This window comes from Saccostrea cucullata, unplaced genomic scaffold (assembly GCF_032062105.1).
Source record: "Saccostrea cucullata isolate Sc308-1 unplaced genomic scaffold, CSIRO_AGI_Scuc_v1 ctg1258, whole genome shotgun sequence".
Taxonomy (NCBI): Eukaryota; Metazoa; Mollusca; class Bivalvia; order Ostreida; family Ostreidae; genus Saccostrea; species Saccostrea cuccullata.
In genome coordinates this window covers 39,493-103,067 of record NW_026921833.1, presented here as the reverse complement: position 1 = coordinate 103,067, position 63,575 = coordinate 39,493, and the positions used below count along the sequence as shown (strand labels likewise).

Genomic DNA, 63,575 nt, shown 5'->3' with positions numbered 1-63,575 from the left:
CGCATCTTATATAGAATCTTTGAACTCTTTGAAATCTTTTAGTTATTTTAAGGATTACGTTTACTCGGGTTTCAGAAATCAAGTATAATATATTAAGTCAAAAAATTGTTATAAATGGATAAAATATTTAAGTTTTATCTCAATATCAATTAAAAAATTAAATATGTAAGTACTTGAAGAAAATATACAGTAACAAAACTCAATGTATGGCTATGCAGAGGAAATTCGGACTAAATTTGTATTTTTCATTTTTTTTTTACTTTTTTATTACTTGCAATATTAATCACAAAGTAGAGGTTACATGTATTTTAAGACATCATTTTGCAAATTTTATATGTGTTTAAGCTCATAATTATTTCAAATAAATGAATGCTATGAAATAATGAAATTCAAAAACATGTACAAAAACCATTGCCGTCATCATATATAATTTTATTATTGACGTCATATACTATTAAAACAATAAGAATGAGGGTAACAAAAGTAACCTGAGGCTATAAATAATTTATAGTTCTTATCAGTCAGATTTGTGCAATATTTGATTAAAAATAGGGAAAAAAATATATAAAACAACGGAAATTCGGACTGTAATAATTATCATGTTTGTAAACCAAACTCTCTCATTTCTTTATATGGAATAACTCTTTTCCATTGCTATAATATTTCATTATTTAAAGAGTTTTGTTGCTTGTAATATTTTGTGAGTGAAGAAAAGAATGGTCATAGTGTAAAAAATTGAGGTATTTCGGGAGAAATACTCAGGGGCCCCCTAGCATGAAAACGAGGTCATTGACCTAGTTATTTGAAATTAAAATTTAACACAATAATTATAGGTGTACCATGTGCAGAAGGTAGTCTTTCCTTCCTATCAGTAGAATTTTTAGTCATCTGAGTAAAGGTATACCTTAACATCATATTTTTGTCTCGATCGTAATTTCTACGAGTTTTTTGCCAACATGCATAAACTTGATCACTGTAGAGAACAAAGTTAGCTAATAGCCACAGGGGCTTGCTCCCAGTGTCTAAGATTTATTTTTTTAAATCGATTACAGTAATAATAAAACAAGACATCCTTTAACAGTACCGTATATTAATTTTTTTAAATAAATCATTATTACAAGCGTTGTTTTTATTTTAAGTGTATATGATTTTTAAAAAAGATAATTATTACACACCCGGAGCAAGCCCCCGTGATATATCTTAATTTTTCACTACCGAAATCAATTTGTTCTTGAAAATTATCTTTATCCATGAACACATCTTTCAGTCATATAATCTCATGAAAAATAAATTCTGTCTTTTTGGGGGGAGGGGAGGGGGGTACCGCTATACAATTGCTTAGTTTTCTAAGACTGACTTTTACCAGGGACCTATATAGCTCGCTGCTTTTACATCATGAATAATTTTAATTAATCCGTTTTTTATATACTGCAGCTTTAAGAATCTGTCAAAATCTAGTCGGTGACTTCAATGATTGTTATTTCAACATCGATTTTCAGAAGAGCAGCCGATCAGACTAAACATGACATACGACCAGATTTACACACATTAAGGGAACGGGATAAGATAAACAGATTAACAGTGTACAGTACACGGACTGGTCAGACAATAGACCTTAATAAGGTGCCCCCCCTCCCGCCTCCGATGTTAATACTGTAAGTTATTACAGGAAACTATACATACACAACGTACACTGACAGATTTTGATGATCAATTATCTTTACAAAAAACAAGGTTCACGTTTGCCTTATTTGGCCCTGTGAATTTTTGAAAAACTGAAACTGTATAGTTTTAGTTAAGAATGCATAAGATATCATTTAGATTTTTGGTGACTGCGTATCTATAAAAAATGACATCATTTTCTGGCTAGTCAATGCATTATGAAATGCGTCAATTTGCTCATATTCTGAAAAAATCTACATAAACGGCCAATTTACAAAGCTACTTTTTAAATTTAGTATATAACGCTACCCCTGATCTAAATTATGCAATCAGTAAATGATAGAACTGTTTCTGAGGATTAATGGATATTTTTTTTTTATTTTTTAGATCAGAGAGTGCTTTCATATTATTTTTCTTCACTGAAAGTACTCAATTATACCTTTTTACCTAACAATAGAAGAACATTGCAATTTCATAAAGCCAGTTCTCCTAGACCTTGACTTTTAGAAGAAATGTTTCAATGAGATGTGAAAGCACCAAGTCTCTATTTTATTTTAATGCTTCAAATAGAAAATCAAGTGCATATCTACATGTACAGCGCAATTTTATGCATAAAGTGAACCTACCTCTTTAAATTTAACGCAAGCATATAAGAAATTAAAAATGAAGATTCATCGTAAAAAGTCAATTATTTTGATACCCTTTATGATATAAAAAGAATTGAAACTGAATATGATAATCTAAAAAAAGTTTTTGTAAACATAATTAAATAGGTATCTCTTACGCGAGGATTGTCACTAAATTGCTGACACAGAATCCGTTAATATCTGCAGTACATTTATAAAAAAATTAGTAGAATCTGTTTTTTCGTCTTTCTTTTTCGATGATAGATTTTTGTGTTTTATCTAATTTATTTATTTTCAATCATGATTTAATGCTTACATGTATAACTTTTCGAATAACAGAACGAAGAACTCAATTACATTACATCAATTTAAAAGCCGAACTCAATGGTTTGGAAATATTTATGTGATATGTAGGACTTCAAAGTGCGATGGGACTCCAAAGTCCGACGGTCACGCCAAAGTCCAATGGTCTGCGCCAATCCTCGATGGTCTGACACTCCAAAGTCTGATGGTGCGGAAATAAATCAATGTTTATGACGTCATAGTACCACTGCGCAAAATTTTAATGCTGCGCCATACCAAGGTCTTTAAAATAAGTATATTCAAGTAAATGTGAAAACTAACCCTTATTTCTCAGATAGGTGCAAGACTAATGCTCGAAAAGTGTGTATAAATAATAACCTAGATATCATGAGTGGGTGCAAAAAATAAAGGTTGAATATTTAATATATTCCTCCTAAAATCAAGAGCGTTGAAGGTCTTATGGATAAGGCGTCCGAAATATAGATTAGGTCATGTGTTCGATCCCCGAGTGCGGCCAGTTTTTTAATTTTTTTTTTTTTAATTTTGAATTTCATTTTTTCATTATTTTTACCAAATCAAGATATATGCAAACTCTACATTTATAACATTCATAACAAATCAATATAAAAATAATTTTTCACCCATATAAACAGTATTATCGACTGCGTAATGTGGCTTAATGGCGGCTTAATGGTTGTTTAATGGTAGCTTAATGGAGTTTAGACATTCAGCACCTATAAGTCCCCCTTAATGGTAGCTTAATGGTGACTAAATGGTGGTCTTAAAGCTACCATTAAGGACCGGTAAGCCACCATTAAGCTTCATTTAAGAACCCTTCAAGGACTTTGAGATGGCTTAATGGTAACTTAATGGTGGTGTAAATGATACTTAAAGGTGCTTAATGTTGACTTAAAGACAACCATTAAACCATCCTTAAGGATCTATAAGCCACCAATAAACCGGTCTTAAAGGGTGTGTTTCAGCTGTGCTTTAAACTCTGAATAAGTTTTTTTTTTACATTATTAATTTTTAGGCAGATCATACAGATCTGAAACCTTTATTCAAAACCTTTACTTGAAAATTATAAAGAGAATGTACTGAATTGATTATATGGTGTTTTGTATGATGTTCGTGTATGGTGTGCATGTTTCACGGTGAGATGCCTTCTTTAATCGCATTTGTCAAGGCATATACTCAATAAATCTTAAGAGATTTTGACCATGCAAATGGTGTCTTAAATATTCGTGAACAAGTGCTACATTTTCTTCATTAATACCCCATTCATACGACATGATTTGCGTACTTCAGTAAATTTTACTCATATGTAAATTTACTTACATGTGCAATTTTTGTCGTATGAACTGATTTGCTCATATGCAAATTCTGCACAGTTGAGTAAATTTACACCTGGTCAGGACTAGGTGCAAATTAACTTTTGCATACACGTTGTCGCAAATTATTAGTTCATGTGTGTAAATTTTGTCGTTTGAACACGCAGCAAATTTACTTATGTATGTATTTATTTTGTTTATTGCATAAATCTCTATTTTTAGTATTGTTTTGGTTGTGTATGCATTGTTGTGTGATAAATATCAGTGTGTAAACATACCGGCGAGAAATCAACACTTGGATTTTTATCATAATTGTTGCTGTACTTCAAGAAAAGCTAAAAGTGAAATGAGTTTTCATAAGGGTAATGCTCTAAAGCATAGTACTGCATAGTACTTTCCACAATTGCTTTTTTTACTTTAAAAACAAGGATCCATATATCTCCAGTATTCTCTGGGATAAATTCGAATTTGCAAAAACACACGCATTTTGTATCCTTTCTGGCAAACCTAAACTGATGCCTCTAAATTATAGATAAAATATAACTAAATTAATAGTTCCATAACTATTCAAGTAGTTTTCATGGGAATGCCCTGGAACTATGATAGGAATATCTACAGCATTACAGATAAACTCTTGTCAACTTTCTTCTACATTTCTCTGTTTTTAAACCAAGGCAAGCTACTGAGATATAAATTGATGTTACAAGAATGTCAGCAACCCTGTTAAAAGTAAGCATTCTTAAGTATCCTCCTTGGCACCTGATCCCACCATAAATTTCTAGGGGATTCGTGTTAATTTCCTTTTCACATATTTGTTTGTTTTGTTTTTTTTTTTATAGATTTTTTAGATCGACCACCCATTTCATTCTTCTGGAAAATACATATTTTCAGAAACTTAATATTGACCTCGCAAACTTGATGTACTGTAGATTTCCAAGCACGAAAAAGATTTCCAGTCGTCTTTTATTCTGCTGAAGACGCCAAGCAGAAATGGGCATCATTCAACTTTTTTTTTTTACTCTTTTTTTATGACCGGGGCCAAAGTATTTTCCAACTTTAAACAAAGATTTAAATTTTGAATTTTTCATTTTTGTGTGTTATTTTTTCCTTAAAGTAATGTAGTTGTTTTTTTTTTTTGTTTGTTTGTTTGTTTTTTTTTTCTTTTTTGGTAGCAAATAGAAGTGGACCGGACCCCCCTAGTTTCTTTGAGGAACATTCAAATGTTAGTCTTACACCCAAATACATGTAGTAAAAATAATCCTTTTCTATTAAAAAAAGTCATAAGCAAAATTTCATCGTATGAATGGGGTGTAAGTCTGCAATGGCAACCATTGTACTGTAATAAAAAGAACTTGATATAGTAAGCATGCAAAATATAAATTACACACTGTTTTAAGGGGAACCTATGAACCAAAAGTCTTTGTGTGAAATTTTCGAAACTTTGACATCTCTATTTATGACCACTTGCTCTTAATTTTTAGGTATTAAAACAATACCCTTATAAGCCTATTTTACACAAGGGCACGTGCACAAACAGTGTGAAATGTCAATAATATGACGTCATATGGTATAGGCAAGTAGAATATACGACTGTAGCCTTAACATACCTGCTAAACATTAAATTAAATTGTAGGTTTTATAATCATTACATTCACCCTAAAACTTAAAAACACTGATTGCACGATTTTTTAAGCTATTCAACTTTACGTTGGTGTTCCCCCAAATGGTGCATGCGCGGGCGTTTGTCTAAACGTTTCGGCGTGTTTACCCCCGACCAAATATAGCATGAGTTCGTCAAGACTTCATTGCGAACAGTCACTTTTACCTACTCAAACTGTCTCCGTAAAGTTTATCTTTTTTTAACTGAACATATTGAACATCTGCTGGACTGATTGGAATAGAGGGTTCGAAATTCCAAAGCTGGTTTCTTTTAACTAAGGTTTGCTTTGTTGAAAGGGTTGAATAGTTTCCCCATTTGAATGATAAAAGAACCCTGTGCAAAGGAGAATCAAGACTTTTTCAGATGCGCAAGGGAAGGTGGAATTGAAGATAATAAGAATTTTCAATTTTAACTTTTGGTGGGGTATCGTCATATGAGTTTCAATAACTCATGAATTATGACGCAATATCAAACGGGATTTTGATTACATTTTCATTAAAGGATGATTTTTAACGTTAGATAGAGAAACTAGAAAGCAAATAAGGAAAAATAAAATTATTTCACCTCAAAAGGTTACCCTGCACTTCTTTTTCCTTTCAGTATATAATAAGTGTTAATGATGGGGTATCTTTTATTACTAATCACGTGCCTAGAAATGTAAATTTGAAATTTTTAACTTTTAGTCTTACCATGAAATGTAAAAAATTATTAACTTTAAGTACAATCTTAAAATTTTCCCGTAAAATCATAAAAAAGCTTTCAGAAAAAATGCATTGGTGCCATTAAGCCATTTGATTACATCAAGGAAGTGTTTTGCCAAATGGAATGAGTAAGAAATGGAATTAACAAAGCATTTTGATTGGATAAAAAGCCTCATACATGTATATTTTCAGTAGAAATATGGATGACTTTTGTCTTCATTTATTTCTTAAGCATATCTGAGGAAGAGGATGCTTTCAAAGGTATGAAGTTACAGTTTGTGATAAATTTTGGAATTAACCTTTTTTTTATAAATATGTAAAATTAAAGAAAGAATAAACATTCTTGTCTAACTGTAATTCCAAACAGAAATGATAAATACAATTATCAAATTCTATTTTTTAAAGTATAAATGGGCTTTTCCAGTTTTGTGTTCACTGTATGCTTATATCGAATAATATTAAACATTTTTTTTAAAATTCCCATCCTTAAAACCAACCAAAGAAAGCAATTTATTGATTAAATTAAACTGTAACAAGGCACCATAAGACAGAACATCCCTTCACAAAGAGCATTTTCAGAATTCAAAGAATTATTCGACATCGTTTTAGATGCAAATTACGGTATGTCACTTTTGTTTCGTGAACCGTAATAAAGCGTTTCATAACTCTCGTGTAACCCGTGTAGTCTTTCATGCAAATCGTTTTCTAGAAATCGTGAAGCGTTTCGTGTTTATAATGCAACTGTGTAGCGAGGGTTTACCGTTCTCGAAGCATGTGTTTTTTGATAGCAGTTTGCTTCTTAGCCTGTACTTATTCAAAAATATGAATCTGTTTTTACGAGAAGTATAGAAAAAATTGTGATAAAAAAATCTTTGTGACCTAAAAGATGGATCTAAAAAAATTAAAAATCTTATTGCACAACAACAGGACACCGCCACTCATATTCCAAAAATATGCTTTGTTACTGCAGAAAATGCACAAAAGTATTTTTTTTATTTACTTTAAATTTCCTGCGGGGTAAAATCGAAATTCCAATACGTTATTTCACCTCTCTAACAAATTTCTAATGACATGTTTATTCGAAAACTTTAATAAGCCACGGCTCAAAAAGTTAAAGTTTAGAAAACCAAGGCTTTTTTCATAAATGAAAACTGAAATTCTAAAATGTTAAGATACATGTACTGTACACCTAAAACAATTCTATAATATCAATGAGATACTGCGAAAAATGTATACTATAAACTTACATATTTTTCGTGGGGTCAAATTTTCGTGTATGAGGAAATTGGGTTCGTGGACATTTGATTTCGAGGACAGAGAATTGTTGAGTTGTAAGGTCTGTGAAAAATTCCATTTCATGGTGGATATAAATTTGTGGGTCTAGTCATACCTCGAAAATAAAACCCCCACGAAAATTAATGATTTTACAGTATATGTAGTAGCCAGGAACTACGGGCCCGTTTTACAAGGAAACTTACGACTAAGATCAAAATTTAATTTTGCTTATTACTTGCTCATATACATTGATTTGAAGATGGTTCTAATTATTTAAAGAGCAATTTAACAAAATACAGCATAAAATGTTGGAGTAGTTTGTGGATGAAAATTAAAAAAAAAAACATAGTATTATAATTCAGGTCTGAAAAATATATTTATTAGAGGAAGGGAGAGGGGCGTATTTTTTCTCTTCATAACCTTCCTAGATATAATATTCCCTTCCAAACGTATAATCTCTCGGCGTTTTTGAAGGCAAACACATCTTCAGGAATATGATTGTCAAAATTTGGGTAAAAATTTACATTGTTCTACGAAAATCTGTGGTCCGTTTTACGTAAGAACGTACGATTAAACCAATAACTTTAGTTGATTGTAAGACTTTGCAAAACTAACTGTTCTATTTGAAATTGCTGGCATACAAATATTAACTTATTTATAACTTATAAGAGCCACATGTTAAGAAAAAAATATTCAGTTTGGAGAAATGTCCGGACTCTAGCATTCCTCTTTTTAGATCTTTGCATGCGATGTATATGATGAATAAATAGTCAATTGTTTTGTAAGGAATTTATCTAGTAGGACTGCGCAGCAAATTAAAATGTTTTACATGTAACCGTTAGTTCAACGGAGTCATTTTTTTTTATATTATCAATTGCCCTCCAGTTTTCTCGTTAATGTATTCTTTTGAAGTTTCAAAATTTAAATATTATTCAAATTAAATTTTTACATTTGTACGAGATTTTATCATGAATGTTTTAGAGAGTTTTGAGGAAGTAATTGGTAAAATGTAACTTTGAAGGATTTTTTTGGCGGCAATAAATGAACGTTTAGTTTGACAAAAACTTTTATAGACATTTAGATGTTTTCATCAAATACGATCATAATTGCTTAATGCTGATATTCTATTCTATGTAACGTATCTAAAGATAACGAAAAATGTACTTGAGCTCTAAAAACATTTAAACAATACAATGTATGAGCAGAACATACTTGGACATTGGCTATTTGTATAAAAACCGTCACTAAATATTGAACATAACGGTCCTAGAATATTAAATGACAAATGTCTTTTAAGATATTTCTGAAAAAACAATTATTATCAAATTACTTCTAAAAACTTTATATTAATTTATTCGTAATAAATGGTTCTATTTAAAAAATGAATTATTTTATTTGTTAAGAACTATATGCGGTATATTGCATATATTTGCCCCCACAAAAGTCAAATTTTGAAAACTTCCTGAAATGTTCTGAATTCAATAAATTGTATGAGAAATATGAATTAACAGAACATATTATAGCAGCGTATTTACAATTTTTGTTTGATGACGTCACAAGCTAGTCCAATTTTATATCCTTTTTCAGAAAGAGGACAAAATGGACAAAATTTCAACAATTTTAGCTTTAAAATTTATAGATCGCAAGTTTGTTCAGGAACGACATTGACATATTTCATTGATATTATCATTCTACACATTATATCAAAATATTGATCCTGAACACACATGCGCTCAGTGACTTTTACTCAAAATATCGACGAAATATGTACATTTTTCTGTAAAATTCATAAAAAACCCTTAAATTTACGTCATGTTTCCGACGTTATTTCGTACATATGGCGTCATTACTTATGAAAATATTCAGTGCTCTGAAGTCGGCATATACTCCCCTGTTTAAGAACTTAATTAAATATATCTCCATCAAAGTTTGATTTGGGGGGCAGGTATTGGTTATTGGTTATTTTATAGCAAAGAAAGACAAATACAGAATTTGACTAAATTATCCAAATGATTTAAACAAATCAAATGTGTAAACATATAAAAATAATTACGCTGAGAAGAAAAAAAATTCAGTCCCAAGATTTATTTTATAGGAGATAAATAACACGCTGATATTTTTGCCAAAAGGTTACTCATGTGAATATTGGCTTCAGTTTTTAATACCCTAAGATTTTTTTCTTCAGGTCATGAACATCTTTAGTATGAAGATTATTGTCCTCCTATCCCACCTTGCATTGATAGGTTAGTTAGAGGGTGATATTAGCAATTGCATCTTTATTCTATCTTTGATATCAGAATTTCATATATTTTTTTTAAATTTCATTTTCAATTTACCTGATTTATAAAATATAGCAGTATTATGCGGTTACAAACACATGGTATCTAAAGACAGATGGTACAAGCAAACTTTTGCCAAAACATTTTGATATAAAATAACAATTTTGGTCATGTTTTAATGACTACAATGAAAAGGTCTCACAGCGTATTTTTACATTTTCATTCAAAGCTGCACAAAAATGGAATGTGAAAATGAAAATTATTTCTGTAGAATAACAAGGATGGTTTCGGAAAGGTTGAACTTGAACGTTAAAGAAGGTTAACCATTCCTTTAGATTCTATAAATTTATTATTTGCATCATTTGAAATGAAATTAGGTTAAAAAATATCTACCAATTCAGGGATCCATTTTTTTTTTTTGTATCATCTGTCATAAACACTATGGTTTGATTTTCTAGCATCAATTTACGTAATAGTTTCGAGAAGAATAAACTTAAAACAGACGTTATATGTGTTATATAAGTTTCCGTATGAAACGGTATACATTTGATAAAAGCTAAAAAAAAAAAAGACAATTCTTTACTACAGGTGCATTGGAACCATGCATTGATTTTGCCGAACTTAATTTACCTTCCAAAAGAGACCCTGAGTTTGGGATGGATTCGAACCCACTATGTGATAGATCATTAATCCCGGGCTGGTACAAAGTGAGAGACAGCATCATGACAACATCACCACCTGCCCTGGGCAAGTGCGGAACTACTTATCCGATTTGGCTTTCTGGTAGGAAAAATTGGTTCATTTTTGTTGTGCTAAAATAAATTGTGATTTTTTTTTTTGCCTTATGAAAAGACTTTTTTTAGAAATATGAAAAAATAACAAATTGAAACCTAATACTCTCTCTCTCTCTCTCTCTCTCTCTGGTATTTATGTCTCCCAGTAAAAAAAAGATAAATTGTAGATTTTTATCTCAGTCTAAAGGAGTTAAAAAAAAGTCAGAGTGGGGAAATCTATAATAAATTATATTCAGGAAAGGCACCAACAGATGTATATACCACTGTTACGCTAACTGCCTGTCAAGTAGGGATCTACAGTTCTTGCGAGAGGTCATACGACATTGAAGTTCGAAGATGTCCATATAATGATCTTGTTTACAACCTTCTGGCAACAACTACATGTAATTCTGCCTATTGTTTCGGTAATACTATTGAGTGTTTATCATTGTAATAAAAATCATATTATGCTTCAAATTTATTAACAGATATAAACAATGCTTTACATTTAATACATGTAATAATCATTTTTATTTGTTTATACTTGTATTTCAGAAAATATTTACACCTGTGAGTATATGAGTTTTTAGCCTTATATTGAACAATTTAACATCGATTCAAACTTTCCGTTAACTCCATATTTTATTCTTCATTCTTTACATTAATACGGAACATGTAACATGTTTTATGTTTACCTAACAATAATGATTTAGTTTTCTTGCTTTGACTGGAAAGTGTAAAGTGATTTAAATACTTTCATTAAAAAGAACGAGAGTTTAAATAATTATAAGTAAACTAATATAACAAGAAGCATTTAGGCGGATTTAAGTTCAAAGATAATGTCTGTAAATTCGTCAAACAAGTGAACTATGGACCACACTTTCAACATCAATAGGCTAAAATTATACATTAAAAATTTAATTTAATTCAAAGACAGGAATTTCGATAGCTATCTCAAATAAAATCAAACATTATTAAAACTTTATATATTTAAAATTTTAATTCGTAGGTGTCGATAAGAAGGTGTCTAATGTTGAAGTCGAATTCCATAACGTTACATGGAAAAGTCTCCGTAACTTTTATCTACCGATCTGGAATTTCGTCTGCAGCTTTGTTCCTATCAGTCAGATTTCACTGTTATATACCGTGGAATGGTATGCAGATAATGAATGGATTGCAAATTATACAGTAGATGGGTATGACATTTATGAAAAAACGCTCACCTCTGAGGACCTGCTGAATTTAAATAAAACGATAGGTGTTCAGGTAACTTTCTTTTAGCAGTTCTGATATAAGCAGCTTAGTCAAGCACATCTTATTTGGAACATGTTTTCGTAAAAATAAATAAGTTTATAAAAAAAAACCTAGGATATTAACAGTAGATGGAAGAACAGGGGTAATTAAAACATTACAACTTTTCTTCTAAAAACATAAATCTATGCATTTAGATGAATGATGATTATTAGTATAATATTATATCAAAAGTGATAGAAATTTTACCGCATGCGTCCTCATGATTGTGTCTTTTGTTTCGACTCCCCTTAAAAACAGGCAAATTGAAGTAACAGTTCCTTTAGCAAACTAGCTCACTTAAAGTCACTTTACGTTTGAACTGAACGCCCACATGACTTTTTCTGATAGATTTTTGTCCCTCTGTCCGTCCGTTTATAAACTTTTCATATTTACCACTGTCATTTCTAACAAAAATTTTCACAAACACCCTTCCTTGAAGGGGATCAAAATTTGTTCAAAGGAAAGAAAACGCCCTCTACAATAATAATTCTCACCTTTTAAAAATCTTCTTTTAAAAACTGCCAAGCCAAAAATTTTAAAGGTATGTGAAACTTCCATTTCATTTTGTAAGTTCAAGTACATTTAAATCACAACCCCCTGGGGTACGGTCATACAAAGTTAGGGATCAAAGATTTACATCGGTACAATCTTATTGATATGGATGCATCTGCATGTACTTTAAATTCCAATTTATTCAAAGCATGACCCTCAAGGTAGGGTTAGTCTATATCTTTAAAAATCTTCAAAGCAACAGTAAATCTATAAATTATTGTTATTAAATGAATATGGAAGCATCCTCAGATAGCGAGTTTGTTTAAATCATGAAACATATGGTTAGGGTCGGATCACAATGGGGATGAAAGACTGACAAATGAGAATATAAGAGAAAATGTGCTGATGAAAAACAGCATGGCAATATTGACTCAGATAAGTGTCCTGGCCCATAAACCTCTTGTTATCAGTCATACTGAATACATAACATATCAAATAACAAATTGTACAAATAAATAAAATATTGTCATAGTAAACACTAAACATAAAAATTTCAGAACTGTATTTATGGGAGGAAAATAGTTTCATTTTCATAATGAATAATTGATGATCTGTTGATATGTTTTTTTTTCATTTCATTGATTTTATATCTAATGATTTATATTTATTTAAGCTTCAATGTGCAGTCGGCGCTAAAAAGGACATTGAGAGTACCTCCTGCTTTCATGTAACAAGTGATCAGTTTCCTGTTGGATTTGAGGTATGAACATAAATATACACAAATATGGTATAAAAGGTGCAATAAACAAAATTAATGATTGCTGCAAAGTCGTTAAACAGTATATCCTCCTATCATTGATGGATGTATCATTTTTATATATTATACTTTCATGTAATTTACTTGAATCTGATTCGTCAAGAAACATTTGATAAAAAACACAACTACCCGCTAAATAATGAAGCCACGCCCTCCTGCGTAGCAACAGTCAACATTGCTTGACGACGGGTGGTATTCCAAAAAATATTGACTGTGCAGAAATGATGCGCGCACGGTTCACTGTAATATGTATTTGTATAAAACATTCAGTATGATATGAAAAATATTGCATGTAGTTGAGTGTAACATTGAAAATTTTCACCCCAAGAAAACCATTGTCAACCTCGGCTGCGCCTCGGTTGACAATGGTTTTTTGGGATGAAAATTTTCAATGTTATCTCGGCTGCGCCTCGGTTGACAATGGTTTCCTTGGGGTGAAAATTTTCAATGTTACACTCAACTACATGCAATATTTATATAATGTCGTATTCTTATGACAAAGATAACAATAAAAGAATTCATCTTTACAGATATTAAATACAACGCTAACTTTGGGTCTAAATGGAAAAGAATCAATCTTGATTAAGCAAAATATTCCCTATGCTGACATTTCTTTACCAAGTGAAAATCACACGGCTTCACTTTATATTGACCCCTCATATACCAATGATCTGAAGACATACTGTAAGGATGTGGGGAATCCAAAAAGATGTGATATTGAAATAATTGGAATTGGATACAACTTCCAATCAACGTTCAAGAATGTAGTTCATGAATTAGAGATACAGAGCCTAGATCCGTTGGACTACTACATTCAAAAACAAAGACTCGTATTAAGGCTTGGGACAAAATCAAATCAACCTTTCTTCTCAGGCGTTACTCTTCCAGATATTAATGTAATCATTTTATATCAAATAATAAGCATGATTTACAAATAAAACTAAATATATGTTACATGTAAATTAGTACAATGCAATCCAGAAAGATGATACTGAGATACTTGTATATTCAGAAATGAGCATTACATGTAACAGTGTTTTGCTGTAATTGAGCTCTTCGTTGTATGTAAATCACCTTATTTTGTTCAAGAAAATATTTATTATTCTAGCAAATTTTATGAATGATTTTCCTTTCTTTACTTATCAAGGTTGATATTGTTGAAAATAGCAATAGCTGGAAAGGAAAGCGGTGTAGTTCTTACGCTGATCCTCATATGAAGACGTTTGACGGAATGTATGTTTCAATACTTTTCATCCTTTAAATGTAACTTGGAGTTACACTCTTCTCTATAAAGGCAAAATGGAAAATTCAATCTTTGAACTTTCTTTTTATGTATTATTTAAAACAAATTAAAATAACGAAGTAACTTTTTACATATTGCTTAATGAAGACAACTAAAAATATTGCAGTTAACAAATTACTTCCTATTCAAAAAACAGAAACCTTAAGAAAATTTTGGATGAGACGAATGAAAGGAGTGTTAATTCTAATTTGATACTGTTTCAGCAGGTGTAAACTAAAAGTAAATTATTATTCATTTATCTTTTTCAACATTGTATTTAGATCATACGAATGTCAAAAAGGTGGATGCGTATCGGGAACAACATACATGCTTTACGAAAACAAGCAGCATTTACAGCAAGTATGACTATTATTTTATTTCTTTATTGCTACAATTAGTCATTTTTTTTAATTACAAAACCCACAGATATAATTTATTTGTTAACCCCGATATATGATTGCATATGCAGTATAATTTAGCAAAACTGGATATTTACAGTTCTGGAAAAAATGTTCAGATTAGACAAAACCAAGAGTGCAGGAAAAATACAGAAATATATTTGGTTTCTTTAGTATTTGTAGTTTTGAATACAAGTACGATGTATTTGCTGGAAAAATATTACACGTTGATAAAACCCTCGGAAATTCCTACAACGAAAAACATATCAAAAAGGACTTGCTGTTGGTGTTTCCTTTCATTCTTAAGGCTCTTAACTTAAAACTCAACATGAAATGTAAACAAAGTCATACCAATGTCAATCACCAGTTTTATAGCTCAAAAATAAATTCAACATGAACGTATTGTGTTTCCTTACAATTAGATTATTACTGAAATTGCATTTAAGTGTTATGTAAACATTCAAGGAGTCAATATAATTTCTAGGCGCCATTACGAAATTAAATGTTTGAGGTTGATTTCGATTCACAATTTCAACGTATAAATATATAATTAAGGTGGTTGCTACTTAATCTTTGATTAAAATTCATTGAGATCCAAATTAAAAGATGTATCTGAGTTAGTGTGTTACACAAAATTTATGTAATATTCACTGGATGAAAAATACAGTTTCCGCATGGCTGAAACTCTACTGAAACTCTGCGGAAACTTAAGGTTACTAATAGTTTCCGCAAAATTTCAGTGCGGAAACTTCAAGTTTCATCAAGTTTCTGCAGTGCGGAAACCAAAGGTGTCCACGAATCCAAATAGTTTCCGCAACTGAAACTTGCTGAAACTTGAGGTATACGCATGGTTTCAGTATGCGTATATGGTTGAAATACATATGGTGTACCATTGGTTTCCGCAACTGAAACTTGCTGAAACTTGAGGTTTACGCAAGGTTTCAGTATGCGTATACGGTTTGAATGCATATGGTGTACCATAGGTTTCCGCAACTGAAACTTGCTGAAACTTGAGGTTTACGCAAGGTTTCAGTATGCGTATACGGTTGAAATACATATGGTGTACCATAGGTTTCCGCAACAGAAACTGTACTATAAATTATACAATTTAGCCCAGCTTTTCAACCAAAACTCATTTTCCCCCTGAATTTTCATATTGGAAAAAACAAAACACACTCACACTAATTATCAAAGAATATTTAATATTATTATCAACATTTACATACATTGGCTTGGCCATTTATTTTCTCTTGCATCATAAATATTTTTACAACTAAGTCCGAGCTCTCATGTCACAACAGGAGGACAGAGAAAATGTCTGCATTTAATGATGTCTCATACATGAGAGATATAATGTTGCGAGAGGAACTTAGAACTGCAATCAATCAACTAAACCTGAATTCGGTATAAGCAAGTCTAGTATCATCAAGGAAATGTAAAAGTACTTGGTATAATAAATGCACAAGTTCACATCATTAGTAGCCAATAAGCACCAAAGTGGATTTCTTTGTTAAATATTCAGTTTGTAGTCCATCATCAACCAACAGAAAAGTCCTTGAGTGGTCCACATTTTTGAAGACCCACTTGCACTTCAAGTTCAAGTTGGATTGACCTATTGAAAATATATAAAAATATAGTTTAACAAAATCCCAATCTAAATAAAACAACATGTTAGATCCTCTTGCATACTCGCTACACAACATCTAACAGCATCCATAGAAGGTCATGTCAAATGTCAAATACGGAACAACTCAGACTCTAGACTTATTCATTCCAATAAATTAAATACAATAATTTTTGCATTCGAGTATTTGATTGGTTAATAGAATCTAACGTCTGACGTGACACTCTACAGGATGCCATTAGATTTTAGCCAATATGTGCGCAGATCTAACATTTAATTTTAATAAGATTGACAAACTGAAAGTTCCTAAAACTGTTCTAGCACAAGCCTTTGTTTGATTAATTTCAGATTTTCAGCATTTTTGATCAGAATGATTTAAAATAAAATCTAAAAATTTATCAAGTGTAAAATCTCATTATTTAGTTTATTAAAGTTGCCTCTTTTACAAACTTGACAAGGGATAATGAAATAAACAAACTTTAATGTATTTAAATGTACTGAATAAGTATGTATGGATTTGTTTCTGATAAGATTTTCAGAGTAAATTAAGGATTTTTTTCTTCATTTTACTTGTTCATCAAAATATTTTTTGTACCCCTAACCTAGACCCTTAGACCATGATTCATGATATTTGAATAACAACTAGAGGCCCACAGACCTTATAGGTCACCTGAGTATCATGTAAAGCCTAGAAAAAAAATATGTTTGTTCCCGACTGACCCTAATATATAGTGCCGACCCTAATTTTTTTTTAATGCTTTTGTCCCATGAAGTGCAAGATTTCACCCAGGGATTTATAGTCTCCAACTTTGCAAGCTTTTCAACATGTTAAAGACAGAAAGAAGTTTGAGTTACCTTTCTTTTAAGTCACAGAAATGCTTGAAAACACCATTTCTTTTGTCATTAATGTTACTTCTATACACTTTTTCATTCAAGAAGCAAAAAAAAAAAATGTTTCAAAAAAAAAAATAATTACCTTCCAATATCTACCTATATTCTTTCAGCCTGAAAGGGGAAACAAATATTTTTTTTCTAGGCCTAACAACTTCCACTCAATTGAGTTTTGTTCGTAATTTAAACAAAAAGCCATGAAATTCACAATTTTGAAAGACGCACCTTTGTTTATCATAATTATACACTTAGTTAACATGCTTACTTTGGTTACTAAATACCCAAAGGTAGATCAGAGTAATAAAGATACAATGCAATTCCATTTTATAACCACCAGTTGTGTACCCCACCCCACAGGAACCACTAACCCTGGGGCCACACATTTCAAAATTTACTAAATGTTTTCATAGGTTTCATTTCATCTTAAATGGTTTGATTAATTCCAAAAAGCTATAAGACCCACCCTAATACTAGAATCCCTTACCCTGGGGTCATGGATTTCATAATTATGGTAGAGGACTCAATGCCGATTACAATCATACCAACAGTTTGACTGCTTGATGTTCAGGAGGGGAAAAGAAGAAGGGGATTTTCAAAGATTGCATGAATTTTAGTGGTTTTGGTCCCACCCCTCAAGCCCGCGGGGGGAGGGGGGATAAAATTTATAAATTTTGTTCCCCTTCACCAAAATTGGCTGAAATTGGTTGAGCGGTTGCAGAGAAGCTGAAAATCATGATAATAGTTATCTTAAATAAATCATACAATTTTAGTAGGTAGCTCGCAAAATGAGACTTTCTAAGAAAATGTTAACATCTGTTTATTTCATGGAAACATATAAATATATTATATAAAACTTAAAAAGTAGAGGAAAGCAGCTTACATGTTAACCCCCCCCCCAACCCCACAACACACTGACTATGATCATGACGATAAATACTAAATAGAGAGCTTAACATGACACAGTGAGATTAACAAAACAATAGAAAGTAAAAACATAAACTTTATGCTTTAGTCCTTAATATCCTAAAATAGAGCTACATAAAGTATATTAAGTTCTTACTCACTGTTAAAACATACCTTTTAACAGAAGTATTCTTCATCCTCTCCTATTAGCCTTAGTTTTCAGACGATTTGTTCAGTGGATATCTGAAATTAAAATAGATCAAATTAGTACAGTACCGTACATTAATAACTGTTTTTGTTTTTAGCATGAGCTAGGAAAAGTTCCAAAAACCACTTGCATGTCCATTTCCTTGCACCTGACATTCAGTTAAAATTCTAATAGACACATGACAAAGAAAAAAAATGATGAAAAATAGGAAGTGGGAATAGCTAGAAGACACCTTTAAAAGTTCTTGAAAAGCAATTATATCTGAGAGTGAGAAAAATTAAATAAGTTACAATTTTTCATAAAAGCAAGACTACATCTAAATTATGTTTGTTTAAGATATGTAGGCCTTCTTTGATTCAAAATTATAATCCATTTAATACTTTATTTTCTTTATTCCATTTTGCATAAAGGGCAGATAACTATTTATATAATAAGACAGAACTATGACTCTTTAGTGGCCATTGTTGAAAATTGATTTAATTAGTGATAGAAATATGGCAAATGGTAAACAGCTATAAACAGAGAGATTACAAAAATCTTATTTGTGTATCAGTCATTTTATCAAGTCAATAAAATTTAGAAGTCATATAGACGTAAAAGTATTATGTCAAATTTTCATAATGGGTCACACAGTGTGGCCCAGTGGTTAGAGCGACATGCCTCAAGTTGGGAAGTAGGTGCTGATTCTTACATCACGGGTCTGAATCCAATGTAGTACATAGAGACCTCTCTCTCGGATGAGAGCAGAGACTGTGTTGGTGATGTATCCACATGAATAAAAAGTTCTCTAAACGGATATCATAATTTCTACGAGCAACAAACAAATACTAGTATATGACTATATAATATCAATGCATGCAACTTAAGAAATTGATAATGGCCAATTGCTCATTTCATCAAGCTCCAGTCTATCATAATGCAGAATTTATATACAGGTAAACAATAGCTGTTCTGTTGATATCAAGAGAATCATGTTTATGGTTAATATGATTTAAAAGTAATATTTAGAAACTGCACGGTGCAGCATCACATTTAATATTTGAAGCCCAGGGTACAAAAATAACATACGTATAATTTCTAATGAAGAATTAAACCATGCACACTAAATCAAGTTTCCGGTTGCTTCAGTAGTCTTATTTATTTCATATAGATCAAAACATGCATATGTGTCAACATGAAATTAAAATTTAATTTAAAATAAATATCATTTTAAGTTTAATTCATCATAATTATGCCTTGTAAGAAAAAATGCTTATGTATCTTTGTATATAAATAGTTTATTCACTTTCGACATTTGCTTTAAAATCCTTATGTATGGTATGAAAATAAAATACTTCAACTTGAATAATGTGCGGCATTATGAAAATTATCAAGTCACTTTCATAGCCCAAAAATCTGCAAGTTCTCAGGAATTTTACTTTCATGACTACAACATGTACAAATTGGCATTTCACAGTGATACAATACTACACGATGGTATTCTCCCATCATGATGCCCTCTTACATGTCTAATATTTACGATTCTAGATTGCATGTATGTTAAAAATATATTGAACCCCTTCCTCAGCTGTGCAGCACAGTCTTCCATCAATAATAAAAACAATTCAGCAAAAAATAAATGTACGATTCAAGAAACTACTTCTGAGAATAACATTGAACACATCCAGCAGCTATAATGAACAATAAAGCTCACCTTTTCTGAAAAAACATAAGGTCAAATTTTTCGATTTTCCAAATGAAAAAGTTAACACCGGATACAAGTACATAACGATATTATCCTCTAAAACCAACCTACATTTAAAATTCCGGAATACTACAACACGTTGTAATTTTTAAATTATGTAAATTTTACATGATCGGGACGATGCAGAATACGAAAAACATGAAAGTTAAATACAATGGTGCACAATACATGCATGCGTTTAAACAGCAGTTAATTATATGTATAACAACCTAAGCTGGGAATGATTTACAAGGCGCTTTTTCACAATAATATTACAACTGTACAATGGTCATTTTGAATTTTTGGAACGCGCTATTTTAGGTCAACATTATTCTTACGATTTCAGACGATAAAAACAGAAATAAAGATGCTCTGAACTCTAACAAATAACTACCTGTATCTAATCTGCCGTTTGGGGTGCCTTTCTTCAGTGTAGATTCAAAAGATCTTCTCATCTCTGTTGTTTTTCTTGAGCAAATTCTTGGTGTTTTCTTCGCCATTTTGTCCTTCTTTCTTCTCTGAAAATCTAACCAATGAGAGAGAAGCATTCTGCCGCGATATGCCACCTAGTGATTCAAATTCTTTACGGAAAATTCAGTTTAGTTTTTGCATTTCTCTTTTGGCAATTTTTTTTTTTACGTTTTAAATGCAAATGTCCTTGTATATAATTATATTGCAACAGAATGAACAGTTTTGAATGATAAAATAAAATTGATCATGGAATCGAAGGGGATAAAAAGCGAATTTTAGACCTTTATTACATGATTATGGTAATTGTTGAAACGGACTCCGAATTAATGTCCTAATGTTTTCAAATAGAATGATTTAAAGTCACATGTACACATGTACTTCGATTATTGTAATGTTTAAAAAAAAAAAAAGAAAAGAAAAGAAAAAAGAAAATGGTATACAAGTCAACAAAGTTATGCTGATGGCATATTAACCACATATGTGCAACTCAAAAGCAAAATTGGGGTTATAAGAATTATTCATCAATTGTTGAAAATTTTCTAATCAGAAAATATCAACATGAATGTACAAGTCTATTAAGTGGGGAGATTTACCAATATTTCTCCCGAAGATCGATTATGTAGATGTAACATTCATTTTGTTTTTATAACATTGTCATGTAAAAAAATAATATATATATATATATATATATATATATATATAGGGGCCTATATGATCGTCAAACATGCCCCCCCCCAAAAAAAAAAATATCTCAGTTTATTAATAGTAAATATCCATACTTCTCAGTTTTAGATGATGAACCCAAAAAATATTGGTCACTCAATACAGAAGATACGGAAACTCTTAATTTTGCAGGCAAATTTATATAAATCACACCTCCCAACCTTATTAATATGCAGGGTCATGAACCCAAGGGAGCATTCATTGCATCAGATATTTTCTTTAAACAAGGAAAGACAACTCAAGATTTTCTTTGATGGTATAGTCAGTTTCTTTTATCAATTTATATACATTTAAATTGTGATAAATTGGGGGGGGGGGTATTGTGAGATATGTTTCATTAAGATCACTTCTGGTCAATTTTTATGAAGAATAAGTAAAACATTAAGACAGTGTATTTTCAGTATGAAATACTGCATAGGTATATGAATGTGTTCACTAAATTTCTGTTTAATAAATACAGGTAAATTGAGTTTCAAGTATACCTGATTTCACATAAGCTACATATCTGCAGCTACTAGCTATATATAGTACATGTAAATATTTCTGGAGGGTATCTATCTACATTATCATATTCAGTTATTAATTTTTTTCTGTTAACTAAATTCAACAAAAATAATGTAAACTGATATGCACACCATTTATATATCATGACTCATATTGAATAAAAGACAAAGTAAACAAACAGCATGCAATCATGTTTTTATTTACAAGAAATTTACTAAGCACTACATGTAGACAGACAATGGAATGTTCAACAACAAATAAGTTGTATATTGCAGACATATGTTATAATAAAGATTATGCTGTTTAAAAATGAAGTAAAAATTTATAAATCAATATTTAGATACCCTTCACAAGATCTCCAAATTTTGACTATTTTTAATAAACAAAATTAAGTGTACATGTACATTCTAAATATTTTTTTTCCTACTCAAAAAAATTAAAGTTCCATTTTTTAAAGATAATCAACCTTATAATAAAATTTATAGTTAAAATATTCAAGTGTTTCTTTCTTTACTGGTCTGGTTTAAAATACATGTGTAATTACAATATATAATTAATATAGTTTAACCATGCAATACAAGTGAGAGCTACATGTAGCTATAACCTCCCTTTTTTGCAAACATTTTCTGTACCGTGATTGAATTAAAAAAATCAGTGTTAAGTTATAAATCTTATCTTATCATTTTATAACCTATGAAGTCACCTGTATGACACAGTGGCAAAAGCATCTGCTCGAGAGTCATGAGTAAGGAGTTGATCCATAAATTGCTGGTTCGAAATCCCACAGTCGGACATAGATGAGACTGTAGATAAAGAGGTCCTGTGTTGCAGTAGGTGCTAGTACCAAAAAGATCCCTCATTGCTCATAATGCTCAATTAGCCATGTGTGCCAAATAAAGGACAAAATTTGCAGCTCTCCACCAACAAATTTTTGTATCCCCATATGAGTGAAAATTTCTCAAGAAGAATGTTAAACAACGTACAAATAAACAATAAACTATAGAGTCTTTGAATATGCAAATTCTTTTTTTCTGAGAAAGGGATCCTCAAATGATGTCTAGATATGGTTTATATGAGTAGAAAAGTACTGTATCATCCCAGCTAGTCTTCATGAATTCATTTGTTATATGGCCTGAAAAATATAAAATGTTAAATCATTAACATAAAAGTATATGATTGATATTTTTATAATTCATCAAAAATTAATTGAATCAATAAAATAAAGTCACACTTGTTATCTTGAAATGCTCATGGGACTGCTGAAAAAAAACTGAGATATGCAAGAGATTCAGGGTAAGATATATAGAAAAAATGTCGTTCAAGGGACTTTAAAATGACTTTGATATCTCAATGTGTTCAAAATATCACTCAGTGTCAACTGTCAAAGATATATACCAAAGTTCAACTCTAAACAGAGTATATAAATTCATATACATGTATGCCATTTCGGCTGCTAATTCAATCTATAATTCTTCATTAATAATCTGCATGAGAAAGAGATATGCGCAAAATGAGCAAATTAAATTAACAAAAGTAAATCATATATATGCTATTCCAAGTGTTTGCAAATCATTCATCCACTTTGTAATACTGTCATGAACATCAACATACCCTAGGTAGTCAAAGTTTTTTTGATTTTAAGATACTGTTGTTTAACTGTACTTATTTAGACTGCACTGTATTCACTTGTTTCACAACAGTACACATTTTTCACATGATCTGAAATCCATCATTACTATCATGATGAGAGTTATGCCCCTTTTTTATAACCCCAAAATATTGCTTTCTTTCTGAAAATTGTAGCTTTTTTGACCTTACATAGATATCAACTAAAGTATCCATAAAATAGGAATTTAAATTATGAAAACTTATATTATTTTAATCTCTACTCAACTTAAAAGCCAAGAAATAAACAAAATGATTTTCCAATATTTACATAGGATATTTACATCGAGATAAACATTCTTTTTCTAATTATGGCACCCATTACCCTTGATTCTGAGATTCTGTACTAGGATGTATTCATTCAAAAAATATGATGTATCGTGGCCCTGATAATCTTGAATGTTTCAGCCTTAAATATTCCAGAATAAAACTTTGACTCCACACTGTGGACCCACCCTACCCTATAGCTATATGATCTGAACAAATCTAAATCTGCTCTTAACTATCTCAGAGTGACTAATAATGACCTGTCTACTCTTGAAAAGAATTAAGATTTAATTTTTTGTCTATGGATTACTATTGTTCTCTCTAATTTATTGCTGTACTCTATATACATCAATAACATATCATCACCAGTAATCAACATACCTTCTCTTTGGACTTGACATCCTTTCCTAGATTCTCGTGGTTGAAGCTTTCATCAGATAATTTGTTTTGTTACAGCTGAACTACAAATATGATTAATAAGTTAATACAATCCTCTACATTTAATTAATCCAAATAAAATACAAGCATTTGCAATAATGTGGAAAGAAAAATGAATGAAAAATACTGACAAATATCCATGCACTACATGCAAATCAGAAAAAATATGTAATGCAATCATTTACAATTTGCATAATATGCTGATTATGTATCAGCATAATTTTCAGTTCATTAAATTGTTTGCTGAAACAGACAACCAACTGTATTTATAAATTCTCTTTTAATGGATTTTCTTCTGCCTTTGAACTTACATGTACTATTATGCAGCATGATAATGTGAGAATTTTTTCACCCATTCTTTATTACCAGGCATTAAAGTATCTGCTGAAAATAGAACATAATGTGATTAAATCTTTTGAAAATTAAACAAAAACAAAAATCACTGATGCATGATTTTCAATTATATTGACCCTTTTATCAGCATCTCTCTTTCTCTAACTATATATAACTTTACACAGGATTCTTTTATACATTGATATACCTGTACATGTAGATATTGTAGTAATTAGGCATGCTTAGTATTTTTTATTTGTTTATTCCAATTAGCATGATCAGGATGATAATAATTAAATAATAATGTTGCATATTAAATATGTTATACCTGTGTAATTTTATCCTTACAGTTACATATACAATACTCACAACAGGCAAACCTTGAACTTGCACATCACTGTCTTCAGAGTATATCCATAATTCTGCAAGAAACATTTGATCATTGCACAATTACAAATGAATTGATTTGATTTTCTTTTTTAAAAGTTTATATTTGCTTTTTTTGTTTTATTCTAATGAAATTATAATTTTTGTGCATTTAATACAGTATCATCACTATCATGTGCATACATATTGAAGACCATTCTTAAATTCAATCAACAATGTCATTCTTCAAAAGAAAAGACATAAAATGTAAAGATCAGGGAAGCCCATATTATAAAAGTGGAGAAAATAAAATAAATTTTCTTGTGTGTATAATTTATGTGGGATGGTGCATATCATTAAAAAACAAACAACAAAAAAGGACGGAATGTCTCAATAGCTGAGTGACAGGAGATAGTGATATTATGATGATCTGACCAGTAAAAAGCCTGAGTGAGCAGAAAAAGAAAACTATTTCTAGCCTGGGCCTACAATGATTTTAAATTTGTGCTTCATTATACATTTTCTAAATTCAATAATGTTTGTTTATTTGACCTTATGGGGTCAATTGTGTTATTTTTGTCATACCTGGAGATTGCTGTTCAAAATGTACTCTGCAGCTGTACCTGCAATAGACAAACAAAAAAGAAAATTATTTTTTATTTAACACATTGAAATAATTAAACAATATGTAAAATAAATACATGTATTCTTACAAACAAAAATGCAAAACATCAATGTAAATTACTTTTAGCAATTATCTTTTCATTACACAGTTTGATGCATGCATGCATGTAATTTATTATACCCCTGATTGATAAGCGGGAGGGTATATTAAGTAATTGGTATGTCTGTCTGTCTGTTATGCTTTGATGTACCCATCTCTTATCCGCTAATTCCTCTAATACCACTGAGTGATATTTGATGACTTTCACAGAATCTTTATTACATATTGCAATCGTGCATCTTCCATTTTACTTTTTGATCAGCCACATATTTGGGGTTTCCCATAGCAAAACATGGACACAGTCATTATTTTCATATGAGCGGTGGGTATCATTTAGTGTCAGAGCTCATTGCTCACAGTACCTTTAGTTTTATAATATTTATATTATTTCAGTAGCTACTTTTAGATGGGCAATACTTTAAAAGGGAAAATAGTTGTACACATAGAAATATTCAAAATTTTCATAAACTGCATATGTGATTGATTGTATGTTGTTTAGAATGTCCCTCTCGAAAATTTTTCACTCATATGGAAACGCCACCACTTGCCGGTGGAGGGCTACAAATTTAAGGTGAGGGCCTTTGAGCAGGGAGGAATCATTTTTGTGCCAGCACCTACAGCGGTTTATATGGTCTCATCCAAGGACCAGTCTCCACGTCCCACAGTGGGATTTGAACTAAGCGACATAAGGATTGACTCCTTACTTTCGCGACTCTAGAGCAGACGCTCTAATCACTGCGCCACGTGGGTGACAATTTTCATACCTGATATATACACAAGTATGCGAGAATTTACTGCATTGACATCATGCATCTGATCAATCATAAATATATATCTATATGATATTAAATTAAAAGTAACATTCTTATTTTGATCAGTATAGGCTCAAGTGACACTTCATGATTGATATAAACAGCTGACACTATTAAAACTGCAAACAAATGTAAACAAACCTTGCATCCTTTATCCAGGTACACATGTTTATGTGTAGAGGAAATTCGGGAGAACTTCTTGTGCATACACACGAGTACGGATAGAATTAAATTTTAGTCTCTTGGTATTTGAAAAACACATATGGTTCTCACAAATTACTGGGTATTGATAAGTAAGAATAATGACTTTTATACGCGTAACTCTGCATATGCATGCATAGTAGACTACCTTACAAGTAGGAACGAACTATAGCACACCTGCATTTTCTCTTCAATTTTAGTTAACAGCATTTGACAAATATGCTCTAAAATATTTAGCCATTTTGGGCTAGAGGTAATCGAAAAAATAAATGAAATTCTACTTACGAGTGTTTTTGTTCACTAAATCAATGTATGTGGGTTAATCTTTACCATCACAACTACTCCCTTCCACGTGGAAACATCATGAACATGTTTACAAAATCGAGAGGTGATGTTTTGACACTTTCAAGTGCAATAGCACTTGACAGAATAAGAAACTGCAAACCTACTTTCACTTTTCAGGTAAAGAAACGTTTGTTTTTCAACTTTTTGCAATTTACAAATCTTATAAATCGAGATAACATAAAGTTTTACCTCTTTTTTCATGTTGAATTTCTCTCTCGATTTTCACCTGTAGCATGTTGGTCTCGCTGAATTCTCGCGAGGAAAGCCGTTCGGACGTTTACGGATTTTGTTGATATTTTATTACGTTTATCTCCGAATTCTTCCGATTTATGCTAATGAGGTTAGGAGGTGTGTGATATCATGTAATACAAGTGGTCATAGTCCTTTACACATGTCATATGTAAATTCTTCTTTATTCCTTTATATTACGGGATTATTAATTGCTTTTAATAATTGTTTTGCTGTTGATTGACTTATTTTTTCCTTATTATTGTAATAATCTCACACTTTTCTGTTTTGGACTCTAAATTAGAAATAAAACGTTGTTTTAATATAATGTACTTAGAAATAACCTATAGAAAAAAGTTATGAAATAAAATAGACTTAGTTTTCATTAGGTTACGTTTCATTGACCTCTAAATATTTTCAATATTTGAAGTTTACAATGGTGGCAATCAAGGAATACCATTAATTGTCGATTTCTTTTTGTGATAGCCGATTTTTTTTTTTGTGGAGAAATTGTAAAATAATATTAAAATTTTTGAAATTATAGTCTATTGAACTAGCTATAGCAAATATTCTCCTTACCAATATGTTAATTTTATTATATTAGATTGATAGATAAATATTTAAGAGGTTTGTCTATTTTCTTTTAATCACCAACACATAAAATAAAAACTTCTTATGCTGAATATGAAACATTGTATGAAATATTTTACATAACACATTATACATATGACATGTTTGATTTTAGATGAAGTTTTATATATAGTGTGATTTTTTTTTAATTTTGAATGTTCAGAAACCTTGGTGTCATTAGAAAAGGCTAGTTGTGTATACCATGTACTGCGTGTATATATATTACGCCTGGTCACAGTCCATTGTTCCTCTAAGGTAGAAAAACCTCTCAATCCACATAGAATATACAAAAAATACACCAACACGGTAGCAGGTGTCTTCGCGACACGTGTCTCCCCATCTGTGGCACGTGAGGACAGGTGCCCGCGAGTGGGGTTCAACGTAAAGAATTGAAAATTTGATCAACTTACAGACTACTTTAATTTTATTTAAAAAAAAAACACTGAGTTCTATATCACATATTTAGCACATTATACATCTCAATACGAATATAATTGAACATATTACTAAAAATTTTACCGCGTTTTCAGTGATACTGCATTAATTAACATCACGAAAGCAAGATGTATGAAATAAAACAAAATTAAAAAAAAAAAAGCCTACACATAATATACAATCTAATTAAAATTTTGAGATTTTCCATTCGCTCCCAGGGTATTGTTTCACAAAAGCAGACTTTTTACATATAAGAGTTCCTCGTGTAAATAAACATTTGGGGAACAAATGGAAGATTAATTTTAATCAGATTGACATAAAATGCTGCAAATCCTGGGAACCATGACATCAAATTTTCAGGACATTTTTTAATGCTGTAAAACCGCGGCTTACGAATAAAATGTTTTTACGAAGACGGAAATAAAAATACATATATGTAGATATTAAATCAATGTTATTATAAAAATAACTAGTGCATGTAACTATTGAACTATATATATATGAATAGTAAAAAAGGCTTCCTAGTCAATATGTATTGTTAACAAATTGAAATTATTGAAATGATATTCATTAAGGAAAATATATATAGAAACATGTATAAAGAATATAAATGCAAACCTTTCTATCTCAGATTATGTTCATCTCGTAATTATCTGTATTTCATGCACCATGAAGACACACTAATTTTCTTTTTAAACAACTTTACATGAAACGTAATCGTAGTTTTGTGAAAATGATGTATGTTTTCAAAATAATCAATTCCCAAGGGGGGTATTGAGTTGAATGTAGAAAATCCTTGTGAGAGGAATCGATTTTGTTTAAAAATAATATTTTTGAATTCCGACACAATATGAAATAAACATTTTTTATACATTTAATATGAAGCAAAGATCTTGTATAATATGCTTATCATTGATATCAATATCGGTATGTGTAAGTTTACACAGAGCAGGCACATCTCAAAATCTGAATATGAACTATTAAATATCTTAAAAATAAAACCATTTTTTAAATGTGTAAATAAATATAAGGATGATATGAGTTGATTTTTCTACCCTTTTGAAAAAAAATTAAAGAGAAAAAGTTTCAATTCGGTTTCAGCATGCGGAAACCATATGGAATCGAAATCAATAGTAAAAAGATCATATGCATACGAGTTGATTTTTCTACCCTTTTGAAAAAAAAAAATAGAAAAAGTTTCAGTACGGTTTCAGCATGCGGAAACCATATGGAATCGAAATTAATAGTTTCCGGAAACGGAAACCAACTGAAACTAAAACGTATCGTTAAATTGACGTTTCATAAAATTTTACATTGGTTTCCGTTTTGCGGAAACTATTAGGAAACAAACCTAATGGTTTCAGTATACGGAAACCCTACTGAAACTTGCTGAAACTATTATATAGTTTCCGCATTGCGGAAACCATACAGGAAACTTCAACGCCAAGTTTCAGCAAGGTTTCCGCATAGTTTCAGTTTTGCGGAAACTAGACTTTTCATCCAGTGATTATGAATAATGTGAGGTGTTTGGAGAATATGGTTAGAAACTATTAACTGAATAGATAGTACTTTTTTTAAATAAATTGTCTGTAAACAAAGTTTATGAGATTTCAAATGAAAAAAAAATCGGAGTACCCAGAATCAGGATTATACAAATTATATTGTTAGATGTTGTATAGTCTCTCAGTTAGGGCGAAAATGGTGCATCATAAAATCCTTCACACACCTTATACTTTTAACATTGATTCGTCTCTTCATGCATTTCTATTCTATGACGTAACATAATTTTTCTGTACGTTTTCTTTCTTGTGACGGAGTCTAAATGGACCTTTTTATATCATTTTTATGAAAGGTATTGAAGAAAAAATGCAATCATTATTTTTCTGTTTCGTTTAACCGCTCTCGAAGAACTAGGTTTAATTTTTTATACACAATCTACATCTGTTTCTTACCTCTACTCGTGGACTAAAGGAGCTTATGCAATATTAAAATGCCCATCATCCTTCCGTCTAGCTGTCTGTCCATCCGTCTGTTATGAAAAATATAGACATAAATAAATGATGGACTAACAATTAGTATGAAAAACGTCAGTCAGCATTTGACTCAATGATAAATTGTATCTGCTGACAAGGCCATTGTATCGACCATAGAACTTACAAAATGACTTTAAAGGAGACAGATGAAATTCTTGTTTCATCAACTTGTTTCTCAATAATTTACCTCGTTTTAGAAATTGTTTATACGTAGATCATGCTCTTGCGTATCGAATCAACTTGGAATATAAATCCTGTATGCAGTTGATGAAGGTATATTGCTGCATAAGTAAGGGAAATTGACTAATGAAAAGTTAAAGTCATCACGTTTATCATAGAGTTTGATTGTTAGATCACCATTAACGTCCTTTTCAAGTAAAATATCCAAATAAAACAAGTATCAGACATTTGTTATCTTTTATTTCAAGTTCACCGGGATATATCGTATCGACATAAAAATGTTTATTGACCATTTTTAATTGACAATACGTCGTCGATATACATTTAAATGTCGAGTTGAAGGTCACAGCAAGTGTTTCCTCTTTTTCACGAATACGATTTTGGACAAATTTCGCTTCATATGAATACAAAAATAGGTTGCTAGTAACGGGACGCAATTGGTACCCACGGGAATTCCTATAGATTGTTGGAATACCTGGCCTCCAAAAACGACATAGATATTGTCAATCAGAAACTCAAGCATCTTTATGATGTCAAATTCAGAGTACTTTACAATAAAAATGTTTTAAACAAAATAATTTTGCAAATGACCAATGACAAGGTAAGTAAAGCAGCTGCCAATGATTAAAAAAAGCCTTGACTTTACTTTATTGTGGGGAATTGTTGTGTGTATAAAGTTGAAAAGTCGTAAATTTTTAAGCTGTTGATTTTGGTAAAATCTTGTGATTTCAAATAGTCCAAAAATTCCTTGGAATGTTTAAGTATCCACATCTGATTTACATCACTTTCTTGTTTCTCCTTCACTACTGTTAATATCTTAGTGAGGGGTAAAGAAAGAGCCTTGGTTGAGCATTTACTGGAACCCGCTATGTATCTTTGTAATTATTCTTATGAAGTTTTGGAATCCAATATATATCTATGGTAGTTCAAACTCATTTTGATTGTTAAGGATATTAAAATTATTCAGAACTGACATATGATTTTGCAGTATTTACTCCTTAGTAAGGGAACTATGAGTATAAGTTAAATTACCACTTGCAGAATTAAATCCAAGTTTTTCTAAAATACAATTTATATAATGAGCCTTACAAACGAAGACAATGCTGTTACCTGCTTTGTCAGCGGAGACTAGTACGTATTGATCATGTAATCTACGAGTATCAAATTGTAAAAATTGTAAAAAAAATTATCACTTTTGGATTATTGAATACAGAAGAATAGATTGATTGATTGTAAATTGTTTAACGTCCCTCTTGAGAATTTTCCATTACATGTAATGGAGACATAACCGTATGCCAGTGAAGGGCTTTATATCTAGTAGGGATGGCAATCGATTGCAGAATTGCTAATCGGTTAACCGCAAAACGTTCCGACCGATTAACCGGTTAGTCGTATCAATATAACTATACATTTTGACATTTTCTTTTCATACACACAAGATGGCTTAAAAGACGTTAGAAGTTACATTCTGTTTATTATTTTGATCGGGGAATATTATGTACATAAGAGTATATTTTATTTTGATTTTAATAGACAAGAAAAAATTAGGAATATCATGAATCTTGCTTGAGAAATTAGACAAGGATAATTTTCCAACGCAGATGTTGAAGAAGTTAATTCAGCATTGTCACCATAATTAAAACCATGTCTGAACACTTACTTTATTTAAAATTTACAACATTCTTTACAGTAATATAATTTAATAGATAACGGCAAAATATAGACATACTTTAATTAAAAGTGCTTAACGGTGATTGTTTTTAATATCATTAAAAAAACCACAGGACTATCTGGGTAACGGCTTGATGTTTTAAAAACATTGATTAACACTTGATGAATTGACCAATTACCCCTTCGGTCTCAGTCTGGAGAGCTATAATTACCTCCAAATATTTTGAATTATAAGATGTGTAAAAACACCGATTACAGATTTTCTAACCGATTAGCAACGTTCCGACCGATTAATCGATTAACCGGTTACAAATTGCCATCCCTAATATTTAGACATATGCTCGGCACTCAGGGCCTTTGAACAGTGAGGGTTCTTTATTGTGCCAACACCTACCATGACACGGGACCTACGTTTTTAAGGTCATATCCGAAAGACCAGAGACTTTCACTTCTAACGCTAAGCGCTTGGCGAAGGAACAGTAACTACCTATCTTTACGTTTTAGGGTTGCCACAGCGCCGCCAAAATAAATCGAACCCCGGCCCCCCGGATCAAGAAGCGAACGCTCTACTACTAGGCTACCTTTTCCGGTTTAAAAAGATATCGCCCATCAATCTTTTAATACGTGATTTTAACATAGGACCTTTTTTAAACAAGTGATCTAAGGTCCTCATTATTAACTAGATTTACGTCACCTGTAATAACGTGTCCAGCAGGACTATAGTTATAGGGTTAACAAGAACATGAACACGATGGAGATTATCTTTCTGATACTCATTAGCCAGGCCATGAAATGTTTTCTTGTAATTAAAAAAATTGAAGTAATAGTCGATGTAGGAAATACAAGGTGTAATCTTTAACTTGATATATGGTGGAATACAAGATTGGACCCTTTCGTGATTAAGAATATTACCAATATTAACCACGTCAACTCCTTTACTGGCATATTGAAGTTTAAGGAAAAGACGGATCGTGCTAGCCGCATTTTCTTCAGTGAAACGTGGGGGTTTAGAAAGCCTATGATTTGCAATACCCATAATCACAATTCTGAGTCATATTCTGGTGCTGAGGAATAAAGAAATGGGCTTTCCTTGTCCTTTTTATGACTATTTAAAAGTTTCAAAGGGACAGAGTAAAGTTTGGTGCGAATATGATGTAGACCTAACTGTTGATTTACCTAAGGTAGTATACATAACGAATAAAAAGAGACATCGTGTATTGAAGGTTTATTGTAAGGTCGATGCCCATGATTACGCTTATGTCTCCGTGTATGGTTAAAAAACCCAATCACATTTACATTATTTCACTGTGGACTGGAAAGAGTTCCAATATTATGGACATTCTCATTGAATCCATAGGGAAAGGCCGTACCTAATTTTCTAATCCAAAATTCTTCTCGATGTCTACGGAATGTGTACTCAGTGAAAGACTGTTTGTGTGGTGTTAAATCTTTTCGAGAATTCTTACTTTCATTGACAAAATAGAATAATCAGGTAAATAAAAATGTTTGCATAAAAGCTGCTGACCAACCTGATTTATTTGAAATCGATGACCTAATATTTCTTTATTAAGTGATCCCTTGGTTTCACCAACATAATCAAGTCCGCACAGATAACATTCTATTCTGTAAACAACATTAGAATTAAGATCTGCAGTTCATATTATCTCAAGTTTTGGTATAGAAGCTCTGTCCAGTAAGATTACTTGTGAAAGAAGTGTTTCTTGTCAAAATGGCATAGGTTTTGCATTTTTTTACAGAACATTTTGAAACAGAAGACATGGGATTGGAAAAGAAACCTTCCAATATATCTGTAATAGAAACCTGTTTTCAATTTTGTGTATGAGCTATTGGTTTTATTCTAAAATTGGAAATCTGAAGAGTGTACATGTGACATATGTTTAATATTCCTGAGAATTATCCGAGGGGCACCGAATGACCTCCTTGAGTCTGTAATCAATTTTTCAAAATGCTACTCCTCCTACAGTTTTGGTCTGAGTTCAATACAACCTGACAAACAAATACACGGGGCACACTTAATTACATAAGGTTTTTAATTTTGAGGACCTGTAATGCCATGGTTACCAAAATAGATATTTCACTTAAATATTTTAAAACTGCTACTCCTCCTACAGTTTTAGGTCTGATATCAATATAACGCTGCACACAAGAAGACTACACTTAGATTCATAATTCTGTTCTCTGTTCGATAAATGGTAATACCATAATTAGTAAAATAGATTTTCTTCAAATGATTGCAAAATGCTACTCCTCCTACACTTTCGCCTGATTTATATATAAATTGGCACTTAAGTAGACTAGACTAAATACATAATTAAGTGCATTATGTTTTGATTTTGATGAAAGTTGTTGCCATGATTACAAAAACAGAAACGTCTTGGAAATATTTTCAAAAATATTACTCCTCCTACAATTTTGATTTGATTTCGATATGAATTGTCACACAAGTAGAATATTATCTAAGAAACATTACTCTCTATATTGATTTTCGATTTCGATGAATGATGTTGCCATGGTTACTAAATATAGAAATTTCTCTAAAATATTTCTAAAGGCTACTGCTCCTACGGTTTTGGTCTGATTGCAATAGTCTTGCCAAGAAAAAGACTAAACCGATGATGTCATTTAAAAAATTATTGCTGTTGTAAAGTTTCAAGTACAAATGCTATTTTCTCTTCCTTCGTTATAAGTATAAACTAGTAGAGCTACAGTCTCGGCAGAGACTTCTTGTTTTTGCTATAGTATTAAACAACGTTGAAGCTAAAGAATTAAAGTAAAGATTCACAGAAAAATATTCTTAATACACATATTTCATTTTAATTTTTCAGAACGTTAGCTTCTCCTGCTCGCATTGCTCTCTCTCTTTCAATAATATTGAACCGTTCACGGTAGCCTAGTGGTAGAGCGTTCGCTTCGTGATCGGGAGGTCCGGGTTCGATTCTCGTTCCCGGTGCCGCGTCAAACCTAAGACGTAAAAATAGGTAGTGACTGTTCCTTCGCCAAGCGCTCGGCATCAGAAGTGAAAGTCACGGGTCTTTCGGATATGACCTTAAAAACGTAGGTCCCGTGTCACGGTAGGCGCTGGCACAATAAAGAACCCTCACTGCTCAAAGGCCCTGAGTGTCGAGTATAGGTCTAAATTTGAAGCCTTCACCGGCATACGGTGACGTCTCCATATGAGTGAAAAATTCTCAAGAGGGACGTTAAACAATATACAATCAATCAATCAATCAATCAATAATATTGCAAACTGTGCACCTAAAAAATCAGACTTATGGAAATTAAAAAGTAAAAAGAATGCTTTGGAAAATCAGAGATTTGATTTTCTAAGACTTCTCATATTTTTAAATTGACAGCTAAAATAGTACTCTTTTTTTCAATTTCTTGAAATGAAATAAACGTTTTGATTCCTATATAATGTGCTTTTTTTTTTTGCTTTCATTGCAGGTTCAGGTCCGGCATGGTAGTTGCTGGGGTATTCCACGATGTGTTTGTGCTGTAGCAGCAAGGTCTGGCCGCGACGTGTTTGTCCTAGACTTTTGCAGTGGGAGAGAGTTCATTAATTTCCCCATGTGTGAAGATAAATCGTTGCAAGTGTATAAAGACGGAGACTTTAAGTATAGGGTAATAGTTAATATGGTCAGGTGTATTTTTTATAATTTGAAGAAAACAGTCTCATTAAAAGTAAATAATTTAAGATTTCTTGTTGAACTTTCTTTTTATTTATTTTAAGGTAATTTTTCCCACTGGCACTTCGTTAAAAGTTTATATGTATAACTATAAGTACTGGCGCACGACTAGCACATTAATGTCATGGTATATTAATGTGGAAGTGTATCCAACAATATCGGATGAGAACGCTACTAGTGGACTGTGTGGATATCTGGATGACATTCCAAAAAATGATTTAAGATGGAAGAATGGTTTTCAAGATGACCCATCACAATATAACTATTACAAACACCCGGATAATTTTTCTAAATCTTGGAGGTAAATATCTCTCTCTCTTTCTTTCTCTCTCTCTCTCTCTCTCTCTCTCTCTCTCTCTCTCTCTCTCTCTCTACTGAATAATGTATGCAAGATTAGTAATTTTGAAAAGAGAAATACGTTTTCAAATACTTTTTTTAAGATTGCCCAGTGGAAGCAGCGAGGATTTACTGCAACATGACGCATCTATTTATGACAATTTACAAGGAATGACAAACTATTCCTACAAACTGTGTTATTGCGATGAAGTTAAAGGACCTGTGTGCTCGTACCAACGGTATCAAAATTGCAAAACAGATAGCCGTGGAGTAAGGATGTCTTGCTCCTTACAAACGAGCAATCGAAGGAGACGGGATATCCGGATGCTTCAAGATGAAAAATATCCTGATTATGATGTAGTTTTACAGGTATTGATCTAAAAATATCCCATACACTTGTTCTTTTAAATAATGCATACCTATGATTTTTTTTTTATTTTCAGAGGTCAAAAAGACAGGCTTTCACATCACAGGAAGATGCTACAACACTCTGCACAAAAGCCTTTCAGGAATCCGCACATTATAAAGATTGTTTACAAAATGTCCCCAATTTTGGCAACGAGACTTTTATAAATTGCATCAATGATATAATGGTAAGTTTTTATATAAAGGAATATGACCGATTTAGAGGGATTTTTTCTTCTCTCATATAATTTGAAGAAAGTCCTGTAACATATCATTCTTGGAAATAAATTCTTTAAATGGCTCTAGTTTATAAGATATACCTTGTAGGGACTGAAGATCATAATAATGGGGAACAGAACGAAACCAGAAATAAATATTTTTAAAAAACTGAATACAAGATGAGGTTTTGTTGCGCAGACCTCAGGGAGATCTTTTGTTCGTTTTTTTTTTAATTTGATAAAATTTAGAAAGAAAGATATCAAATATCAAAGAAATGAGCGTTATATAATGTTAAATAAGGCAGTTTGATAGAATAGAAACAAACACGTCCTTTGGAACCTTTGCTATTAAATGTCATGCGAACATAAATAAAAATAATCAAACATGTAGGTTTCTTGTTGGTTCCAACTGACCTCATTCAACTATATAGATATAAGACTTATGAGTGACGCTAGTTATCCTTGACCATGTTTTGTATTTGCTTAAATGTCAGATAATCTCCTGTTTGACCCGAATTGCCATTATTAAATGACTTCTTATTATCTTCTCAGATTATACTTGTTTCTTTTAAATACTCTTTCTTCAAAGCTGCATAAACAATCTGTTATATGAGATTTCAAAAGTTCAATCTACTCATCATCCTATACTCATGTGTATGTTTTTAATGTTTTTACATTGAAACATAGTAATTAGAAGTATCATGTTATCTTAGATGACTGGAGATGAGAACCTTACCACTCTCCACGTTGAAACAGCTCTTGATCAGTGCAAAGAATATATCTATTACAATTCAACCTTACAGACAGATAAAAAGGAAATAGTAACAACAATATCAATGCTGTGTTCAAAAAATTGCAGCAACAGGGGATACTGCAACCAAGGTAATAATGGTTTGTTGGAGCGATATTTTAAATGTTGTATGTTTATGACACAGTAAGATTTCAATTGTTTCCAATTTGTTGGGTTCTATATTTATTTATTTGTATGTTTATTATTTTTTGGTTTAAAATTAAGTGTTCCGCCTTTACTTAATTTCATCTCTCACAAAAAAGGTAACTGTACATGCGATCCAGGATATGGCGGAAGTGATTGTTCCTTTGACATGTTTGCTCCTCCAACAATTACCCGCATTTCCGACTTTGGCCTTTGTGATAAGACAACAGAGTCTTGTGATAACGTTTTTATCTATGGAAGATATTTTGTGAAGAACTTGTTGTCATCCTGTTTTATCAGGAGATCAGAGGTAAAAATTCAAAAACATTTTGTATAAGATAAAATACCGCAATTTAGTCAATTTAGCGAATTGTCACTGAAGTATCTGGAAAGGTTACTCAATGGCAGGACTCTCTCATTCAGCCTCTTTCACTTAGCTTTCTGTCACCTTTCAGATATCTGAATCTCAGAGTTTCGCTGTGTGATATTCGTTTTTATACATTTAAGCGTTTGACACTGCATTGTATATACAGTGTGCGATATCCATAAATTTTTCAACATTTCAGTTTTATTCGATTGGACCAGAAGCAGCAGAGACACATTATCAAGTTTCACTACAGGAAATAACATTGTTTGAAGCGCTATGTACCCTGCAGTACCAGACTAATGAGTCATGGATAACGAAATTTGATTTCAATGTAACGAATGACGGCAAACAGTTTACTGACACGTTTACTGTACATGTGTATCAATCAGAATGTCAAGTCTTCCACAATCAATCAGGATTGATAACATTTTCCCTACAAGTATTTCATTTTGTATCTCTCGTTTCTGTTTGAAGAATCTTTTGATTATAAAATTTTTAACTGTAACAAGCGGGTAGAATTGAAATAAAATATTAATACTATTTTCCTTCTGTTATTTATTTCAGAAAAATTATTGTTTTATAAAAGGGTCCTGCATCAAGGAAAATACAATGAAAAGCAAAACATCGTGTCTTCAATGTGACCCTATAACAGATGCGTTTGATTGGATTAATGGTATTGTTGTTAAGTTGTTTACTCAAAGAAAGTGTATTGATATTTTAAACTTCTGTGGGGTTTTAATTGAATGAAAATCTCCAGGAATCCCAAGAAATGCTACCTTCAATGAAATGGAAAAAAATGTCTTAAATCAAAAAAATAATTTCCAATTAAGAGGATACTTTCTTTAAACTAAAGCAAATCTAAATAAATTGGTTTCCTATGATTGAATAGTAAAAAAAATGCACAAGTATCTTTCATTCTTTACAGCATGTACAACTTCGACAATGCATACCACCGAAAATGCAGTGAATACTTCAAGTGACAACGACTTTTATGTGACTTCCTCAAAAGGATGGAAAACCGATAGCACAGATATATATACGTCTACAATGTTTCTGTCAACAGGTGCCATAACCCCAACAACAAGTTCCAAAGTATCGGATTCATCAGAAACTGCCAAACCTTATTCTACTTCCTCATTTTCTACAACTTTTCAACTTACATCAAGCAACCAAGAAACATACCCTCAAAGTCCAAGTTCTCCTTCAGTTACAAAAGATTCGAAAGATCAAACATATTCTGGAACTCCATTTCCAACAACAAACGCTGCTGTTCAAAGTTCATCTTCAGATACTAAACAAATTCCAACAGAGACACAACAAACTGATTCTGCAATCGAGAAAACTTCACCCAAATTACGTACTACTCTGGCGACAAATCAACAGAACCATGGAAAAAATAATAAAACTAGTAAAAAATTAACAAATCTTGAACTAGTTGGAATTGGCGTTGGATGTTTAGTTGCTTTAATATTAGTAGGCATTGTAAGCGTCGTATTGCAAAGGAAATTCACAAACACGTAGGTTATCATTTCAAAATATTTACAAGCAGTTACCATTCAATTTGTTTATGATATATTCATCGATATTTACATCATTAAATACCCTTTAACACATGCGAAACCTTGTCACTTCTCGGTAAAATAATCAGTAGAAGCAATATACATTTTTGTTCCTAGGGACACCAAAAGGTTTAATTGCTTGACCCAATTTAATTTTAACAGTTGTTGTATATAATAATTGTAACAAATAATTTTTTTTTAATTTTTTTAGTGTTATTGATAACTTTTTAAACCAAAACATAATGAAGTTCATTTCAATGTAAAGATTGGTTCATATCACATGTCCTCAGATGTATTATAAAGATAAATTAAAACATATATCAATACTTTCTTCTTCTTTTTTTCTTTTCTTTGTTCTCTAGATCTGTGAACCTTTTCTGAAGCTAAATATATATCTTTAAAAAATCTTTATATCATTATTATTGAAATACAAATTATTTTGTTTATTTCAGAGATACTGCAGGCTCACTGAAATTCAATACAGCAGAAATCAATATATACCTAAATCAAAAAAACGGCCAAGAGGAAGCGTTGGAAACAGAATCAAGTTTGATTTCATTTTCGTCTCCAGACGATATTTACATCAGTCCACCCACTGCAACGTCACTTAGAAAGGAACCCGTTACTGCTGATATGGAAAATGTTTATAATTTGCAGCATTAATACAATTTTTTCTCCATGACTTGGAATTCATAAAAAAAATATTGCATACTGTACAAGAATCAAAATATTTGTTAAATTTCTAAACAATGGCTTTTTCTGTTATATATTCAAAGTATCCTTGTATGTATCCTTTTAACAGTTTCAAAATGACTTTCTTAAACTGACCATTGTTTTTCTAGAATTATACCTTTTTTTAGCTCACCTGAGCCAAAGGCTCAAGTGAGCTTTTCTGGTCAAAATTTGTCCGTCGTCTGTCGTTGTTGTTGTCGTCGTCGTTGTTGTCGTAAACTTTTCACATTTTCATCTTCTTCTCAAGATTCACTGGGCCAATTTCAACCAAACTTGCTACAAAGTATCCTGGGCTAAAGGGAATTCTAGTTTGTTCAAATGAAGGGCCACACCCTTTCCCAAGGGGAGAAAATCATGAATTAGAGAAATAATAATGGCATTTTAAAAACATCTTCCTCTCAAGAACCACTGGGCCAGGAAAGATAAAACATACGTGGATTCATCTTCAGGTAGTGTAGATTCAAGTTTTTTAAAATCATAAACCCCGGAGGTAGGATGGGGCCAAAATGGCCGATCAAAATTTTACATAGGAATATAAAGGAAAAATCTTTAAAAATCTTCTTCTCAAGAACCACTGGGCCAGGAAAGATGAAACTCGTGTGAAATCATCCTCAGGTAGTATAGATTCAAGTTTGTTCAAATCATGACCCCCGGGGGTAGGGTGGGGCTAAAATGGCCGGTCAAATTTTTACATAGGAATATATAGGAAAAATCTTTAAAAATCTTCTTCTCAAGAAATACTGGGCCAGGAAAGATGAAACTCATGTGGAATCATCCCCAGGTAGTGTAGATTCAAATTTGTTTAAATTATGACCCCTGGGGGTAGGGCGAGGCCAAATTGGCCCCTCAAATTTTTGCATAGGAATTTGCATAGGGATATATCGGACAAATCTTTAAAAATCTTCTTCTCAAGAACCACTGGGCCAGGAAAGATGAAACTCCTGTGGAATCAACCTCAGATAGTTAGATTCAAGTTTGTTCAAATCATGACCACCGGGTATAGGATTGGGCCAAAATGACCAATCAAAGTTTTACATAGGAATATATAGGAAAAAATTTCTTCTCAGGAACCATCGAGACAGGAAAGATGAAACTCCAGTGGAATCATCCCTAGGTTGTGTAGATTCAAATTTGTTCAAAGCATGACCCCCCGGGGGTAGGGTTGGGCCAAATGACCGATAAAAGTTTTACATAGGAATATATTGGGAAACCTTTTAAATTCTTCTTTTCAAGTACTTCAAAGCCATGCTTAGTGATATTTATAGGGAATCATCCTCAGGTAGTGTAGATTCTAGTTAGTTCAAATCGTGACCCCCTTTGAGATTAAAATTCAACCCTCCCCCCCCCCCCCAGTAAACTTAGAGTTCTGATCTTATATGTGCTTTTTCCTAGCCAATTGCTCAGGTGAGCGATGTGGTCCCTGGGCCTCTTGTTATACTGATCTTAATGCGTTTTAAAGAAAGGTGTGTTTGCACAGTGTTTAACCATTGAAATCATATTTGTTTATATTCTCTAAGGGAAAGCATGGATAACGGATAAGATTTCTTACATTCTTAAGAGATCTGGCATCAGGCAACACTGCAAAATCCGTCATTTTGTATTATTTTTTCTTCCTTTTGTTAGTAATTTTAAAAGAGGGCTTTAAGGATTTTAAAATGTTACATTTCCATGAAATTAATTGTAGATGCTGCACCTAAAAATTCGTAAGTTCTGAATTCTTTCTGAATATTGCTTGTAGCACCCTTCACAATCTATACAACATTTTTTGCCTCCGTAATCGAAGAGACTGGGATAAATAGTTTTTTCCTGTCCGTCCATCTGTCTTTTTGTCTGGATGGGTGTTTTCCTAAATAATCAGAAACATATCACAGTTTGATTTCGAAAAAAGCAATATCTTCGGCGACAAATCATAGGTGTACATGTACCACCTAAAGGCTGATGAGAGAAAAAAAATCGACTATGTACCGAAACAAGCTGTAAAACATTTATGCACTCGAAGTTTTGGAGGATATAGTTTTGCCCTGTCCGCCGTCTCTCTGTCTATTTGTCTGTTTGTCCGTTAAAACTTTAACATTGCATTATAACTTTTAAATTAGTATGACTATGACTTTTATATTCCAGAGGTGTATTCCTAATGAAAGACCTTTCTTTAGGTACGAACAGCAGTGTAATAAAATCCCCTTGATATATTGTCAATAAAATCTGTTCTTAACAAGAAAAGTCCATTTGGTAGAAATGTTCACAGTATATGAACCGGAAATATGAAAAGTTACAAAAAATGAATTATTAAACAAATACAAACAGTAGTATGCCTAAGATTTACTGGGTGACTTTAAACGAGACTGTTGTTATTCTTGTTTCATCAACTTGTTTGTCAATACCTTTCTCTAGTAATGCTCATACGTAGAGAATGCTCCTGTGTATCGTCTCAACCGAGTAATAAACCTGCCATATAGGTAATAAGGGTATATTGTTACACAAGTAAGGGAAGTTGACGATTTAAAGGTTAAATTCATCACGTTTCTCATTAAGCTTGGTTGTGAGAATATCATTAAAATCTTTTTGTTTTACAATTTCCATATATAAAACAGATGCTTGAGACTCTGTGAGATCTTTTATTTTGAGCTCACCGGGATATATCATGTCGACATGTGAATGCAAATGACCATTGGTAATTGATTATACGTGGTTTATATATCTGAATGTCGAGACTTTTAATGCATACATGTATGTGCACACCTTTTCATAAAATAATAATGTTGGGTTTTCTTATTTTAAAACAAAGAAATCGCTGGTAAAAAACCCTGGATTACGAATTTTCTCTACATTTACAAATTTAGTAATCATAATAATATCATATAACTATAACGAAGTCGATCTATGTATATCTCCATTTCACAGAAAGAAAAGCATATCGACCGAGGACGAAGTGCGGGTATTTTGTGGTACTCTATAAGAACGCGAAAATTTGTTAATTTTTGGCATTTTGAGATGCCCCCTCTAGATCTGGTAACAAGTGTAGATTTTTGGGGATTTTTTTTTATTACATATATTGTATAATATAGTATAACTCATCAAATATTATAGTTTGAACAAATATTCAATTGTAGTATTTGTATGTACATTGAAGTTACTGTTAGTTATATATTCTATAAAAATGAAGAGTTTCGCTTCTTTATATAATTGATTTTTTAACCGAATTTGCAATTGATAGGTAGGATTGAAAACGTTACGAAGTGATTTGACGTTATGATAAACTGAAGCTCTCAGAGAAAGGGGTAATAAAATGTAAAAGAAAAATAAATTACATACGCTCTTGAAATTTAGAAATTTAAGAATATTTTCATTATTTTCATTATTTCATTATTATGCTTTTAAATGAATCCTTTATGCCAGCCATATATTGTAGTACTGTATAGAAACGGAAAAATTCGTTAATTTTTAGCATTTTGAGATGCCGCATCTGGTAACAAGAGTAAACTTTTGTGGGGGTTTTTATACATATATTGTATAATATAGTAAAAATCATCATATATTATAGTTTGAACAAAAAGTCAATTGTAGTATTTCTATAATTTGATTTTTAGTGCTGAAATTGGCATTTTCCTATATAATCTAATGGTAAATGTACCTGTATTTTGAGACGGTCCCTCAAAAATATCTGAACGGTCGATTTCCCCAAAAATTTGCATGTACACTGAAATTAATGAAAGTTATATATGGTGTAAAAATGAAGAGTTTCGCTATTGTACTTTTCGCACAATAATACCACGGTCGGCCCCCTTAATTATTTCTTTTGAATCCTTTTCTCATATGAGACAAATATAGTAAATATATACTGAAAGTTCAGAAAAAAATGGTAATTTTAATATGCAAACATAAAGATAACACAATTTACCAATATCAAAGAATTTACTTCATATAATCCCACTTTTTATTTTCTTATCTGAAATTTTAACAATACTTTGAAGGTAAAGTAAATTAATAAAAAAAAAATAAAACTTTAAAATAATTTTCTTGATTGTTAAATTTCTAATGCCAGAAAAATCACAATATATGGTCAAACAATTGGTTATGCAAAGCAATAAAAAAAAACCTTAGTTATAATTTAATGTATCTTTTTTGTCTGTTTGTTTTTGAAAATTGTCTGATGGTTATTTTTGTCCCATGTTTTATTTGGATAAAAACTGTACTAAACCAACTAGCTCGCCTATAACCATCCAACTAACAGCTTTACCCGAGCTTTCTTTTTGTCGCGTAGCAAACCAAACGGCTTATTTAACATAATTTGTAGAACAACAGTGTCCCTTTTTTCAGTTTAAGGTAAGGTTTGCGTCTCCCTCCAACTTTTATTTTTTTTAATATGCACACATGCCATATATCAATTTATTCAGGGAGATTAGCTTCATCATTTAATATGATTTTCAAAGATATTGCCCGTCCCATTTTTTTAGTAAAAGACGCCAAATTTAACGTATTTCATATTTCACCTCGAATATTATTTTCATTGAAAAAATTGATTTATTTTATTAATTATCAAACTTTTATAATTAAAATGACCTGAATTAGTATAATTCATGCTTCTATTATTTAAACTATTAATTTTCCGTTATCAAAAATGTGAAAATTTGGGTAAAAAAGAAGATTTTTCAATTTTCCTTGATAAAGTGAAACCGTTGCCATGGCAACAAAAATATAAAAATCAACGTTTTACATATCTACCGATTCCATCAAATTCCATGAAGTTATTAATTCGATCATTTTAAATAATTTGAACCAAAAAAATATGTATGTCCCCAATATTATTTCCATGGAAACAGGGGCTATATTATGGGTTCGGAACACAAAAATCAGGCTTTTTCTACACTTATAAAGACAACATTGATATCACCTTGTCATGGTGACTGTTAAAGACTAAATGTATTTTTGATATTGTTTTTAAGCAAAACTTGGCCAAAAATATTCAAAATTAAACTCCTCCTGTGCTACAAGATGGTCTAAAAATTTATTCCATGGAAGAAATCTAGTATTTATGGCAATCTTTACATCTGAATATTCTGATGAAATTGTCCATGAATTATACTGCAACACCTTTAGAAGTACATGTATATGTTTATAAACATACTTCAGAACATGTTGCAACTAACCCAATTAAAAGCCTCTGAATTTGACCTCATGCTGATTTAGTTATTCCAACATGTAGTAATTTCTAGACATCTTAGTAGCAAAATATCTCTATTCAGTTATGTCTCGTGACTATCATTATACATGTATGCCATCTTTTGAGTGAAATGTTGTAAGCATTGCATCCACGAAGCTGCTGTTTTTATAATTAAATGATTTCTTTACTTCGAAGAGTAGAAATGCTATCTTGAAAGTAATGTTTGTTTGCCCTCTCTTGACTCTGGGTAAAATTATTGGGTCGGTAGGTGAGAAAATCTTCAACAACATTTCTTTACGGGGAATAAGAGGAATAAAAAGAAAAAATACGGCCCTGCATTGAAAAAAAAATTTCAGTCTGGTCATTTTAGTCAGTCAGTCTGGAGAGGCCGACAACCAAACATATCTTAAAGATGGCCTATTTCTACACTTCATGGACATTAGCTCAATCATTGGATTAGGTAGTCTGAGAATCTAAATTGAAATATCAGACAGAACAAAATAAAGATGAATTCTAAGTGACATCAATTCATACTTTAATGAGTTTACAGACTTTTCTCTGATTTCAGAGAAAAGGCAAATTCTGCAAAATGGCATAACACTGTCATAAATATTTGTCAAGAACAGGGAAAAAGAAACAATGTTACAGTGATAGATATATCTCCTTGATATCCATGAAATAATAATTTAAATATGACAATTTTTTCTCCTTTTTAAAATCAAAATACAGAAAAAAATTAAAAGATTATAAATGTAAACAATTTTAAAATAAACTACATGTATTTGTGAAAGATTTTAATTTTAGTTGATTACTAAACTGGTCTTATCATTCCTACTAAATTAACAACCTTTCAATTTCCAAGTGTCATATTTTAAACTGTTAAATGTTCACTGCAGCTTTATTTACAAAACTCATCAGTTTTCAGAAATACTTATTTGAGCATATTAGGTCCTGGTAAGAACAAAATTTAATGAATAAAAATATTAAATTTAATTGTTCGTGTATTAATTTCCTTGCAATTTTACAAAAGAACCCTTTTAAGAAACTTGTTACTTGTAAGTGTAGACAAAAGCAACCTTCAATTAATACCTTAATGTATACATTTATTTTACTGAAAACAAATTCAAAGATAGACAAACAGAGCATGCACTGCAATCATCACATACACATACATGTATTTTCTAAATATATTGAAAACAGCATGTATATACTACCAGGTAGATAGGATGCTGTTAAACATTAAATTTTTTTCTATAATCTATAGACATATAAAAAATATGCATTGGGTACAACAAATCATCATTTCTTTTCCAAATCTCCATTGACTTTGCCATGTCTGGTTCAACATCTTAGCTTGATCCATCCAACTTTCTTTAATATTCTTGAGCTGATATGGGATGACCTCTACTTTGATTGATGGCACAAATCTTTTAAGGAAACACTGAAGTACTTTTTTTTTTGTTCTTATCTATTCCAATTGATCTGAAATCATATGTGTTCATTTTTACAATAACATTTAAGGAATTGCATTTTTGGAATTGCATAAGGAATTGGACTGAATTTCATTCACTCAATGAAATGAAATTTCCAATATAATCAATGAAGAATCAATATGAAATTATTGTACAATTTATACATGTAGATTGAATTAGTGAAATGCAAATGCTTGATCAAGAAAATTAATGTTCTTGTCATGCACAATTTGTATTAATTAAAATATGAGATATTAATTAAAATCAAACCTCATTTAAAAGGTAACTTGAACAATTGAATACCTGTTCCAATAATGTTACAAATATTAGGCCTAAAAAGCAAGGATTTTTTTCATAATTTCTTGAATGAATGCATTTTTATTTTTTGGCAATGTTGGGATATTAGCCACATCCTGACATCCTTGTACCGTTTATTCATCGTTTTTAAATCTGTAGTCAGAAGATCATTCATAACTTTCAGTAAAATGAATAGTTAAATAATTACCTGATGAAAATACTATCAACAATCAAACTGTCAACATCATCATTGGGCATGGTCAAATGCACCGTGACTTTTCTTCCCTGTTCGGACTGCATAAAGCATAATACTTTACAGGATACTCTCAGGTCTTTTCTTTTTTCCTTCCCATTCTCACTTAAAATTTTAGTGTAGTGGTGAAGCGAGAAACACACAACAGCACAATGCGTCGATAACTTTCTTCTGATCGGAATGGCCTACAACTTGCCACATTCCGTATCGAAAATAAACAAGTCCTCCTTTATTGGTTCATCCACATGCATCACGCTAATCTCAAAGGCTTTTAAGATTCCTATGCTTTGATTTGTTATAAGACTTTCTCCTGAAAACGTCCTTTGTTTTTAGTCCTTACATTAATTTAAGTGACAACAAACATCAAGTATGACAGAGGAAATTCGTTACCGAGAGTGTTGGTAAAATGGGTAGGCAAACCCGGGTCGGGGCAAATTAAAAGCCGGGGCAGATCGAGATTTTTCATATTTCCGTCTTCATACTTTATCGATCGAGCTGAAATTTTCAGAATCTATTTAATACACGATTATTAATATTCGCTGCTAAAATTGCACTGAAATACTTTATAATTCTGATTTTATAGGCGATTATAGATTTTCAAGTTGGTAAAATAGGTAGGCAGTTTCCCAATGTCCCAATTTACGTTTTCAGACATATGCTACATAAAGTCCATAAATTTATGGATAATTCTGGTGTTTAAGAATATATATTAATCATTTATTAATATTTCTTCCTTGGTTATTGTAATATTTACGTAAAATTACATGTTTTAGGAAAAACCGGGTCATTAAAACCGGATCCGATCACCCGGGACAAACCTGAAAATTCCGGAATAATTGTACAGGTGACCTGTTTTTACTGGAGAATGTTTGTCATCTGAAAAAAAAAATGCAAATCGATTTGTTGGAAGCTTGTGTTTAATTATTTAAATGGAAATAATTTATTTATTAAATTTGCACTAACATAATTAATGCAGAATCCCTCACACTGGCTTTAATATAATCACACACAAGCTCTCTTGATCAATTTGGGCAATACAAAATTGGCTTACCTTATTGGGTTAATTATCTCAGGGAAAGAAGCTGGGAAGAAAATTGTTGTGATGTTAAAAAAATTAAAAGATCAAAGTGACATCTTTTGACAATTATATACTTTAACAAGTTGAGTTGATTTTCAGGGACCCTATATATTCCTCCTCTGCAGTGAACTTTCTTTAGTTCATTTTAGATGCATCCAGCAGTTGTCAGTCTTCTGTATGTTTCTTATATAAATGTAGGTATAATGTCTTTATGAATAAATAAATAAATGTTGGTTATATGATCAATATGTTTTACTTGTCATCTCATCGGACAGGAAAATTGAATTGATATGCTGTATGGGTTAAATAATGGGGGAATCTTATAAGTAGCAAAAGAAAGTTAAATCAGTTAAATATATATATTAAAAAGACAGCATATTGGTTCAATCAGGTATAGTATAACATGTATGGATACCTAACGGTGACAACTAAGTACATGTTTTTCCTTATTTTGTGTTCAACATCCATCACTCTCCTTTCATATCTGTGTCCGAGTTCCTTCGGGAGCTTCTGGGAGGAGATAATGCTGGACTCGGGGTTTACTGCCATATAACTGTATATGTTATATCAAGTATTCACCCATTGCACGTCCTAACTCCCAGCCAGATATTACAAAGGAAGGAGAGATATACACGTACATAAGAATGTATACTTTAATATTGATTTCCAAATAGCATGAAGAGAGAGAGAGAATCTTGGATTCTTGGATTTGTGACTTGCCTTTATTTTTAACAATTCAGATATAGACGTATTATATATAAGTTATAAAGGATCATCATTCACTTCAATAATTGCTAAATAATAATTATAGATTTATATACAACGTTTAGAAAAGTTTAAATTTATTATATATTTTTCATTTTTATTATTTTTATTATAGTTATGTCGAGATTAAAAAGCTGACTATAAGTGTTTATTTCAATTTATTTTACCACAAATTAGGAGAAGCAATGTGTCCAGAATATGAAAATGGTGACCATGTAAACACCAGCAATATGGTATTCTATATTTAATAATCAACATATAAAAATTAAAAAATATATATATAATTAAAAACAGAAAAGAAAATATATTTCATGAATATTTTTAAATATTTTTCTTGAATCAAATAATGTGTAATCTAATTGAATATTGGCATTAAATTCTTTTTCATTTTGTTTATTTGAATTTTAGTAGATTTTTCTAATTTATTTATTTTTTTTAATTGTAGGATGGAGCAAAGCACACATAAGGTTGTTGTATATGGCAACAACTCAAACAAATTACCAAGCAAGGAGGCTATTCAGATTCTGCAGAATCCAAAGGAGGATTTGGTGTCTACAATACCCCCTGTCAGATGATGATGTTGAACCTGAACAAATTCATATAGAGGAAGATGTTGCTCAAATACGCGAACATGAAACTGCCGATGAAAGAAGAAAATGGACAGAAAATGGGAAACAAAGGCTTACGATAGAACATAAAAATGACATCCTGAATAACTATATGTTGTGCAGTGACATCATCAATTTCTCGCAAGAAATCCTGCAGCAGCAATTTCCAAATATCCAAGGATTTCAGCATACAGGATATGCACCGATGCTTAAAGAGGATAAATGGGAGTACAAACTTCAGATGAAACCCATGAAATCTCCTGTGGCACAAATCCATCACACTGGCCACAGTCATTGGATTGCAAGTACTCAACGTGAGGGAGATGAAACCATCAAGATATTAGACAGCTGTAACAAAAAGAGAGATTATATTTCACAGTCGACACAAATCCAGCTTGGAAAAATATATGGCGATGGGAAAAAAACTATCAAAGTGTCAGTAGAAGAAGTTAAACAACAGCAAAATGGAGTGGATTGTGGGGTGTATGCCATTGCCAATTTGACAGATTTTTGTTTCACAGGTAACAGTGAACAGCCAATTAACTATGATGTCGATAACATGAGAAGTCATTTGGTGAAATGTATTGAAGGAAAGAAATTCACACCATTTCCAAGAAACCCAAGTCAAAAGAAAAGACTGAGCCTCACCAAAAAAGGCAAAGTACACACAATTCCACTTGACTGTGCAGCACGGTGCAATCTGCCAAACATCTTTGACAATATGATTGCTTGCGACACTCCATCTTGTCAGCAATGGTTCCATCAGAAATGTGCAGGTGTTTCAAACCCAGGTGACAGTTTCCTTTTCAACTGTCCCCAATGTAATGCACCAACTTCTCCCTGTTTTTAATCATTACAGTCAAAAGACTAGTGCTATTTATAATTAAGTGATATTAAATTACTTATTTGACTGTTTTAAACAAACTGAGACTGGGCCCTGGTAGGGCGTCGTGGTGACCACGATAAGAACAGTTTGTATGTTTTAAATAAAAAAAAAAATAAAAAAAAAATTAAAAATTTAAAAAACACAAAAAAATGTACATATTAAAATGCACAGTTCACTTTTAAATATTATATCAATATCAAGACTCAAGAAAATCTTTAATTTAGTGCTCCGTGAGTAAATATTTAATTTCAGAATAGTGCTAAATCAATTTAAATTTTAAGATTAAATCAAAAATTCATTCCAAAAACCCATTTTTCAAACTGATTATTTTAATTAATAAAAATAAAAAAGGCTCTTATGAGGATACCTCCATGTGGTTAGAGCTGGGCAATGTCACAACAGTGATAGCTAACATCCTCCAATACAAACATTTATTAATTCGGAATTTTCGGGTTTGCCCCGGGTGATCGGATCCGGTTTTAATGACCCGGTTTTTCTGAAAATGCGCATATTTTGCATATTTTAAGCTTTTATAATGTAAAACTAATTATATTTCGTTAATATAGAGTGTAAACTATTGGAAAAGTCCATAATTGTAAAGGCTTAACTAGTCGTGATTCAAAAATACCGTAAAATGTCGTATTGATTTTGCCTACCCATTTTACCAACCTGGAAATGAACAATCGCCCAGAAAATCAGAAATATCGCGTATATTGTGATGATATTATTAGCGAATACAAAAGAACCTTCAAAAAACAAAATCTGAAAATTTCAGATGAATTGGTGGAGTTTTAGCGGAGATATTTGAAAAACCTCGATCTGCCCCGGCTTTTGATTTGCCCCGGCCCGGGTTTGCCTACCCATTTTACCAACACTCCGTTACCGAGATGCTTAGCATCGCTGGTTTAAAGTCGCCTGTTTCAAACGCTTTGGTGATTCGCAAGAGTTATCTCCCTGTTAACGCAAACCTTACCTTAAATCATCCATGCAAGTAAACTATCAGTTCGTTACTACTCACTTAACCACTGCCACATCCTTCACATTGCTATTGTCAATATGTTTTATATTGAATCTACATTTGTTTGTTTTGAATAAAGCAATGATAATAAATTTTCTGACTATATTGCGGGTGGCACAAGAAAATGCCTGAAGCATATCGTTTTTTGGCTGTATTTTGGAAGCCACCTATTTTCCCAAACTATGTATGTTATGTAATAGTCACATACTGCAAGACCAATTGTTATTGCATAATTGTTAAAAAACTATTCTCAGGAATGGTGTTTTAAGGTTGCATTGTCTTTCAGTCTTTTTTTCTTCATTTTTATGTATTTTATTATATTTTTTCATTTCATAATAAATGACATATTCTTGGGACAAACATGTCTTGTGTTATTTGGCAAAAACAAACTCAATGTTGTCAGACGAGTGTTTAATTCATGGAATAAAAGCTGAACTTAAAACAATTTATCAAGTAGTTTTGTATGATACAAATTCTTTCCTGTTTTAAAGCCACTACCAAGTAACAAACCGTGATAAATTCCATGAAGAAAAAGATGGTAATATCTACTCCATACATGTTAACAATAGATTTTTCCGCATTTACAAAATAAATTATTTCCTTCGAAAAAAAAAAGATATTTTTTCACTAACATTAACCAGGAATGGAAAACAACAAGCAAATTCAAAGAATTATGGTGCCCCACTTTCGGTGTCTTTGTGGCTGAGATGTCAAATATGAACGCCATATCATATGTCATTTAGAAATTATCACCAAAGTTGATGTTTATAAATAAGGTCAATCGTGAAGGCCAAGGCATATGAAAGCCCCATCTCTTCTCAATCAAAAGTTAAAGGGAACAAAATGCGTTTGTGAAACACTGATGACCCCGTCTGGCAACAAGCAAAGATTAAAATTTCTTAAATGCAAATTATAAAAAAGTAGGTCAGACTCCAAGGTGAAGGTGAAAGGTTCAAATTTAAAGTTCTTGGTATCAAATGATAGGTCTTCTCACAAGGATTACTTATTTCAAGTATGAAAAGCCTTGCCCTTACCATTCAAAAGTTATGGCAAAGGTTAAAGTTTTTTGAAAGTAGGTCAAACTCCAAGGTGAAGGTCAAAGGGTGTAAGTGCTTGATATCCAATGAAAGGAATTGTCACAAGGATTTAATATTTGAAGTATGAAAGCCCTAGCCCTAACCCTTCAAAAGTTATTGCCAAGGTTATTTGTTCTAAAAAAAAAATGGGCTAAACTACATGGTCAAGGTCAGAAGGTAAAAGTTCTTGATATCCCTTGAAAGGACATCCCAAGAATTACATGAAAGGTCTTGCCACAAAGAAAATAATGTGAAATATAAAAGCTCTATTATCTACCGTTCAAAAGTATTGGCCAAAGTAAAAATTTAATTTTTTTGTGTAAAAGTGGGTCAAACTCCAAGGTGAAAAGCTCAAATTGTGTGGTACCCAAAGAAAGGACTTTTCACAAGGAATACACATGTGAAATATGAAAGTCATAGCTCCATTAAATCAAAAGTTATGGGCAAGGTTAAAGTTTTTGTGACAGACGGACAGACTGACAGAGAGCTAGTCTTTCTATCTTTTGTGATGTTCCCTTATTCTCCATTATTTTACAAAAATCACTTCTATAAAAATGAAATCAAGATAAATATGTATCTTGTGACTGGACAGCTTATATGGAAACATATGGAGATAACAAACAGTTTTATGTGTATGTTAAAATTAGCCTGAGCGCAGCATAGATAGGATTTCAAAAGCGTGGTGTAACTTAATTTGTACGGAAAATGTTAACTATGACATCACGCAAATGTACAAATTCTTAAATAACGTATAGCGAGTTTTCTTGGCGGGTGTAAATTTTGGTGTTTTGTCTACTCTAAGGTTTGCCAATAATTTAGGCGTAATTTATTTTAGCGGAAGCAGGTTTTTAGCTCTCTGAAGATGGACACTAATAAGAGTACTAACTATTTTACCGATTAAAATTTTAGCGGACTATCATCAAAACGCCAAAATAAGCCAAAATTAGCATCCCGCTAAAATAAGCCGCTATACGGTATATCACAAGATGAAATGATTCTTTTATTTAAACCATGCAGATAATAAATATACATTAAAACTAACTTAAATATTCTACTGTGTTGTTCGATTAAACTCAACAATATGAACCAGTCACTGATCGCTAAAAACCAGTGGATCTGACGTCATTACGTTGCATTACATCATGACATATTTAGTCTGCATGCAGTGAGAGGAAGATTTAAAAACAGTAATTTGTCTGCATTGTCTAAATTGATCTGTTGTTAAGGCTTACACTCAAAAGGATCATATTAAGATTTTATAGGATCGCAGCATTTTTCACAAACTTCAATAAGTTTTTTTTTAATTAAAAACTTTAATTTAATTCTGATTATAACTTGGTTCTGCCTTTGCACTACTGACCTCAATAGTGCAGGAATAACAGCTGAATTCACGTGACTGTCATATCACGTACCGAGACTTATTAAATATCTAAATATCGTCTTCATATATGCAGATAATTGTCATAATTATATTCGGATGTGTCAGATATTAGAAAAATTCTAAAAAGAAATATCACGATTAAGAAAGGATGGACAATCAACCATATATTCCGAATACCCGATTTAATTCCTGAAAAGAATATATGTTATTTTTTGCACAAAAATTATTTATAAAAAATAAAGTTTATAATATTAACGAAATTTATAACATTTTATTTCAATATATGTACTTGATAATAAAAACAAAGGATGGATGCACTCATCAACATAACATATTTTATTTTTAGATCAAGAGCCCTATATACATGTCCTTATGAGTGTGTGTGTGTGTGTGTGAGGGTGTGTGTGTGGGTGTGTGTGTGTGTGTGTTAGAGAGAGAGAGAGAGAGAGAGAGAGAGAGAGCGAGAGAGCAAAAGAGAGAAAATGTTTTGCAGTAAGTAGTTTGAATTATCTTATCAGATTACCAGAGAGCCTTAGAACATGCTAAATTATCCAAGAACATTAACGCACAAAATATATATTCTACTGCAATAAAGATAAAATATTTTAAGTTTTTGCAACTTATTCTAAAACAAAATGAATAGGTCAATCTCATTTATCAAGTTATATTTCCATTTCTATTTTTTTTCTCTGTGATAACTCTTTGAAAGTTAGGGGAGTTTATTTTTTGATAGTTCTGCCGGAATGTAAATTAAGGAGGTCGATATGTCAAGAGCTAAGGAGGCCCAATATGCATGCAAATCATGTGCGCTTCTGTCTCTGTGTCTGATGCTAAGGAGGCCAAATATGCATGTAAATCTCGTGCTGTTGCCTTTGTGTTTGACGTCAGTGGGCGAGGACTATTGAAATTGGCATGAGAGTCCTCGTGTAATTTAAATCGATCAGTCTACAATTTTAAAGTCAAAATCTACAATTTTATTTCACAATAAAATGGAAATATAAGGAATCACTGTCTAGTTAGTAAAGTATGCCAGGGACATCAACGATAGTGGGAAACATTGGATAATTTATGTTTCCCACTATCGTTGATGCCATGGCATACTACATTAACTAGACAGTTTTTCCTTAAATACAGTCCTACTACTTGTAAAATACAAACTGTAAAGAAACTTAAGTTAGTCATAATGTTGCTTATAATGGATTTTTTTTTTATAATTTCTAAATCATACAATGAAAAGATTTTTACAAAATTATGTACTACATTTGTCTATCAATAACTTTTGTAAATTACACGGTTGTGCGACGTCTTTCTACATGTAAAGCAGTTAATGTTGTGACATGTATTTTTTTCGTCCCAGTATGAGTAATGTGTTATGAAAAAGCCGTTGTTATAGCAAGGTGCAGAAATTAGATAATGAGCTATCTTGTTGTGAAAAACAATAAATATATGATAAAATCTATGTAAAAAATGGTGAATCTGCATCTGCATATGGTTAATTAAATATATATGTACAAAAATGTTTCCTTCTATAAATAAAATCAGCTTACTATAAATTGCAGTAATCAACGGTTCATTTTTCATAGCTGTAGATATAACAAAACATATATATATATATATATATATATATATATATAAATATTACAGTATATATACAAGAACATGGTCCCTGCAATTCTTCAATCTCTTTAGATAACAAAAATATATCAAAATTTGGAAATAATGAGTTCTTTGGTGTTTCTATCATATTTGGAAATGCAGATGAGGGGGCACGCCATTGCTTCCTCCTGTTACACCCTGCACTGTATCATGTCTGTACTCCTCCGGTACAAGTTCCACTCTGCTTTGACTAATTTCCCTTTCTCTCATTCTTTTCCTGTAATAATTAAAGCATCAACAGTCATTTATCTTATGAAGGTAAACATTAAACTAAGTTCAGTTCATCTAAAATGTCATTTTTTTTAACTCTTCTATGTTTTCTATTTATATTAACATCGAAAAATAAAAATGTCCTCTATTCGGTTGCCAAAGCTCAACTTAAAGAACAATAAGTTATAATGGTAATAGAATAGGCAATTGGTAATTTTCTTAATACATAATTATAAAGACCAAAATATGCCAACATGAGACAAGCTCTCAATACATATGTATACACATGGCTCACAATTCGTGAGGCTATAATAAATTAGGGCCATGAGTAGTTCAAGATTAATCATGGGCATGTTTATTTTGAGCAAAATCTATATATGTAATGAATATTTAAACCACAGTTAAGAATAAAACATTTGATATGTCATATAACGTACTGTCTCTGAAAAAATATTAGGCCTTTAAAAAGTAAAATATCAACTTTCAACTGTTCCATTTATCCTTTCCCAAGAAATATTGTCTAGAATAAAAAAAATCTTTTCTGTACTGTATTTACAAAAAAAAGATGAATGTTTTCTTTTATATTTTATAGACATTGGATCCTAATAAGAAAACAAGGTAAGATAGAGTCCAGTACAACTACCAGAATCACTTCAAGAGATCGAGAAGTTTTAGAGATCGGAGTTCGAGCTCTCGATAGTCACCTGTACATCAGATATTGAGCATCGTTGAGGTCATTGTTATTTGGGAACAGAGTGTGTCAATAAAGAAATAAACAAAACGTCTGTGAGCTTCGGACAGCCAAATTAAAAGGAAGTAGATATCAGTTCTGTAGAAAAATGAATTCTATAATATGTCATTCATGCTAAAGTGTGCTCAGATTATAAGCATCTGCGATTATGGAGGGATTGATAAGAAACCTGTGACGATTTCAATTTCCCATAATAAATAGCATATTGATACATAACATTAAGTTTTGTACGGACATAAATATACATGTACACACACAAACACACAAGAAAAATATCGTAAACATTTTAAAATAAAGAATGATGCTAGTTCGTGTATTTTACAGATTATTATTATTATGAAGAAAATATGTTTTCGTCACTATTATAGGTACTTACCGAATATATATAACCGTGATGGTGCTGGCGAGACCAATAAGACAACAAATGAGAACAATTACTACAACTATTACCACCGTGTATCTTCTCTCTAAATCTGTAAAGGAAGGATATTTATTGGGAGTGATTTATCATGATACATATAAAGAATACATACATGCATTAACATTCAAGAATTTTTTCCGGTAATACAAGGTGTGTGATCCTATAACAGTGAGGTTTTATCCTAGATGACTACATAGACTAGAAACAAGTTTCACAAAAGACACTGTAGTTAACAGAATGACAATATTAAGCATTAAAGTTGTAAACTATTCAATTAAAAAAGAAAAAAATAAGGAATCAATTTATTTTCATTTTTTTAAGTACTGCAAAAACCAATTACATGTTTGTTATAAGCTGCAATGATCCAATCTTTTAAATTTGTTTTCTCAAAAATAAATGACAAAGCATCTTTGGTTAGCGAAAACAAATATAGAGATTTTAGTATATTAATCCTTAATAAAAATTATTCTTAAATAAAATTGAATGTAAATTTACCCTTATATTTTTTGCGTTGATCATTTTCCTCTGTTGATATTTGTGTTGTCGTTGTTGTTGTTGATGTTGTTGTTGTTGTTGATGTTGTTGTTGGTGTTGTCGTAGATGTTGTCGTAGATGTTGTTGTCGGATATTCACATGATCCGTTTGTTCCTGTAGATATGCAACTAAATTTATGAACCATAATGCCTGGAAAACTTTTATTTTTTTTATTCTTTGATACATATTTTATTCTCAAATAAAAGTGGATGAGATTAGGCAGGCAATGCCTTATTTAGCTCCCTCCCTGAAACGTTAATACTTTAAAACTTTTTAACTCTCGAAATCCAGAGGTGGAAATCGGCATCAATAATATGGAATAATTGTCTCGTTGTGTGGATATTTCTAAACAAAATTGTTATTAAGACTTAATTAGAAATTTAATCCTGCTGTACCGAAACAGAATCTTTCAGGACAGGCGTCTAATGCTGGTAGACAGTACACGTGGTGGGTGCCGCAGTTCTTGATCTGAACATCGTACTCTTTAACACAGCAACTAGAGAATCCGGTTTTACAGAGTTTCCTGGAAACAACACCATCAGCTACTTGTGGCAAGGTTCCTGGAATGAAAAGTCGCCTTATATTTAGATTAGAGTTTGATATGTAATCTAACCCAAATCTAGCACTTACATGCATTCTGAAGAAAAAGAATATTACTAAATTTGTTTAGTATACAGTATGACTTTAAGATTAGTTCAGCAAAAATAATTGTATAGGATAAGTAAATGCCCAAAGCTAGCTATACATAATAAAACGATTTGATCAAAAATTAATTTAAAAACGATAATGTACCATTATACCAGACAGGATAAATAGTTCCACAGCTGCTGAGGGTGGGACACTGATCTAGTATAGGTTCGTCTGACTTGTACCATCCCGGCGTCTTGTATCGATCACATGGGACATGAGATTGTGTCCCGTCATACGGACAGTTCTGGGTTCGTGCATACGGCTCAAAAAGCTCCCCGGCTGCCGTACAGGGATCTGTTAAAAAATATTGACAAGGTATTTGTATTTTTTTATAATTATTCTTTATTATTGAATAAGTTTATTCAGATACATATATTCTGCTTTCTTATAACTAGGACATTGAAATGTATAGAATTTCAAAGTGAATCATACTGCATGTATCTTTTTTATTGTCGAGTTATTACATGTACATGTATTAGGGAGAATTTATTCTATTCTGTAATTAATATTTAGTGGTGCTGAATAATTAAAATCAAAACATACAAGATGAAATTCAAAATAATTAAGTGGGAGTTAAATACTTTTTATCAACACAAAATGTTAGGCACACTAAGACTCCATGGGTATTGTGTTGACTTTAGATTAAATGTAGGAATAATATTAAGTTAGATTGCTGTAAAACGTATTTCATGTTTTAACAACCACTTCGTCGTTTACTTATAGAACGACTATTGAACATACCTTTTATTCAACAGATTGTAAATACCTGGATTAATGAACATATTAAGGTTTTTAACGAGTTTCCTACCCTGTTTAGACTAACCTCTTCATTTTCCTAAATCACCATGACATGGTTATGAATGTATCACCCCCCCCCCCCCCCCCCACCCGGGCACCAGGCCTCACTTAACCTCCGAATCCGACCAAATAAAAAGAGTACTATGAGCTTTTCACTTTATTTCTTTTAAAGCATTGTCTTTCGTAAATTAGCAAAAAGTCAAAGAAGTTATATATAGCTTTTTTATTTCAACATGTCAAATTTCCTGTAAAATTGTATTCAGATAAGACACTCCGCTAATTATATAGAAAAAAGACAATACAATTACAAACTTACCAGTCACACCACCGCAGTAATAGGTTGATTCTATCAATGAAAATAATTTTGTTTGAAAGTTTGAACTAGAACATAGACAAAAAGATAATGAATGAGATCTAGGAATTATGGATATTTTGTGCATTGGACCATTTTGTCATCTCCATTTTGATGTGTTATTTCCAAAAACAATTGCTTTCTCCATGAATAAATTAAAATCTAATAAGATTAATGATATCAAGAAGTTTGAATAAAAGAGTCAGTCAATTTTATTAATTTTTTTTCGCTGAATAAAAATAGGAATTTAAATATACATACCTACATGAATCTCTGAATTTAAAATGAAGACGGAAAATATTGACAGGAAAGAAAACTTGATCTGCTGCAAAATGATAAAAGTAAGATATAATTACAAATGTTTCAGGTTTCAATTAATATTTAAAAATGAGAGAGGTAAAATTGAATCAATAAACAACTTATGATCATTAAAACAGTAAAAAAAAAACAAAAATAAATCAACATTCAATGTTTTTACCTTCAAAATTCAATAATCGAAATGTATTCAAGGACATAAACCAATAATTGAATACTTGCCAGCAATACATAACGTTTGCATCATATCGATTGCACTTTAAAAAACAGTCGAGTCAATTCAAAAGGCAAATCAATGCAGGAAAAACCAAAAACATGAAATATTGATCCATTCAATGCTGGTCATACAAAACTTTGTCTTTTGCATTATTTGATTTCTTTCGGAACAAAAACACATAAAGTTATCACTATTTAAGTGCAGACTTTCAATTCAATGAAAAATAAACTACCTGCTGTTGTTGGGCGAAGGACTCGGCATACAATATTTTAAAATTATTTTTGTATTGGAAAAGGCAATTTGGCATTTTCTTACTTGTACATGTATTATGATCCATTTCTATGTCTGATGATTTAACCCCTTTGTTTGAATTATATTTATTTTTTGAAACAATGACATGTAAATATTATTTTTAAAATTTTATATTTTTGAATTTAAGATATAATTATGAATAAACAAACATACACACATCACAGTGGCGGATCCAGAAATATTCAAAAGGTGGGGTGGGGGGCGACCAGTTTGAGGTCAGGGTAGGGGGCCCAAAAAATATTGATTTATTAAATATTGTGTATTTTGGGGGACACGAAAGGGGGGGGGGGGGCTAGCCCCCCCCCCCCCCCCTCTAAATCCGCGAGTGCATCATTTCGCATTTCACAGGCATAACCTGTAAGTATGTAGACACACAAACACATGGAAAAATACATACAGCTACCTGTATGTATACCAGGAAGTAGATAGAGACAGAAAAAAACAACAGAAATGTAATCAGGATCAGAGTTTGTACAAAAGAAGTCCTAACCCACCTTCATTTTGTTTTATTCCTCACATCGTAGATAAATAGGAGTCTAGTCTTCCTGTTTTTATTCCCCGAGATCAGATTCCATGTGTATCGGATATAAATAAACAACACTCGTATCGCACATATCGGACCTGCGCAGACTGGAAAACTATAAATATAAAGGGTTTCAAGCCAAGGCATTTAAAACCCAGTTATGGATAAAGGACGTTCAATCGAATCGATGAATGTAACAGCGTTTTATGCTTTTGGAATGAATACACAAACAACAATGGTGTCCATGGTATCAATCGATCATTACGGAATAAGGAAGTGAAATACAGTTTCGTTGAATTTAAAATCCAGCACACAGCCATGCATGCACCATGTGTACGTACTGAACTGAAAAATACGAGAATGGGGATTTCCCGTTCCTGAGTTGAGCAATAAACAGATGGGTATTTAAAAAAAATCAATATGCAGCATACACAAATATTGTGTCTATTTTTAGCGGCGAATCTGTCTGAGTCATTAAATGACAAATTAATTAAAGGTCTGGGCAATGCTAACACATATGGCGAGTAAAATGTTTGATTGTTAGGTATTTGTAAAAGTTGATTGAACAAAAACTTGTAGAGAAAAAAATTGAAATACACACATGTTTTGAAATGTTTTGTTTCCCTCCCATTTTCAATGAAATATCTTTTTTCGATATGATTGCGCCCATGACAAAAGGGCCTTATGGCATTTTTGCTAAAACAGAGAAATAACGTCACAAAGATATGACGTTGCAGACGGTGAACTTCGACGCAGATTTTATTTTAAGGTCAAGATCTAGTAAATAACTTGAGACTAATTTTTTGGTGCTAGATCCATTATGACGTCATAATCAATTTCAACTTTCTTTTTCCCGTACTTTACGGCTTTAGCAGAATTATGTAGAAAATAGGGTATTTTCATGTCATTCAATTTGAAATCATATGAAAAGTAAACCGGATACCTATATCAAATTTGATATTGATTTAAAGAAGAGGCCATGAACATACTAATAACAGTTTTCTGAGAGACTGTAGGCAATCTGGATACATTTCCTTTGCCGAATACTAAAAAAACTCCAATATTTATGTCAGGTTTTCTTAATTTTTCATTGAAAATGACAATTTAAAATACAGTTTTTCATCTTGTTTACCTACAAATTATGCCCCGAAACACCTTATTTGACCAAGCTAAAGTTGTAAAGCATCAATAAAGGAATTTATTTTTCAAGTTTGATAAATCTGTAGGCACCTTTCATTTACTAGATCTTGACCTTAACCACGTGTTTTGACGTTTGACGCATCCAGAGTTTCCAACATGTGGAATTTATTTTGATTTATAAATTAATGTCTGAATCTTTCAATCCACTGATTTTAATAGATATAAATAAAAACATTTAGAACTGGTTTGAATTCTTAACAAACATATCTATTATACGTCTCTGATACCAATACAGTTTTCCGACATCATGCACCATGTACATGTATAGAAGCTTTTAACAAGGTGTTTATCTGATAGGATAATAAACCTGTGTACTCTAGAAAAATAAATTTTATTTACATATTTATACCAGATTTAGGATACATGTTAGACAGGGGTATATTGTTAAAATATTGCAAAGGAAAATTGCCTTCCTTTTTTGAGATCCGCTCCTCCACTCTCAATATACATTGCGATCGCGCCGATCACATGTAAACATTGATTCATCGGTGCATACTGCTTAAATTTTTTGCTAAATTGTTTATACTAATGTTGAAACTAAACATACATCTTCCACATTGTTTCAAATCTAGCAAAATTTGTTAGAACAACAGTCAAGATATTTGTATTTTCTATAAATAAAAAAAAAATAGGAGAGATAACTCTAATGTCAACAATCGATGTAAAAGGGGTACCAGAGAGGGACTTTTAACATTTCAGCGAGTTAGCTCCTGGATTATAAAAGAGATCTTTTATTACCAAATAAAAACACTTTCAGTTGTCGGCATAATTTTTTTTTATTTTAAATAGATAAAATATTGTTGTACTTTGGGAACAATTAGGTCCTGTTAATGTAGACAAGGAAAAACAAAGAAAAAAGGAAAACTGTAAAATTGAACAGACTGGACTTTTAAATTTTTTTTCCCCAAATCTCTTATCTATAGCTTTTTTTTGCATGAAATAATTTAATAACGAATTTCATTTTTTTTTTAATAATATACATGCAAAGTATCTACCGTATCATGAATAATGATTAAAAAAATAAAACTTTAAAAATGTTGTTTTGTCTTATATTCTTGTTGCACAAACGACACTTC

General features: G+C 31.6%; 2 protein-coding genes and 2 long non-coding RNA genes across 6 annotated transcripts; 1 reads left to right on the top strand and 3 right to left on the bottom strand.

The window, feature by feature from the left end:
- Positions 1 to 15,900: 15,900 nt before the first annotated feature.
- On the bottom strand, positions 15,901 to 20,895 carry LOC134260796 (uncharacterized). Its single transcript, XR_009990634.1, has 3 exons — positions 20,636 to 20,895; positions 18,485 to 18,553; positions 15,901 to 16,504 (listed from the first exon to the last, which is right to left on the bottom strand). It is a non-coding gene; the product is annotated as an uncharacterized LOC134260796 (long non-coding RNA).
- Positions 20,896 to 22,117: 1,222 nt separating this feature from the next.
- Positions 22,118 to 27,107, bottom strand: LOC134260795 (uncharacterized). Of its 2 annotated transcripts, none has more exons than XR_009990632.1 (6): positions 27,031 to 27,107; positions 25,594 to 25,631; positions 25,012 to 25,064; positions 24,621 to 24,693; positions 24,253 to 24,332; positions 22,118 to 23,071 (listed from the first exon to the last, which is right to left on the bottom strand). It is a non-coding gene; the product is annotated as an uncharacterized LOC134260795 (long non-coding RNA). The 2 variants fall into 2 exon arrangements; XR_009990633.1 differs by having other exon boundaries at positions 24,621 to 24,690.
- A 4,075-nt stretch (positions 27,108 to 31,182) lies between these two features.
- LOC134260797 (von Willebrand factor D and EGF domain-containing protein-like) lies at positions 31,183 to 38,352 on the top strand. Its single transcript, XM_062743340.1, has 8 exons — positions 31,183 to 31,197; positions 35,733 to 35,909; positions 36,019 to 36,275; positions 36,415 to 36,580; positions 36,754 to 36,903; positions 37,647 to 37,815; positions 37,987 to 38,177; positions 38,323 to 38,352. Exons 1-8 carry the CDS (start codon positions 31,183 to 31,185, stop codon positions 38,350 to 38,352), a joined length of 1,155 nt encoding a protein of 384 aa, XP_062599324.1.
- Positions 38,353 to 54,836: 16,484 nt separating this feature from the next.
- On the bottom strand, positions 54,837 to 61,474 carry LOC134260793 (oncoprotein-induced transcript 3 protein-like). 2 transcript variants are annotated; one of them, XM_062743338.1, is made up of 8 exons: positions 61,271 to 61,474; positions 60,194 to 60,257; positions 59,897 to 59,926; positions 58,885 to 59,076; positions 58,488 to 58,652; positions 58,054 to 58,206; positions 57,514 to 57,610; positions 54,837 to 56,393 (listed from the first exon to the last, which is right to left on the bottom strand). In XM_062743338.1, exons 1-8 carry the CDS (start codon positions 61,274 to 61,276, stop codon positions 56,261 to 56,263), a joined length of 840 nt encoding a protein of 279 aa, XP_062599322.1. In that variant the 5' UTR covers positions 61,277 to 61,474; the 3' UTR covers positions 54,837 to 56,260. The 2 variants fall into 2 exon arrangements, with proteins under 2 accessions (XP_062599322.1, XP_062599323.1); XM_062743339.1 differs by having other exon boundaries at positions 60,194 to 60,254.
- Between the last annotated feature and the right edge of the window lie 2,101 nt (positions 61,475 to 63,575).

What these genes read in the sequence shown, in the direction of transcription:
- LOC134260797 (XM_062743340.1), top strand. An exon ending in ATTGCATCAATGATATAATG is followed by an intron (nt 36,904 to 37,646) that starts GTAAGTTTTTAT and finishes ATGTTATCTTAG; the next exon opens with ATGACTGGAGATGAGAACCT. An exon ending in CAGGGGATACTGCAACCAAG is followed by an intron (nt 37,816 to 37,986) that starts GTAATAATGGTT and finishes CTCACAAAAAAG; the next exon opens with GTAACTGTACATGCGATCCA.
- LOC134260793 (XM_062743338.1), bottom strand. An exon ending in TCCTGAAAGATTCTGTTTCG is followed by an intron (nt 58,207 to 58,487) that starts GTACAGCAGGAT and finishes GCATATCTACAG; the next exon opens with GAACAAACGGATCATGTGAA. An exon ending in TCAACGCAAAAAATATAAGG is followed by an intron (nt 57,611 to 58,053) that starts GTAAATTTACAT and finishes CTTCCTTTACAG; the next exon opens with ATTTAGAGAGAAGATACACG.